The sequence below is a fragment of the Equus quagga genome, chromosome 3 (assembly GCF_021613505.1).
Source record: "Equus quagga isolate Etosha38 chromosome 3, UCLA_HA_Equagga_1.0, whole genome shotgun sequence".
Classification (NCBI taxonomy): Eukaryota; Metazoa; Chordata; class Mammalia; order Perissodactyla; family Equidae; genus Equus; species Equus quagga.
Genome location: NC_060269.1, coordinates 135,600,431 through 135,672,519, shown reverse-complemented (window position 1 = coordinate 135,672,519; position 72,089 = coordinate 135,600,431). Strand labels below are relative to the sequence as shown.

The window sequence follows — 72,089 nt, the reverse complement described above, 5'->3', positions numbered from 1 at the left end:
TGGTATGATATGTTACAATGAAATAATGAAGATTTTAATTTGCAATGTTTTAAAAAATGAGATTCAAGTTTAGGCTGAATGGTACTGATAACAAAGAACATGTTTGAAAATTTTGAACAAGAATGGTGCCACAACTGAGATGAAAGAAAAGCAATGTAGATTTGGGGGAAGCAGGACTTTATTGATGAAGATTGATATTTGACCCAGGAGTGGAGAGAGCTTCAAAGACTTCCATGCTACCCCATGACCTTGAGTTGCCCTAAGACCCAATATCATTGCCATTAATAGTGATCATGATAACAATAGTTAAGGTTTTTGAGCACTTACTGTGTGCCAAGTACTGAACTGTAAGAACAATATTTTATTTAATCCTCATAACAAGCCAATCAGGTCAAAGTCGGTATTTTCTTATTACCAGTGTTCTCATATAATGGATGTGGAAATCAAAACTTAGAAAAGTTTATAACTCATCCAAGGTCACACAACTTGTAAGTGACAGAGTGAAGAGTCAAACCCAAGTCACCAGTTCCTTTTTTCAAACTTTGTCCCTTTCATCCTTGTTTTATGGTCATCTATATTCATTGCCTTCTTTTTAAATAACTTTTTATTATTTCTGTTTCAAGTGTAATACATTTTTGTTGTATTTTCAAAAATTTAGAAAATACAGATAAAGAAAGAAAAGAAGAATCACCTATAATTTTCCACAGAGGGATAACCACTGTTAAAATTGTGCTATATATCCATCCACTCTCTCTTCTGTGTACATACTCACTGGTTTTTGTTGTTGTGATTATTTTACAGAAAATGGAACATATTGTACATGTTTTTTTACCTGCTTTTTGTACTCCACAATGCATTATAAACATTTTCCACGTCATTCTAAATCATGTATTCTTCTATAATACCATTTTTAACATTGCATTTTATTCTGTTTTATGCATCCATCATAATGTATTTAACTAATCTCCTATTATGGCTTATTTAGGCTGTTAAAGTATTTTCCCTATTATAAAACTTCTGTGATGAAAATTTTTGTAGTCTCATCTTTGTATTCAACCTTATTTAAGACACTAGTTTTGCCCTAGTTCAAAGCCATTTCCTCTCCCCCTTTTTCCTCCTAAGGAAATCTCCATTTTTAGAAGTTAGAAGAGAGATGTCCTTTGATCTAGACAACTTTTCTCAACCCCTGTTGCAGTTCAGTGTGGCCATGTGACTGGGTTGTAGCAATGGGATGTAGTGAAAGTGATATGTGCCATTTTCCAGTCAAAGCTCCAAAAAGCAGTGTTTCTCTTCCATTCTCTCTGCACTCATCCACTAGAGAGATGCAACTGTAACTATATCATGGCCCTAGAGGGCAGCTGTATTAGTCATGGTTCTCCAGAGAAACAGAACTAATATATTCGTGGAGAGAGAGAGGGAGAGAGAGAGATTTACTATCAGGAATTGGCTCACGTGATTGTGGAGGCTGGAAAGTCTGAGATCTACAGTTGGCAAGCTGGAGACCCTGGAGAGCCAATAGTATAGTTATAGTCCAAGTTCAAGTCCAAAGACAGAAGAGGACCGATGTCTTAGCTCACAGACAGGCAGAGAGGAAGAATTCTTTCTTACTTAGCCTTTTATTCTACTCAGGCCTTCAAGAGATTGGATGAGACCTACCCACATTGGGGAGCTCAGTCTGCTTTACTCAGTCTACAGAGTCAAATGTTAAACTCATCCCGAAATGCCTCACAGACATACCCAGAAATAGTGTTTTACCAATCACTGGGCACCCTGTGGCCCAGTCCAACTGACATATAAAATTAACCATCAAAGTGGCAGAGTCACAAGATGAAAGGGGTCCAGTGACTTGATGGCCAATTGGAAGAGAAACACTTGCCAGACAGAACATCCTCCTTGGACTCTTCTGTAGGTAAAAAATAAAATTCTATTGTGTTGGAGCCATTATACAGATATTTCTGCTGCGACATGAAATACACATTGCTGAAAAACCACATATTCAGCAAAATTGTACATTCAAAATAATACTTTTAGGAATATTAGGATTGTAGTCCAACCACTAAAAATTTATGTAATTTTATAACAAGAGCAGTAACAAAAGCAATAATTGGTACCTTGAGAGACAACTTAGACAGTCCAGGCAAGAAGCTCAGCATGGTTGGAGGTTGCCTCAAGGCTATTAAAATGCTGTTAAAAAATAATTGTGGGAAATTATAGAGAAGGAGAACAGATTAGCTGTTGCTAGGGGTTAGGGATGGTGTTGGAAGGGGCTGGGCATGGCTATGAAGGGGTGGCCCAAGGGAACCTGGCAGTGATGGAACAGTTCTGTAGCTTAGTTGCGGTAGCGGTTACACTAATCCACTCATGTAATAAAATTGCACAGAACTATACATACACACTCACGCACGCACGCACATACACAGAATACATGTAAAACTGGTGAAATCTGAATAAGCTCTGTGGAATGTACCAATGATCAACGTCAGTTTCCTGGCTTTGATATTGTACTGTCGTTGTGAAAGGTGTTACCTTTGAGAAAACTGGATACAGGGTATACGGAACCTCCCTGTACATTTTTTTTTTTTTTTTGCAATTTCCTACAAATCTGTGTTTAATTAAAAATAAAAAGTTTTTTAAAAATTGGGCAGAAATACTCTCTACGGTTGTAAAACAATAGAGATGGAAACAGAACTCTGAGCCAGTGGGACTGCACCTAGGCGGCCAGAGGAAGTGCCACCTGCCCTGAGTGGGGCTGGAAGTACACCTATCTGGAAGAAAGCCCAAGGTGTTGCACTCATTTTTATTTTCGTAACAAATACACGAAGGGGCTTTTGCTGTGTATCAGCCAAGTGGAGGGCTTTTTCCTTTCCTGTGGCAGGTTATAATTCTACTCCCACTCTTTAAGCTTCTCTTCTTTCAAAGTATGTTAATGTTTTGAATTTGGCTTGTCTTCTGTTGTTGTTCAGGATCTACCTAGCCATTTAGAAAGGTATACTCAATTGCATGTGGGACATTTTCAAAATATAAGCCATAGTATATTTAAGAGACAGAGAATTTCCTGGCAAGCTTTGAATCCTATGAACAGACCAGCCTTTTGCAGAGATGTTCAGGTATCTTTCTGGGAATGGGCTTCTGCAGATTGGTGATATCCCTGATTGTAAAGGAATTCACGAGACTCAACCAAAACATCACTGATGACTAAAAGCTCTCAACTCAGAGGTGATAACATCAGTGCATAGGAATCACCAGGGGCATTTGTTAAAAATGCAGATTACCTGTCTCCCATTCCCAGAGTTTCTGAACCCTGGTCTGGGGATGAGGTCTAGGAATATGCAATGTAACAAGCACCTCAGACCCTGTGGATGCTTTCTGCCTGAGGATCACTCTTTTAAAAAGACAGACTTAAGTCCTCAACAAGGAGGAGCCTAGCCTGCTAGCTTTTAAGTATTTAGCTGAGTTCCTGCTGAAATAGTGCAATTTGGCTGAACAGTGAGCTGTTGGAAGAGATGAGTAGAGGCCATGCTTCAAAGACATGCTAAGCAAACTGAAAAGCAAGGTAAAGCACCGTGACATTGCTTCCAAAAGCCCAGGATTGACAGCAGCTGACAGTCGTACTGGTACCGGTGTCACCTCTGAATACAAAGAACATTGGGTATTTTGACTTACTTCAGCAGGGATAAAATATTAGGGAGGAAAATATTCCCCTAACTAGTTTCCTCCTCTGAAGCATCAGTGTAGAATAATAATGCCTTATATTCATGCATCAGCTTTTCAATCACCAACTTATTTGACGCCATCACAAGAGAGATTTTTTTTCAATCATCTGCCCTTAGGCAAATGGTACTTTCTTGAACTTCCTTGAATGTTGAAAAATGTACTTTTGAAAAACACATTCCAAGATCTTTATAGCTTAGAAATATTTCCTTCTGAGAATGTTTAAAGGTGTTCAGTTGAAATAAAAGTGAATACAAATGGAGGCACAAAGCTGGTGTGGGGACCTGGAAATGGCCACCCCAAGATATGTCTCTTTGGCATCAGGATTATTTGAGGCTGATTGCTTTTGATAAACTGGGACAGGGAAGGAGGCTCTGAGGAATGGAACTTGCCCTTTGTTAGGACACGTTTACATTTGTAAGGTAAATCTCTATCTGTAAAAGGTGCCTCCCTCTCTGTACCAGGAAGAAGAAAGGAGATGACCTTCTCTCTAGAAACTCTTGATCAATACCAAAGGCAAGGACTTAAAATCTGCATTTTATTGTGCCTGTCTGGTAACCTCCTGTAGCTGACTTCCCTTCCCCTCCCAACGTTGGCATTTCTTTAAGGATTAAGCATCTTTCCTTAGGGAAGGAACTGATTGCTGCGCCCACCTGTGACCGCCCAGCTCCAGACAATTGACTTGCCTCCTGCTACGCCCACCGAGATAGCAGACCACTACCTGCTGTGTCCATCAAGCGCTGTGCTGACAGGGCAATCTTGTGACTATTGTGGGAGAGACATTTCAATCACATGTGAAACACCCTGTTTGGGGGTATATAACCACTATATGTACCCCACTTCTTCGGTGCCCTTTCTTCCTTTGGGGAGAAAGGCCCCGGGCCATGGTTCCTCATAAACCTTTGTTTAATTTTCTCTTGCTATTCTGTCTCATGTGAATTTAATTCATTCTCCGGCCAGACGAACCCCGATTTGGGAAAAGGAAATGTCTTCCTCCCCTACACTGGTTAGCAGATGGTTAAGACATCAAGGGAAATTCTATGCTCATGTGACACTGTGTTACATTTGAATTTATAAGAATCATGAGACCTATGTTTTGCCAAACACTATCCCGAACATTTATTGAAGAACATTCTTCTTCTTATACTCTTGGAGACTCTGGTCCATTTTTAGAATTTGGGTTTGGAATATTCTTGGCTTCTCAAGGACAAAGACCATAGTTTGTTGGTTTTGTATATTCTGCATTTAGTACATTATTCAATGTATAAAAGATATTCAATAATGTTGAAAGAATGAAAGATCTCTTCTAGAATGCACTAACCAAGGGGAATCTAGAATGGGGTGGAAGGAGGGGGCGGAAAGGGTATCTCCTGGCCCCTTCCTTCTTTTTGCTTTGAAATTCATAGTACCTATTTGTTCAGATCCAATGAGTTGACCAAACTTGATAAGGTGGTAGTGGGTCTTCTTAGGCCAGAGGGAGCAGTGGAAAGTAGGAACCAATAAGCATACCCCCTCAAAGCTGGAGATCTTCAATAAATAAGACCAAGTTCCAAGGCAGGTTGTTATAATTAGTCATTTGGATCGAATATAATTTAAGGTTAATAATAACAATATTAATAACTACTGCACCAGACCCTTTATTTGAATTATTCCATTTAATCCATAGAACAATCTTATGAAATAGAAGTTATTATCTGTAATGGACTGTGTTTGTGTTTGCTTATCATTGCCTCCTCAGGCACTACCACATAGTGGATGCCCAAATAATAGTGTTTCAATAAATGAGCAATGAGTGAGTGAATCCCCACCTTTGCAGGTAAAGAAACTGAGGCTGAGAGAGGGAAAGGAACTTGCCCCAATGGCACAGCCAGTCAGTGGCAGAGCCGCAATTTGAAGGTCTGCCTTCTGCAGAAGCCCACACGGCTAACACTATTCACACCACCTAAGTCCCTCACTTCATCCCTGAAGAGAGGATGTGGTTTTGTTTTATAACAATGGAACATAAATTGTTTATTAATATTCTGGTACCCATTTACCAGACCATTTGTATCTCCTTTATAAGGCTTGCTTCCTCAAACATTCAACAAGTCATGACTTTGAGGACACACTGATTCCCTCCGAAATTATAGACTCAGCCTCTACATTCACAGTGGCAGCTTTACTTTCAAGAGCAAATCATCACTAACATATTTCATCTCACAGTAAACAGCTTCTAGAGAATTCCCCCAAAGAGATGATATGACCAGTGATAAAAACAATTGCCTGGAGACTGGGTCTCATTGGCCAAATCAAGCCACTTAATTTCATAAGCTTTTTCTTTTCCAGTTATATTGAAAAAGCATAACTAATGTAAAGGAGGGGGGAAAATGACTTTTTCCTCTACCCTCATAGATTCAGTACCTGGGGTCCTACAAATTAGACCAACAAAAGATAGATTAACAGGAGAAAGTTTTATTATTACTTATGCATTCAAAGCCCTTTGCAGAAAAGTAAAGACTCAAAGATGCAGATAGGCCTAAGAGCTTATATGCATTTTTAACAAAGAAGGATAAATTGTGGAGACTTGACAAGACAAAGGAAAAAGGAGTTTGGGCTAAGGGTGGTAAATTGTAGGAAAGTGACTAGGAAATATATGGGGGAAACTAATGGAAGATAAGGGTTATTTTACAAGGTTTGTTCACAGATCTGTCTCAGTGCTGACTTTCTGTCTTCTTCATGGCCATAAAACTCCCCTGGGGGAGGGGATTTATGGCAGACCGCATTTCTCAGAAGTTTCTGCTTTTAGTCAGATAGAGGAAGTTCTGGGAAGGCTTCTTTCTGCATCTGTTGATTCTCATTTGTCTCCAATTCAAAATAATCCTTATGCCAAAGTGCCATATTTTGGGGTGCAGTAATCTGATCCCCTTCACTAACGGTAACTCACACCCAGGGATGTGGTGAAGAGTTGCTGACGGTGGTTACGATAATCACTCTGAACAACTTATTTCTATGGTCCAGAAGCAAGGTCTCAGCATAAACAAGCTAAGGAGTATTTCCGTCTCAGAAAGCTAGCCCTGAAGTGGAGCAGGCCCAAACTGACGGGCAGGAGAGACTCCCGATGTTACCACATTTGCACCTTCAGAAATCCTTGTTCTCATGTTCATGAGTCTTAAAGCTCCATTTGGGTGAGATCATGGACTTTCTCCTTCCCTTGCTAAATTCCAGAGCTTGTTTCTCCAATAAGAACTGCATGGAAAGAGTAGAACTTCATTTGCCATTCACTTTCCAAAATTATACTACCCTCTGTTGCATAGATAATCAGGAATTTCTAAGGTATTGCAGAAGAGTTCAAAGTAAAATTACTCTCTAGCCCAGGGGTTGGCAAACCATGGCCTGTAGACCAAATTTGGCTCCACAGCCTTTTTTTATAAAGTTGCGGAACTTTGGAACACAGCCATGCCCATTATTTACATGTTGTCTGTTGCTGCTTTTATGCTGCCATGGTAGAGTTGAGTAGTTCTGAAGAGATGGTGTAGCCTGAAAAGCCTAAGTGTTTTTAATTTGTAAGAGCTAGGGTTTTTGACAGCAAAAGCAGTTTTTAAGTCTCAAGAAGCTAAGACGCTGGAGGATTCAGAGAATAATTTGTACGGTAAAGCATAGATTGAGAAAGAATGCATAAACATGTAAGTTCAGTTTTCCAGCTGGAAAATAGATGAAGTAAAAGCAGTGGATGGGACAAGGGAAAGAAAGCAAAGCAACTGGTATTTAGCTAAAGCTTCACCTTTGAAAGGGACCCAGTGCTCATTCCTGCCCTCAAGGCCAACCCTCTGATGGTGACAGCTGAAGATGACAATGGAAACCACAGATAGGTTCGTGGCAGTCTTCAAAACAAAAGAGTTTGTACTTAATTTTCTCATTGAGAAGCTCCTGGCATCTGCATGTCTTTGTAGCATTAAGTTAGAAATGGAAGCCAGGTGCATTTAGACAAAAAGGCCCCAGACAAAACCCTAAATCTCCCACAGCACCAGCAAGCTATTGGAGGGCACCCAAAAGTTTCCCATGTCCCTGAGAAGGGTGTGGAATTGCTAAGAGCAGGGTGGCCATGGAAGGGCCTCATAGTCAAGATGAAGAGGATGCAGAGTAAGCCCCATGGACTTGGAAGTACCCCAAAAAGCGTGCAGGATGGAGATTTTTCAGCAGCAGATATAGGAGCAAATATACCAATGGCCAAAGACTGCTAAGGATTTTACATGTCAGCAGAAGCCAGCATAGACATGGACCAAGGACCAGACATGTTTCTGCCAATTCCAGAATGATCTGTAAGCACCAGAGCTTAGGTCACAAAGTCCAACCCGGAGAGAAGAGAAAGAAGAGGTGGCAGCTGAGCAATGCGTTCTCTTCTCTGCTCTCTCCCATCTGAGTTTAAATCCTGAACTGATCAACTTAAAAATCCAAAAGTGACTGGGTTTACTTAGAAGCAACAAGATTTAGTTTTCTGATATTAGGAGACTCCAGCCAAATTTCAGTTCAATTAGAGAAAAATGAGGAAAATTTAATTTTTTGCACAACTGAATTAATGACTATGAAATATACACCTGCTATACCACTTGTAGATAATATACCTCCACTATCAGATACTGACCAAAGGTAAATATCTTATTTTTTATGAGATTTAAGTATGCCACGTAGAGGTAACTAGCAGTTATTGAAGTTCCAAAAGGGGGAAAAGCAACAAAGAAATACTGTAAAAGAAATCATAAAAGAAAACTTCACTGAGTTAAAAGGACTTGTATCTTCAGATTGAAAGGACCCCCAAAGAACCAGGCAGGATAAGTAAGAAAAAAAGCACACACTTAGACATATTATATCCTGTTGAATATCTGAACTACTTAGAGAAAGAGAAAAACCTACCAACTTTCAAGCAGAAAGAACACTATTTACAGAGGAAAGAGAGTCAGAGTGTCATCCATCTTTTCATCTGTAACATTGGTGACTAAAAGATAGTATTATAAAATTATAGACTGTTAGTAGAACAGTATGGAAGTCCAAGAATTCCATACTCAGAAATGACATCATTGATACAAAAGGATAAAAGAAAGACATGACCAGACATAAATAAAGTAAACCATCCATAAAACCCAGCTGAGGAAAATACTTGAGGAATTAAACTAAATGTAATAAAGATGAAGTCAAAACAAGTATCTTAAGAGAAGGTAAGCACAAAAATAAAGAAATAATAAGCATTGTAGCTTATAGTACCTATAGTTAAAATTGTGATAGTGGGAGAGAGAATTACAATCTAAGTATTCCATAACGTTTGTTGAAACCGATGAAACACATTGCAGGGGAAAATTTACAATAGCCTGAAACTGAAATTCTATACTCTTTCAGAAAAACCTGGAAGTTGAGGATGAGGGAACCTGGAAGAGAAAGAAAGTTTTAAATAAGTTAAAAAAAATGTATACATACATACATATATATATATAAAGGCCTATAGGAAGTGGACAAGTAAAATAGCTTATTAGAGTGTCATAAAAATTATTTAATTTTTCTGCATCAGTAAACAATAAAGGTTGCTGGTTAAAGATGGGAAATTGAAGATGTAATTTTACTCTGTTCTCTACCAAGTCCTCACTAAACACTACAATAAATGGTTTAAAAAAAAAAAAAAAGTAAACCCACAAGGATAGAGTAAGAAAGAGAAGAGTAGAACCTAATTTTGTGAGCTGAAATGTAGCAAGGTAAGTGGTCATTGATTGGGAGTCACTGCCATAAGGTGACAAAATTGTAAGGATCTTGAAGGCTACGGAAGTGAAAAGACCTTCCCTTGTATCTTTCATGGTTCCTAGCAAAGACATTGGCACATAACAGCTTATTAATAAATTTTTTTAATAATGAGAAATGTAAGTTAATTAAAAGTAAATACTAGTAGAATTCAAAAGCCTAGAAAAGCTTTCAGAAAACTGGGGACTAAAATGAGGAAGAAGTGTTGTGAATGTAGAGAAACTTGACCACGCTTGCAAAAGTAAAGAGAATAGAAAAAATGACCAATTAAAATATTTAATAAGTCTAAAATGGGGTGGAAGGAATGGAACCAAGTGAGATCTCATAATGAAGAAAATGGTGCAGACGCAGCTTAAGATAGAGGTGCCAGTAGAAGGTAACAATCAAACATATCGTGTATATTCCACAGAGAATTGCAAGATTTCATGGAAAACTTATGAGGAACTGAAATTTCCTTTCCTACATACCTTCCACTTTTATATTATGGCATATTTACAAAAATTGGTCATATAATAGATCAGAAGGACAACCTTAATAAATTTGAAATATATTGTTTCTATAGACCAATTCCTTTGACTATAAGCTAATAAAATTATGTCAACAACAAAATTATGACCAAAAAATAATAATAATAATCTTAAGCAACTGGGAATTTTTAAACTGTATTTTGAAAACAAAACAAAATTAAATAAGGAAATTACTTCATACTGAAGCCTATGCATACAGGCAGCATTACTCAAATGGTCGTGTACAGACTTAAATGCTTTCATTGTTTAAAAAATCTGAAGACAGAGGAAATAAGTGGTCCATTTAGGAAACTGGAAAGGGAATAAAATAAAACAAAGGAAGTAGGAGAAGGTAATTAAGAAAGATAAAAGCTAAAATTAACAAAATAGAAAGTCAAAGACAATAGAAAATACCCATAACTTGTTTTTGAAAGAACATTGAATATTGATAAAAAGTTAACTAAATAATTATTAGCAAATCAAATCCAATAGTATCTTGAAAGGATAGTATACCACTTCCATGTGGATTTTATTTCAGCACTGCTAGAATGGTTCACCATTATGAAATGTATCAGTAAAATGTATTACATCAAGTGAAAGAAGAAAACAATAATTATATCAACAGAAGTCAGCAGAACTGACCAGAGAGGCCTAATGCATTCTGTACTTCTCTGGTTTTGAAGTTTATTTGTCATTTCTAATTCTGTTCTATAACTGCGATAACAATTCTCCTAGTAATAATAAAAGCAGAATGATCCTGTCTGCAAAACTCCCTCAGCTCTCTCCTCCCTACCAGGAATATTTCTTAAGTCTTCTCAGGCATACAGTGAGGGATTCCCCTACAAATGCAAATTATCATGCGGGCCCTCTGACTTATGCACAAGAGATTCTAGAAATCTATAAATGGGGAGAATACCCATCTCAGTGAACAGCACCACCATTCATCCCCATGCTCAGGCCAAGAAACCAATGAGCCACCTTGACTCTCTCCCTATTGGTCAAGTTCCATCCCGTGTGTAGTGTTTGAATGAGACTTTCTTTGATCACGTTTATAACCAAGAGACTAGGGTGCACTTCACAGGCAAATTCATTGCCTCTCTGCATACAGAACAGTTTAAAAAACTAAATACTAACTAACTAAAATAAGCTAAAGCTTATTCTTCGATATTGTTCCACTAAGGCTTAAAAAGCATTTTTGTATTTTTCAAAAAGCAACGACAAATATATGTCAATATATACTATATTCCTTATGGTCCTCAGTGTGTAAAACTCTTCTGTGCTAATTTAGGTAATTAAGAGACACAAAAAGCTTGCATTTAGTTTGATGAATGAAACTTTAGTAATCAGACAGACATCAGTTCAAGTCCCACCTCTGTCCCTTAGCAGCTTTGTGATCTAGGGCAAGTTACTTGGTTCTCCAAGCCTCAGTTTCCTCATCTGTAAAATACCAGTAATAATAACCAATTGTAGCTTTAACAATGAAATAAAATTACATGAAACAACGCAGCATCTAACACATAATATATGTTCAAAAATGTTAAATATTATTGCTTTGAGTAGAATCAGAATTTGGCAAACTTTTTCTGTAAAAGGCCAGATAGTAAATATTTTTGCCTTTGAGAGCCACGATGTCTCTGTCCCAACTATTCAACTTGATAGTACAGTGGAAGAGTAGCTACAAATAATATATAAATGAATGGGCATGGTATGTTCCAATAAAACTTTATTTACAAAAACAAGCAATGGACTAGATTTGGCCCCAGACTATAGCTTGCCAACTCATAGACTAGATGAACTTATTGATTTCATGGTACCATAGTAATATTAATCAACTACTTTTCCCATCCTTTTTGTTATAGACCCTGAGATTGATGCTTAAGGATTCCGAGAGAGTTAATCTGCCTCTCCTTGCTTCTTCCTTAATGAACATGAAGTATTCAGCTCTAAGGAAAAAAAATGGCTTCCACCCTACCCCTTCAAGCTCATGGCTTCAAAACTCAAGAGAAAACTAAATCTGCCAAGTGTCCTGACTGGACTCAACATATCCGATGTATTTGAATAACCATTTTACATTTTCAAATGTGCTAACAGGCACCACATAATTAGGTTTATTATCTGTACCACCACATGTAATTCTGCATTCAGTGTTAGCTCTGGGCTCTCCCAGTGGTGGATCTTAGCAACCAGCAGGTGGCATTCCCATTTAATATTAATACTGAATGCTCACTCAATTGCAGCCCCTTCCAACTTGAGGAAATAAGACCCCTCTCAAGCATTTCAAAATAGTTATTTATAATTAAGGTGAAATAATCATGTAATTTGGAATTTCATCCCCATGGCTTTTATAAATGTATTTAAAATACCATTTCAGTCTGTAGTGGCTTGAATTGTGTCCCATTCAAAAAAGAGTTATGTCCATGCCCTAATCTCTGGATACCGTGAATGTGAACTTATTTGGAAAAAGAGTCTTTGCAGATATAATCAAGTCAAGTATTGCAAGATGAGATCATCATGGATTACCTGGGTTATTACCTAAATCCAATGACAAGTGTCCTTAGAAGAGACAGAAGAGGAAAAGACACAGGGAGAAGAGGGGAAGGCCATGTGAAGACAGAGGCAGAGATACGAGTGATGCAGCTACATGCCAAGGAACACCTGGAGCCACCAAAAGCTGGAAGAGACAAGGAAGGATTCTCTCCTAGAGACTTCGGAGGGAGCACGGCTTGCCAACATGTTGATTTTGGACTTCTGGCCTCCAGAACTGTGAGACAATAAATGTTTGTTGTTTTACGCCACCAAGTTTGTGGTAATTTGTTATGGTAGTCCTAGAAACCAATACACTGTCCAAATTAATAAAACCGAGTCAAAAGTAAGGCAGATTGTTTAATAAAATCATGAAGTTTCAAACTCAGCTACTTAACCAAAATGTTCGACCTACTAAACTATAGATTTTCTGTTCGTATATCACTTTGAACATGAATGTTCATACCATTTGTGAGGCGGAATGATTTTGGAGACTTGTATTTTGATTTCCTCAAAGATAACAGACCTTATCTCTTTTCTAAGATCTTACGACTCCCATACATCATTCAGGAACAATGAGGCATTCAATTGTCCATGACATCTTTTCCAAGTGCAGTATTAGAAACAAAGCAGGGACCACATAGAGATAAATGTGCATCACAGCATCTCTGAACAAGCCATTCTTGTCTTATTTCTTATGACCTTGCATAGGCACTCATTCAGATACAGTCAGCAGCATTTATTGTGCACCAAGCAGGTGCCAGGCACTCTGCTAGGTGCTGAGCAAAGAGGAATCAGGTATAATTTTTGTGGCTTAGTTGAGAAAATCAAAGTTTACTGAGAGAGATAAATAAGGACGTAGATCTGGTGCATGTGATGAGTGAGAAAGCACAGTGGTGACAGTGGTGGTGGGAGCACGAATGGGAGTGTACAAGAGGAGGAGGAGATGGAACCGGGGCTGAATCTTGAAAGCTTGGTTAGCTGGACTGGGGGCTAGGACACATGGTGTAAGGGAGCAGGAGCAAGAGCAAAGAGGTTTGGGAAACTGCCAGAGGGTCAGTATGTCTGGATTAGAGAATTATATTACAGAAAGGCTAGAGATGCAAACAGGGCCACTATGGTGAAGGGCCTTGGTAAGGGGTTCGAACTGCATCCTTAAATCAACAGAGCACCGTTCAAGGGTTTTGCATCCGTTACTGAGTGATATGATCACATTGCTTTTTGGAAACATTCATCTGCTGGTGTGTGGATGCTGGATCAGAACGGGACAGGAGTAGACAGGAAAATCAGGTTAAGAGGCTGTTGCAGCCATCCATTCAGACTTTTGGAAAATCTGGCGACCGCAGTAGGAGTGAAGAGGAGGAGAAAGTCTGGAGAGGGTGTTAAGGGGCTAGTTCTTAAGACTAGATGTGGGGGCAGGAGAGGGAAAGGTAGTGTTTGAGAATGACTCTGCGGAGTTTTTGAACTCCTGAAGATTAAGTACTGTCTTTTTATTCATTTCTATGCCAGCCCAGCCACCTGTATAAAATAAGTCTTCAATTTGTTAGTGGTTGAATCAAATTTCCTAGGTTTCTATTAGAAACTGAGGTGCCAGGTACTTTCCATGGTGCTCCTTGAATACCCTTCACTTTCAAGTATATAAAGCTGTTATGAGAGCTAATTTATGGCTCTCAAAAGGCCTCCTGTTTTTGTTCGTCTATCCATTTAGCATCTTCTTACTGGATTAATGGCCTGGTGCATGAATCACGGTGACTGCCCGCGCAGAATTAAGTGCTAACAGGAGGTTTCAGGAGAGCCGTCTCTGATGCCTCTTGGACCCCCCTCAGCAAAGGTCAGCCGTGGCTAAAGTCCCCCACTCCAACCGCCTCCCACCCCCAGGTCTCTCTAGGCGTCTGTCACATACATATTCATACTCATTCTCTAGAAAGGGCCCCTTTTTGAGTCTCTCTAGCTACAATCGCTAAAGAAATTCCCACAGCACTGTGAATTGAACCATTTTAAAATCACTTTGTGACTGAGTGACTGAGCAAGCAAAGCACTGAGCCTCTGAAGTGCTCAATACACCTGAATAGCAGACCGACTTCCTGAAGAAGTCATTCAAGAGGGAGAGAGGACTTGGGGCCAGGTTGAGCAGAGAAAGCCTCACAGGGATGACTCGAGTTGAGTTTCTAAAGATAGTTGGGATTTAGCCAAAGTTTTGGGGGGAGTGCTATTGGCAATTTGGTCTGAATGATTCATTCACGTGCTATGCACGCATAATGCTTAGCATCCCCAACTCACGCCCACTAAGTTCCTCTGGATCCAAACTGCTCCTCAACACACACACATCTCCAAATACTCCCTGGAGAACTGTACTTTCCTGGGTGTGAACCACTGATGGCTAGCAAAGAGGAATGTGAGAGGGTGATTCAAATGGAGGAGACTAAGGGTGGACGAGGGACACGTGAGACTCATCGTTGGACCACTGTCAGAGCATCGTGTTTGTAGTAGAGGATGCAATAGGAAAACAACATTGAAAACGGGCTAAAAATGAGATTTATCATTAAATGCTAGTCACAACATGTTCAAATGGCCCCAAAAGACGATGTTAAACACTAACGTCAGGTCCAATTAAGAAGTCAAAGGCATGTAGAAGATGGAATGTCAGCTTTGAACTCAGACCTAATTTGAATCCCAGCCTTACCACTTACTAGCTATTTCCTTGGGCAAATCACTCACGTCCTCTCAGCCTGCTTTATCATCTTCAAAATGAAGATCATACTTCCTCAAAGCGTTGATGGGATGTCATCATGTTGTAGGAGGTCATCGAGAGGATGTGACTGCTGGTTGACCTGAGAGCTAGATTCTAGCAGTCGGAGGCTCCTTACCCACTCCCCTGTCCTTGGAATATACATTCCACCACTGTTCCCACACTAGAAGCCACTTCAAGGACATAGCCTTGAGACAGCAATGTCTTACTGAGACCATCTGGGCTATATAAGTGACTGAACCCTGTCAAGGCCTCTGTATAAACTCTTAAGATTCTGGCTGGCAGGTGTGGAGATCTCGTCTTGTGGCTGCCGGAGACAAGCCTCATACGTAAGTTCCTTTGCTTCTTAAACCTGCCACCTACCCATCTGGAGTGGCCTGCCTCTTTCTTCGGTCTCTCCTTGCCCTCTATATACAGGAAACAGTTTCAGATTTTACCAGGGAACTCCAGAGTTACGAACCAACACATCAATCTGATATTAAAAATATTTGAGCCTTGAAATAACTACTTTGTAAATCAATATGTGTTCTACCAGTATATCGAACATTTCATAAACAAGTCCTCTGAATTTTGGTTGTATGCTTTCCAAAGTTAGTTGAAAATATTTTCCTTTTTTTTGTTAATCAAAGTAATATTTACACTAATTTTAAGTGTCCAGTTTAGTAAATTTTTGTAATTTTGTGCAATCATTTAAAAACCACCACAGTCAAGAAATTGGAAACATTTTCTCACCCTAAAAAGTTTCCTCTTACCCATTTGTATTCAATCATCTTCCCTTACCTTGGCGCTAGGCAACCGTTGATCTGCTTCCTATTATTATAGTTTTGCATATTATAGAATTTCATATAAATGGGCTCATACAGTATGGAATCTTTGTGTTTGACTTCTTTCGCTTAGCATAATATTTTTGAGATGTATCCATGTTGTTGTCTGTGTTAATATTTCCTTCCTTTTTATTGCTGAGTAGTTTTCCATGGTATTGATACACCACACTTTGTTTATCTATCCATGATTAACCATTGAGTTCTTTCCAGTTTAGAGGTATTAGGAATAATATTGTTACAACCATTCATGTGCATGTTTTATTTGGACATATGTTTTCATTTCTTTTGAGTGAATACTCAGAAGTAGAACTTCTGTTTGTATGGTATGGTCGTATGGTAATGAATCTTTAACTTTATAAGATAATGCCACACTGTTTACCAAAGTGAATGTATTCCCACCAGCAATGTATGAGAGTTCCAGTTGCACCACATCCCTGTCAACACTTGATAGTAGCAGTCTTTTTCACTTTATCCATTCTAGTGTATAGTTGTATCTCATTGTGATTTTAATTGACATTTCTCTGACATTTAATAAAGTTGGGCATCTTTTCATGTGCTTAGGAAAATTTTTAATCAAAGTATTTATCAAATGAATTGCCAAAATGCAGTTGTTGGAAAGCATGATTTGCAAATAGGGAGACTTGAAATTTATCCTTTCATAAGCACAGAAGCTACTGGACAAATTGAACAATAAGCCCTCAAATAGTATACAATATTAATTTTGGACTTCTGTAATTGCATTTTGGAATATCTCAACTTGTGGGATGAATCATTTGCTGAAGCACCTATTTTTAATTGGATAAATTTATGTTCTGTACTGGAATGAAATGAAATGTAGGAGGCCTGGAATTATGCAGAATCATAAATAGAGACAACTTATTTGATGAGGTTTTTCTTATGAAATATTTGTTGAAGAAAAGTACTCTGAATGAAGGCAAAAAAAGGCGCATCTGTGAAAATATTTGAGTGGAAATATTTACACATTTCAACATGCAAAAACTTAAAAGTGTGAGTATCCTAGTATTAGTCTGCTAGGGCTGCCAGAACAAAATACCACAGACTGGATGGCTTAAACAACAGACAGTTTATTTTTAACAGTTTTATTTTTTATTTATTTATTTTATTTATTTATTTATTTATTTTAACAGTTTTATATTTTAACAGTTTATTTTCTCACAGTTCCGGAAGCTAGAAGTTTAAGATCAAGGTGTCAATAGATTTAGTTTCTTCTGAGGCCTCTCTGCTTCTGACTGTGTTTTCCCATAGTCTTTTCTCTGTGCTTGCACATCCCTGGTGTCTCTCCGTGTGTCTAATTTCCTCTTCTTATGAGGACACAAGTCAGATTGGATTAGGGCCCATGCTACTGGCCTCATCGTAACTTAATCAGCTCTTTAAAGATCCTATCTCCAAATACAGCCACATTCCGAGGTGCAAGGGTAGGATTTCAACATACGAATTTTGGGGGGATATAATTCAGCCCGTAACACTCCTCCTCCATTTAGCACACTAGTTTCTGACATCCCGTTTGCATCCACATAACAAGGAGGAAACACGACCGCTGATACTTAGTGAGAGGTATAAAGTGGACCAGAAAGTAAACACCCTCTGCCCAAAAACTCTGCAATCACCTTTGTGCTGCGTGGTTTTCCATGTGTCATCAATGACCTGCCAGCCTCCAGCGTCCACGTGTGTAGACCAAAAATATCTATATGACCTTCTCACGTTGGCATATTTTTTTAAAAAAATCAACCCTAACCCTAACCCAATCTAATGTAAACTGTAAATTGTTGTCCTACCTGTACTGGTGCTATCTGGCTCAGCATCAGCCCTCTTCTTACCCCTCATCCTCCAGAGTGGACACTTTTTCCTGGAACTATTGAGGAAGCACTCTGGTTTTTTTCTGCTGGGTTTGAAGACAAAATGGTGTCAACTGTCCCGTCACCACTAGAAATCAGCGTGTCTGAGAATGGAACCACTATAGAGGAAAGCAGGCAAGACACAAGACATGCACACCAATGCTTTTTGATGATATTTGAGCTCCTGGATCCAGCCATGCCTGAGGTCAGTATGACCTCGACTTTTCAGTTATAGGAACCAATTAATTCGGTTTTTATGGCTAAGAACTTAAGCTGAATTTCTGATAGTGAAATCAAAGAGTCTTAATATACCCATATATTCTTCCCTTTTTTGAAGAAGAAGAAGATTAGCCCTGAGCTAACATCTGCCACCAATCCTCCTCTTTCTGCTGAGGAAGACTGGCCCTGAGCTCACATCCATGCCCATCTTCCTCCACTTTATATGTGGGACGCCTACCACAGCATGGTTTGCCAATGGTACCATGTCCGCACCCGGGATCTGAACCTGTGAACCCGGGGCCACCAAAGCAGAACGTGCTCACTTAACTGCTGTACCACTGGGCTGGCCCCTATTCTTCCCCCTTTTAAAGTTCCAATGCCAAAGAAGCAATCATATGCCCCACACAGGAAGGGAGAAGGATTTTTGTATTTAAAAAATGACAATAAGCCTGAGGAAGGCAAAGGAAGCTCATGGGGTATTACACCAATTTCCTAGACTCCAACTTCTAAAATTATCACCCCTTCTACCCATACTCAGAGCCTGAAATTTTTAGAAAAACATGAATAGCAACAGAAGGAGGAATTGGCCACCAGGATACATGGAGAGACACCAGCATACTGAGTATGTTATCTTTCCACTAAAAAGATTTAGTACTAGAAAGCCGCAGTGAAGTCTCATATCCCTAAAATTCATTACAGCCATAAAAAGCACCACCATATTTTCATGAGCTATTAAAACAAACAGTTAAAAATAAAGCCCATTTGGTATCCAATATCCTTCACATGATCATATTTTTTCACATATTTGTGAAGCAACGGAATTTGGTTAACTGCAGTACATCTCCTTGTGACTGATTCCGATTTCCACATTCTCTATTACATCCTAAAATAATAAGCTACAATTTCTCTGGCCATATAATTTATAGCTTACATAGACATATTACAATAGGAAATTCATTCTCTTTGTTTCTCCTCTTAGCCTTTCTCAAGTGGTCTTTCATTTTAACTATTTATTTATTTATTTTTTAGTTTCAAGAGTACGACATGAAGATTCAATATTTGTGTATATTGCAAAATGATCACCACAATAAGTCTAGTTAACATCTGTTTATATAGTTACAAAAAAGTTTTTCTTGTGATGAGAACTTTTAAGATTTATTCTCTTAACAACTTTCATATATGCAACAGTATTATTAACTATAGTCTCTATGCTGTACCTTACACTCCCATGACTTACTTATTTTATAACTGGAAGTTCGTATCTTTTGAGACCCTTCACCCATTTCACCCACCCTCCCCTACTCCCTACCTCTGGCAGCCACCAATCTGTTCTCTGTGTCTATGAGCTTGGTGTGTGTGTGTGTGTTTTTTAAATTCTACATATAAGGGAGATCATATGGTATTTGTCTTTCTCTGTCTGACTTATTTCACTTAGCGTAATACCCTCAAGGTCCATCTACATTGTTACAAATGGCAAGATTTCATTCTTATTTATGGCTGAATAATATTCCAGGTGTATATACATATGTATATATATACATATGTATACATGAATTAATTGAGAAAATGGGTGTATATGCATATTGATGGACACTTAGGTGTTTCCAAATCTTGGACATGTAAATAATGAAATAATGCTGCAGTGAACATGGGGGTACATTATCTTTTAGAGTTAATGTTTTCATTTTCTTCGGATACTCAGAAGTAGAATTGCTGGATCATATGGTAGTTCTATTTCTAATTTTTTGAGGAACCTCCATACTGTTTTCCATAGTGGCTGCACCAATTTACATTCCCACCAACAGTGCACAAGGGTTCCCTTTTCTCCATATCCTCACCCAACACTTGTTATCTCTTGTCTTTTTGATAACAGCCATTCTAACAGGTGTGAGGTAATATCACAGTGCAGTTTTGATTTGCATTTCCCTGATGATTAGCGATGTTGAGCATCTTTTAATGTATCTGTTGGCCATCTGTATGTCTTCTTTGGAAAAATGTCTATTCAAATCCTCCGCTCATTTTTCAATTGAATTGCTTATTTTTTTGCTAAGTTGTATGAGTTCTTTATATATTTTAGACATTAATCCCTTAACAGATATATGATTTGCAAATATTTTCTCCCATCCAGTAGGTTTCCTTTTCATTTTGTTGATGGTTTCCTTTGCTGTGCAGAAGCCTTTTAGTTTGATGTAGTTCTATTTGTTTATTTTTGCTTTCATTGCCTTTGCTTTTGGTGTCAAATCCAAAAAATTATTGCCAAGACTAATGTCAAGGAACTTACTAGCTATGTTTTCTTCTAGGAGTTTTATGGTTTCAGGTCTTACATTCAAGTCTTTAATTCCCTTTGACTTTTAACAATTCTTGATGAAATCTCCACAAACATTGAGTGGCATGGGCATAAGAATGGTATAAAGGGAGGGTATTTGGCATCTATTATGTGCTCATCACATCATATGTTATTTTATTTCATTTAATGCTCGTCCTAACCTTTAAAGCAGGTGTCATTGCCCCCATTTTTCTTATGGGAAACTCTCAAATAGGGAAGTCATTTACCCAAGTCTAAATAACTATAAAATAACTATGGCAGATACTGGTTACTCATCTGTAACTATTTTCCTTCTTCTTCTTTGCTAGTTGAACATGCTTCTCATTAAATAAGTTGAAAATGCTGAATACACATTATCTTACACATTTTTGCTGCTAGATCATAAGCATATGACCCAACCTAGTCAGTGGGGCCTGAGGGAAAGTCTGCTGGGGATTTGGGGGAAAGTTTTCTCCCAATCAAAAAATAATATAAAATGCACACTAAGAAGGACTCTCTTTCCCTCTACTTTTTGTTTTTGGCTGTCTTGTAATGATGTGATACCTAGAGTTGCAGCAGCCTTCTTGAGACTATGAAGGTATAAACTTGAAGATGAAATTGAATGCAGTAAAACACTCTAGAGATGGTAAAAAGGAAAAGTAGCCTTTAATGACATCTTTTAACTTCTACTTTTAACCTGGAACCTCTCTAACTCAGGACTTAGAACAGTGCCTAGTACGTACTAGCACTTAACAAACATCTATTGAATGAATAAGTGAATGATTTTAACTTTTCAAAACCTGTCCTCATAGAAGATAAAAGAAATATTTACCAGGGGCCAGCCCGGTGGCGCAGAGGTTAAGTTCATGTGTTCCACTTCTTGATGGCCTGGGGTTTGCTGGTTCGGATCCCGGGTGTGGACATGGCACCGCTTGGTACGCCATGCTGTGGTAGGCGTCCCACATATAAAGTAGAGGAAGATGGGCATGGATGTTAGCTCAGGGCCAGGCTTCCTCGGCAAAAAAAGAGGACTAGCAGTAGTTAGCTCAGGGCTAATCTTCCTCAAAAAAAAAAATTTTGAATTAAAAAAAATAAATATTTACAAAGCTAAACCTTTATGTACCATATAACCCAGCAATTTCACTCCTAGGTATATATAGAAAAGAAATGAGTGTTATGTGTCCACCATGGACATGGATTAAAATGTTCATAATAGCTCCAAACTGGAAATGACTCAAATGTCCATCAACAGGAGAATGGACAAATAAGTGTTGGAATATTCATACATTGGAACACTATACAACAATATAAAAGAATGAACGATTGATACTCACAATAGCATGGATGAATCTCACAGACATAACATTGAGAAAAAGCCACCATACACACAAGAGTATATGCTACTTGATTCCATTAAGTAAAGCTCAAGAACAGGAAAAACTAATCTGTGGTGAGAGAAGTCAGTGGTTACCTCTGGGAGGGGGATGGTTACTGAGGGAAGGGGCATGAGAGACTCTCCTGGAGTGATGGAAGTGTTTTTATATCTTGATCTGAATTGTGGTTACATGGGTTTATATATATGTGAAAAATCATCAAGCCGTACACTTAAAATGTTTGCAACTTACTGTGTATGTTACACCTCAATTTTTTAAGGCCAAAAAACGTTTTGTTTTTCTTTTAAAGGAGGTATGGGAAATGTTTCTTACTCAGTATTTGTTCAAGGAAGGTCCTACCTTAAGTGTCCTACAAAATAACCTTCATAATAACACCATTAAGTAGGCATTGCTATCTCTATACCACAAATACAGATATGAGACTCAGAGAGATTAAGTTACTTTCCAAGGTCACACAGCTAATCAGTGTCAAAGCTGTGATTTGAATATAAGTTTATCTGATCCCAAAGCCCATGATTCTTTCTCTGTCTTACTATGAAACAGGCAGGCACCTGCATAGCCAGCTTCCCAGGCTCATGGAAAGAATCATCACTGTAACCCAGGAATACTCTCCCCGAGTGTGGATTTTTCTATAGAAATTGCCTGAGTAGAACAGAGAAGACTTTGTGTACAAAGAGAGTCATTTTAGAATTTATAGTAATGAAAAACTGGAAACAACCTAATTATTCAACAGCATATAATTAAGCAAATTGTATTACATATATTCAATAGAATATTATGCAGCCATTAAAAATTATGCTCAAGAAAGCTTATGGTATAATGTTCAATGGGGTAAAATGGAATAGAAATTGCATTTACCTTAAGAATACAATGATGAAAATTGAAAAGTTTTAAACTTATGCCTATAGAAAGAAAAAGCCTGAAACTGTTTGCATGTAAAGAACATTAACAATGTTTGCCTCTGAGGACTATGATTTCTCAAGGTGGTCATAGGAGTTGGGGTAGGTAGGAAGTTAGGAGAGGACAAGGACTTTCATTTTTTGCTTTGTAAACTCTGTATTTGGGTTTTTTAAAATAATGAATACTCATAAGTTTATGATAAAATTTTAATTCATTAAAAACAACTGGAAGGAAATTTGTAAAATATTAACAATGGTTGTCTTCAGATAATGGGATTTGAGAGATTTTTTCATGTCTTCTTTCACTTTTCTATACTATACTATTCTTTCATTTTTCTATACTTCTTTCACTTTTCTATACTATTCTAAGATTCCTATGATGAGCATATGTTTATATCTGAACAAAATAAACTTATTTCAATGAAATGAGGCATTTGAAAGCACTCTGTAATCTGTGAAGCAATTCAATTATAAAAGTGGTTTTATTACTACTGTAAAACATTAAATGCTGGCAATGCTATTTATAAGGGCAGAGGGCAGATCCTCTGTCTAATGGCCCAACCACTTAAGTTTTGCCACAGCTGCCACCTTCCGGAAGGTGGAAGGGAGTCTGGGCAAACCGCCACCCGCCCACCTAGAACAATTGTAATCCTTAAGAGGTTTTTTTGGCAAAACCACAGGTGTTAGATTAGAAAAGCATTTCTTGGGGCTGTGCTTCTCAGCCCAGGCTGCACATTAGAATCACCTGGGGAAATTGTTTTAAATGCCCACCCCCAAATATTAGAATTTAATTCCTTGGGGTGAGGCCCCGGCAAGCATGGGTATTTTAAGATGGTTCCCAGTTAATGCTAATAAGCAGAGTGGAGACTGATGCCTTCCAGTGGTGCCGTGGATAAATTCTCTACACCAAGAGCAGGGAAGAGTTCTAAAATTCCTCCAGGAATATTTCTCTCTAACCAGAAAACTGGGAAAACATTGGTTTCTTCAAACCAACCTGAGTTGTGTTTTTTTTTAAGAATTTTAACAGCCACTTCTATATTTACAGTTTAGGAAGGGCACTCGTGGAGATAATCTCTTTTGATGATCTCATTAAATTATGACAATGTTATGTAAATTGCTAACAGATGTAATCGCCTAGGCAATTCTGGGAGGTAAAGGGGCAGAAAGCGTTATTTACATTTTGCCCAGGAGGGAGTCGAGAGGGAAGAGTTTAGAAGTTTCCCACGATTGAATAACCACAGACTTGAACCCAAGTACTCCTTCCAACTGCAACATGCTGGTTTTGAGAAATGGCTTAGATCTTTGAGTTGACAGTGATATTACACTAGAACAAAAGATTCAAAAACGCCTTGCTTGCCTCTTTTCCAGTTGCATCTCCAGAACCTAGAAAGCAAAGTGAATGTATTTTGTGAACGTATTGTGCATAGAATTGAGCTACCCAACAGCGCTGCCAACAGCAGGGACTGGACACATGAGTAAGTGGATATTGAATGAAAGAATGAATGACTGTATACTCCAAGATAACGTTACCCCCATAACATTACCCCCTAGTCCTTTTGGACTTTTATAACAAAATACCTTAGACTGAGTGGCGTATAAACAACAAGCATTTTTTTCTCACAGTTTTAGAAGCTGGGAAGTCCAAGATCAAGGCACTGGCAGATTTGGTGTCTGGTGAAGGCTCATTTCCTGGTTCTTAGATTGCTGTCTTCTCACTATGTGCTCACATGATGGAAGGGGAGAGGGAGCTCTGTGAGATCTCTTTTATAAGGGCACTAATCCCATTTGTGAGGGTTCCACCCTCATGACCTAATCATCTCCCAAATGCCCCACCTCCTAATACCATCACATTGATGGTCAGGATTTAATATGTGGATTTATACAAACATTCAGTCTATAGCACCATTTTACAGAGGAGGTAACTGAGACTCCAAGAGGGAAGGTAACATGCCTGAGGTAACAGAACTTGTAAGACACAGAACTGGAAGGAAAGAGAAGTCAGGACGGCTAACCTTGTATTCTTGCCCACCATACTAAACTACCAACTGGTTGTAGTTTTTAAAGACCAAGCCCTAAGGACAACAGCCTTAGAGATAATTTATGTGGCAACTCTTCTCTAGATATTATACACGAATATTATAATGGGGGAATATTGAATAGGAGTTGGCAGCAGTGATTTGCTATTATAGTGTTTTATTGAAAGCAATTCATTTTACTTAAGATTTACTTCCAAAATCCTTAGTCTGACTAATGACAACCTTCTGAAATGATTTTTTAAAAAATGATTTTGCTCCCTGAAAAATTCACTTGATATAGTATGCGACAGATCACCATAGTCATATATTTAGATCCACAATTACTAGATACAAATAAAAGAGAGCTGGAGAGAAGATATCATACATGCTTTTAATCAGAAAAGAAAAAGACCTCTCTAATCAGTGTCTTGCAAAACCATTAACAAAAGTCCTAAACTGAAGCCCAAGTAATTGAAAAATGAAAATAATCCATCTACTCATGACAGGGAGATTGCGGTCTTAGAAAAAAGTTGAATGCACATATGGATGAAAAGAATTGACACTGCCATTTGGTAATTGGCTAAATAACAGTCAGAAACAAATGGAAGAAATAACTAAGTTGAAAGCAAAAGTCAGAATTTTCCCTGTCATTGTCAAGAGGCCACAACATATTCATCCAGAATTTTGATACTTAAATCCTTAGTTATGTGGAATAGAACTGACAATGGTAAAGGTATTACAATTCATCCATCCATTGACTATCTATCCATCCATCCATCCAACTACCAATCCACTTATCTATCCATTCACTAGGTTTAACCACATGAAATTGTCATTATTTGATTATTTTTAACGTACAGAAAAGGCAACTTCATGTAGTTCAATATAAAATACTCAATTAATACTTTTTGGACATACTACCATGTTCAATGCACTATGCAAGATTTGGGGAGTAAGGATTGAATAAGAAATACTCTCCATCTCTGCAAATCCCCAGTGGGAGACCATACACCAACTACTATTTATAAAGAGTGTTATGAATGTACACACTGCTATCGAATTATATTGATATATATACACAGAAAGAACATACAACAAATTGTTAGTAGGGACATGATTGGAGGGACTAAAATTATTTTTTCTTTTGCCTATTTCTATTTTAAAAATTTTTAACCAATGAACATGCATTATTCTTATAATTAAAGGTTTTTTGAAAATGTACCATGAAAGGTGCAGAATTGATGGCTACTAATAGATATATATAAGGTAAAGGGTTTAAAAGATAAGGTAGATGAAGCAACCTAAGTAAAATAATAAGTGAGAGATTGAAAATACAAGCAGACAATGGCCAGATTATATATAAAAATAGAACTCTGACCCACAACCTGCAGCAACCAACCCAGGAAACCAACCCATTATCTATAATAACCAGTATAGGAAGCCAATCTTCTATCCATAAGTCAGACCACTATCTCTGTCAACCAGGAAGCTAAACAATAACCTCTGTAGCAATTGGCTTAAAACATCTAAGAATTAATTAATAACTGAGCTTCCCTTATTTTTGTCTCCACTTCTAACTTACGACCAACTAGAGACAGCCCAATATGCACCCCTAACCAATCACATAGGATGGCCTGCTTCTAGATACCTCACCTCCAGCTTCTCCAGCGCAACAGCCTCCAATCAGGGCACACCTAAAGTCTTCCCTTTTCTCCACTATAAAGCTTTCTCAGCCCTCTGCCTGCCTTTCACTCTCTGCCAAAACACAAGTGATGGTGGCTGACTCTTTTGCTGTAGCAAGCTCTAAATAAAGACACCTTGCCTATTCTCATTTGGTTGGTCTTCATTTATTTCCAGAGAAGTGAAAGAGAAATGAACTCCGGGATGAGCTTAGCATGCAGAATGCAAATGACAAAGGCATATACATTTATGAGAAATGAGCATTATAGCAACTCTCCTACCCCACTGACCACAGGGACTAGCTGGGTACACCCTTTGAAGGCTGAATCAGAATCAAGAAGCCCTATGAGGCAGATTTAATCACTAGAATATCAACTCTGTGAGGCAAGGGAGCATGCCTGTCTGTTCAGCCCCTCTCCATGTGTCCAGCTGAATGATTGAAATAAACACATGGATGCATCCAGGGCATAAGCATCACATGGTAACTGCAAGAAGACAACTCAAATAACTAGATCATATCAAAATCTATCTTGCTTCCCTGAAGTTCCTGAACCAAGCCACAGTCAGATAAAACCTATGGTCCAACACACCAAATGTGGCCCAAATACTAGCCACATGGGAGCCAAAGATTGAGGTCATCACTCCCTAGTAATTTGTCCTGTGATGCTCACTGCTTAGTTGGATACAGCTGCATTTCTAAATTTCATCTTTCTCTCGTGCTCACTGGATAGTAAACATGAATTGCTATTAATAATAATTTTCCACTGCACGTCCAGAACAATCCACCCAGAGAAAATTGGAACTTCTTCTTTGCTGAGGTCCAGTCCCATCAATTTGATGCTCATTTTATAGAAAGGCCATCGAGCAAAATTAATGTACCCAAACAAATAGAGTTTGTCCTTGTAACTGATTCAGAGTATGACAGGAAACAAAAGGGCTGCCTTAATGGCCTCCTCTGGGAAATTTATTTTCAGAACATTGAGTTATTTTCTTCTACTCTACCAGATTAGATTAAAATCTTTATATAAAAAAAGGAAGGAAGAAAAATAAAACTTAGTTGTCTGTTTTCATAGAAATCACTTTGAGATCTAGTTTCATTTAAATTCACTTGTTATTGTCCAAGTCAAATAATGTTATAATCTTGAGGTTGTTTTACTTTTTTCCGTTTTCCATTTTTCCCCCATTTTCTTCACACACCCCCCCCCCCCAGCATGTTTTACTCCCAGCCTCTTAACTGGAAAAGGAAAATCCAGAGTCACCATACGCCAGAAATGAAGGACCCTGTACATCTTTAAAATACTACTCTAGCTTGCCATGAGGTAACACTTTGGACTATTATCCAAAATCTCTTGTAATCTTTTTTGTGCTGTATTGGACAGGTTGGTGAGGGTACCTGCCTCATTTTCAGGCACCAGAAAATGCCTCCCCCACAGCCTCTAGGATGTTCTATTCCGGGTAATCTGCCTGCCTCTTGACCTCCTCCATCATAGCCGACTGGACCCAAAAGCAGCCAGTTTAGGGCTAACCTGTGAAGTGGCCAGGTATGAAAAGCTCTAGCCAAACAGGAAAGATCGTAGCAAAAGAAGCCAACCAGAATGCCTCGGTGAGAAATTAGATTTAGAAAATATAAAGAGAGAATCAATTGTGTGGCTGCAAGAGAAGCTGAAAACTTGCAAAGAAAAGTCATGAATGAACCCATATTACTCGTAAGCAGCAGCCATGAGGTCAGGAAGGCCTGAACAGATGGGAAGTCGTTTTTAGGTAGTAGCAGGAAGAGAGCAGAAGAGATGGGCAGCGCTGAGTGAGCAGGATGACTGGGAACTGGTGACCCCTTGCTGCTGAACGGCAAGGAGAGAACCTAGTTCCTGGTCAGGTTTCCCTCAGGCTTGTCTGGATGGCAGTTCCTGGCACGTGAGCTTCCTATCATCTTGCGTATACTCAAAAAAACATAAAACCCTATCGCAGGAACCTGAGTCTGCCTCTCTTTTTTAATACAAAAGAGCTGAACACACACACTCTAAAAACTAAACCTCACCACACCCGGTGGATCTTAACCTTCCCGCACAAAGAGGAGTGACAATGTGGAGAGAAGCCTGAAGTTACAGGCAGGAGCCAGTGAGTTCTAATCCAGCTCTGCTCCTAATTTGTAGGGTTATCATTAGTAATGGGCTTATCTTCTCTAAGCCTTTTGCTTCAACCATAGAATGGAATTGGACCAGGTGCATTCACTGGTAACTATTGAGTAAGCCTAATATGTGGCAAGTTCTGTGCTGGCCAATAAGGCACAACAGTGAACTAAGCCCGGTTTTTGCTCTTTAGGCTTAAGTTCTGGTTGGTAAACAGGTATGCAGGTTATGACAAAATTATATGATGTTAGCACTGTGTTAGAGATAGAGAATTCATTTGGAGCCAATGAGGAGGGGCACCTAATCCAGCTGGAGAAGGAGGCCCTTACAGAAGTCTTCCTGGGGAGTTTGAGACCTGGATGAGGGGTGGGCATGTCTGGCTAGACAGGGCAGGTCCATGTAACGATTAGTTTTATGTGTCAACTTGCTTAGGCTATAGTGCCCATTTATTTAATTAAACAGTAATCTAGGTGTTGCTGTGAAGGTATTTTGGAGATGTGGTTAACATCAATAATCAGTTAGCTTTAAATAAAGGAGATTACTCTCAATAATGTGAGTGGGTCTCATCCCATCAGTTGAAAGGCCATAAGAGCAAAAACTCAGGTTTCCTGGAGAAGAAATTCAAGACCACAACATCAACTCTTGCCTGAGTTTCCAGCCTGTTGACTTGCCCTACAAATTTTGATGTTGCCAGCCCCCACAATCGCATGAGCCAGTTCCTCGACATAAATCTTTTATATCCTATTGGTTCTGTTTCTTTAGAGAACACTGACTGACACAGTCCACAGGCAAGCACATGCACAAGGTCTTAGTGGGAGAGGACGTCAGAAGGACAAGTTACAGTTAGTGAGGAGGGCAGTGTCCATAGCTTACGCAGCTTTGTAAACCCAAAAACAGTTTTTGGATTATATTCTAAGTATCATGGGAAGTCACTGACGCTTTAAGCAGAAGAGGAACATAATTGCAAACACAAGTTGGGAAGATCATTCTGGCTGCTCTACAGAAACGAGATTTAGGGTAGAAGTCCTGGCTGACATCCTTGGTTGCTTGTCTGATATATTTTCCTCCCTTACTTCTTGCAGGCAGAATTATAACTTGGTCTCATGTACATCTTTCTAAGGTGACTCAAGAAAATGAGATCATATTCCCAACTCTAATGATAAATTCTGATTCATCCAAGTCAATACAATGGCCCCCATCTCCTTGTCACTGATTAGTTCCACAGTAGGCATGTGAACCAGTTGTGGCCAATGAGCTTTGAGGGGAGGTCAGCATCTTCACTTGTGGGAATGAACTAGGAGATAGTCCCTTTCTATTTCTGGATGTGGCCATGTCTGGGTATGGAGCTGCTGACAATAGCTGCAGTCATCGTTCACCATTGAGGGTGATAGCCTAAGAGTAAAGACAACAAACTAAGCATGGATGAGCTAAAAGATGGAAAGAATCTGGGTCTCTGGTGACAATGATGAGCCCAAGCCAACCAGCTCCCAAACTTGCCTTCTTGCTGGCCTTCCTACTATGCAAGATAATGTCTCTTTTTGTTGTTGTTGAGGAAGACTAGCCCTGAGCTAACATCTGCCACGAATCCTCCTCTTTTTGCTGAGTAAGACTGGCCCTGAGCTAACATCCATGCCCATCTTCCTCTACTTTATATGTTGGACGCCTACCAAAGCATGGCTTGGTGAGCGGTGCCATGTCCGCACCCGGGATCTGAACCGGCGAACCCCGGGCCGCCGAAGCAGAACATGCAAACTTAACCACTGTACCACTGGGCAGGCCCCAATAAATTTCTTTTAAACCAATTTGAGTTGGGATTTCTCGTTTTGCTGCCCATGACATCCTAACTATTTTCGGAACTAGAGTGGAAGTGAGAGTCTAGTTAGGAGACTGTTGGAGTGGTCAAGACAGAGATGATGATGGTTTGGACTAGGGAGGTAGTGGTAAAGAGAAAAAGAAGTTGATGGTTCAAGAGATATTTCAGCAACAGCCATCATCCACTAGCCTCCTTGCATCCAAGCCTAGCACTGTGGTGGTACCCAGTTTCCCCAGCTCCCCATTTTCCTGCTGACGAGCTCATAGCCCTCTCTTTGTTTTCATTGCTTTTTTACTAGTAACTACGGACAAACAGACAGGCAACCATAAAAATAAGAATCCTGGGGAGGGGCCAGCCCTGTGGCCAAGTGGTTAAGTTCACATGCTCTGCTTTGGCCGCCCAGGGTTTCTCCAGTTCTGATCCTGGGCGCAGACATGGCACCGCTCATCAAGCCATGTTGAGGTGGCATCCCACATGCCACAACTAGAAGCACCTACAATTAAATATACAATTATGTACCAGGGGGCTTTGGGGGCAAAAAGGTAAAATGAAATCTTTAAAAATAAAAAAATAAACTAAATAAAAAAGAATCCTGGGGAAATTACAAAGTTTGCAAAACTTGTTAAACTAGTTCCTGCACTTCAGTTCGTGGATTTATCTGGTGTCTGCAATTAAATTGGCACTTGGGTATTTTAACTTTTTATCTGTTAAAATGAAAATCAAACAAAATTTGAATTGTATACTTCTACACAGTTATAAAATATTTTAAATGTTTAAAAAATAATATAAATTGCACAAACTGATGCATTTTAATTAGGTACATGTATTTTTAACCACCACCACAGCCTTGCATCCCATGAACCCATCCCCGTCCCTACCCCTATCCAAAACCAGCATTTTGGACAGAAAATCTGGCAGCTGTTTTCTTAACTCCCTTCTAAGATGGTCCCTGAGGAACTAGGCTTTGGTCCTTTATGTTCATTCTGGAGCATGGGGCTGACCAACCCTCTCCCTCTTTTCTTGCTGAGATATATCCTTCCCTTCGGAGGTTTCTCTTCTCATTGGACAGTTGTGATCATTGCTGAAGGGGTCGTCATGGTCCTTGGCTGACATCTGGGAACTTGGATTTGGGGAGGGTTCCCACCATTCCTGATGAGAGTGACTCATGCAAACTGTTTGTGCAAACAATATGGTTTATGCCGGACACTTGCTTTGCTTCTGGGGATCTGGAACTTTGGTAGATGCTAGGCAGAGGGTGCCTCCATGACCAGCCCCAATAAATACCCTAGGCACAATGTCTCTAATGAGCTTCTGTGGTAGGCAACATTTCACACATGTTTTCACAACTTGTAGTTTGGGGAGGTAAGAGTGTCCTCTGTGACTCCGCTGGGAGAGGGCTTTGGGAAGTGGGCACCTGGCTTCCTCCATGTGCCTTTTCCCTTTGCTGATGCTCCTTTGTGTCCTTTCACTATAACAAGTCATTGATGTGAATGTGACTATGTGCTGAGCCCTGTGAGTCATCCAAGTGAATCGTCAAACCTGGGGGTGCTCTTGAGGGCCTCCAACACAGGTTGTCTTAGTGATATTTGGGGAGTAAATATCAATACTACCAAAGAGAAGTTGGGGGATAATGGCTTTCACTACAAAATTTATTTACAGAATTCCTTTAAATATAATTTTACTCATTCGTTCATTAATTTATGAAACTTTTGTCAAGCACATACTATGTTCTAGTCACTCTCCTAGGAATTGGAGGGAGTGAGAGAGAAATACAGAGAAGAGAACATCAGATCCCTCCTTGCAAGGGTCTCACACAATTTCATGCTATCTTCGATTAGGGAAATAATTAACCTTCAGTGGGAGAGGGCGCCATCAGAGGTCAGAGCAAGGATGTGGGGAGAATACAAGACAGTCATGACAATCTCTGCTGAGGAAACTGGGGACAGTGTTCCAAAAGAATTGACATTAAACTAGGATTGAGAGGCCAGGTAGATGCTGGTCATCTATCTATTGTCATATTGTGGTGGCTGTGTACTGCTGTGATGCTGAAAGCTCTGCCACTGAGATTTCATGTACCAGCAGGGTCATCCCTGGTGGACAGGTTTCACTGGAGCTTTTCAGATTAAGACAGATTAAGAAGAAGGACCTGGCTACCCACTTCCAGAAAATTTGGCCCTGAAAACCCTATGAGTAGCAGCAAAGCATTGCCTGATACAGCACCAGAAAGTGAGAGGATGGTGCAAAAAGACCAGGCAGGGTTCTGCTCTGCTGTCCACAGGGGCACTGGGAGTTGGAATCGACTCTTTGGCACTAACAAAAAGATGTTGGTCAAATGGAGAACAGGGTGAACATATCCTGACAGCAAGAATAAAGACAAAGAGGCATGAAATAACTGGTTCTAGAAATAGGGTGAAGTTCAGAATGGCTGCAGCTGGGGCGACGTGAAACCTAAGCTTATGTTAAAGGTTAGAGTTCAGTCTGGGAGGAATTACATGCCATAGTAAATTTCTAGGTTTGTTTTGTTTTTGTTTTTTGGTGAGCAGTGGGATAACATTAGAAGTTGGTGACAACGATCAGAATTGGATTTAGAAAGAACCTTCCAGAGCCAGCCCTGATGGCCTAGTGGTTAAAGTTTGGTGCTCTCACCACTTCAGAGGCCTGGGATTGGTTCCCAGTCCTGGAACCACAACCCATGTCCATCAGTTGCCATGCTGTGGTGGCAGCTCACATGGAAGAACTAGAAGGACTTACAACTAGAATATACAACTATGTACTGGGGCTTTGGAGAGGGAAAAATAGAGGGAGGTTGGCAACAGATGTTAGCTCAGGGCGAATCTTTCCCAGCAAAAACGAAAAGAAAAAAAGAACCTTCCACTTGTTTCCTAAGTGAAGAGAGGCTGCATAATAGAATGGCTAAGAGGATGGAACAAGACCACCTGTGTTTCAGTATTAACCCTGCCACTTATATCTGGGTAATCTGGGACAAATCACTTAACCTTTATATGCCTTAGTTTCTCTGTGTTTACAGAGGGGATAATAAGAACCCCTGCCTCAGTGGGCTGTGGTGAGGTGTATTGCTGCTAATAAACCCAAAGCACATGGAACGGCATCTGGCTCTCAATAAACTGTAGCCTTCATTATTACCACATTAAAGCAACATTTGTTTCACAGGCATTTTATTTATACATAAGCTTTTGGGAACAGATTCTGCTTAAAGCAAGATCCAGTATCAGTATAAGATAAATTTGGAGAATGACAGAAAACTGGGAATTAAGTTTTTCCTAATTATATCTGTATTCAAATCACAACATATACATGTAAATATCAAAGTGGAGCAGAATACAAAGACTGGAGGGCTTATCCCGAGGCTCTCTGTGTTTCCTCAAGGCAATAATAGATTCCCCATGAAGCAAAAGTCCACTGCAGCTAGCTAAACAAAGCCAGTACAGATTATCAACCCAGTGGCTATTATCAGATTTACTCAAAGGCTAGTGTTCTTTCTGTTTTCTGTGATTACTGATTGCACATCAGTTGAATCATAACCTTTAAAGTCAACCACATCTAATTAAGACTTTCACTGAAGTAGTTCTTGTTTCTTTCTTTTCCATTGCTATAAAAACCTGGTAATGCACTAAAATCATTTTTAATGTAATTTTTTGGTAAAAAGCAATAAAAATTAAAATAGCACAAAAATGTATATGGAAGTAGAAGCTCCAGAATTTCCATATAGAAGGGATTTAGAGCTAACCATGTATTTGGAACATTCTTTTCCCAGAGAGCCTAATAGCTATCATTATCACCCTCAACTCTGTCATTTCTCTTTTTCTTCTCTCTCTCTCTCTCTCTTTTTTTTTGCTGAGGAAGATCGTCCTGAGCTAACATCTGTGCCAGTCTTCCTCTATTTTGTATGTGGGTCACTGCCACAGCATGGCTGCTGATGAGTGGCGTAGGTCCTCGCCTAGGAACTGAACCTGGGCCATCAAAGTGGAAAGCACCAAACTTAACCACTAGGGCATGGGGCCAGCCCCATGTCAATTCTCTCTTTGAGTGTTTGACTATTGTATTATTTCTTGTTAATATTATTATGAATTATTTCTTGTGGCTGTTGGCATTCCTTGGCTTCCTTAGCTTGTGGCCACATCACTCCAATCTGTGCCTCACCTTCACATCTGCCTCCATGTGTGTCTTCCCCTCTTCTGTCTCAAACCTCCCTCTGCCTTTCTTTTATAAGGACACTTGTCATTGAATTTAGGGCCAAGCAAGATAATCTGGGATGATCTCATCCCAACATCCTTAACTTAATTCTATCTGCAAAGACCCTTTTTCCAAACAAGACAATATTCTCAGGTTCCAGGGATTTGACACGAACATATCTTTTTGGGGAACCACCATTCAACCCACTACAAGCACCTTACATGAAATTTGCACCACCATCATTCTGTACTCCTCACCCTGCATTATTCTTTTTCATAGCATTTTTCATCATTTTACATTCTAATATTCTATTGGCTACTTGTTATTGTTTGTCTCCCCCATGAGAATGGAAGCTTCATGAGAACAGAGATGTATGCATTCCTCTCTCCCCAGCACTAGCATAGCACCTGGCACAATTTATCTGCTGAGTGAACGAATGAGGGAGCTAGGAAATTTTCTCGAGTCTGAGTTTGCTTAGCAAGCATGGTTTTCTACTTAGATTGTATGTTCATTTGGGGTGCTTTGGAGGGAGGAGGGTTGCTGATGGAGCCCAACCAGTACCAAGAAGCCACTCCATGGTCCTGCCACTTGTATAGAGAGAAAAGCAGATCTCATGCCCACCCTAATCTCCAATCTCCCATTCCCTCTCCAGGGACAACCACTGTTATCACTTTTCTGTGTACATTTCCAAAACATTTAGTACATGTATATGCATATAAGATTAAGATTAATCTTCAACAGTGTTATATGGTTGTATGTTGAGTTCATTTAGTAGAAGAATCAAACATTTGTTTAAAATGTCTCTTTAAGCAAAAGTTCTTGTCCTTTTTGGAGGTCTATGGACTCACTGAATTTCCAGTTAAATCCAAACTCTACTCTGACCCACAAAACCCAGCCTTATAAATCCCTTAAGTCTCTAATCTCATTTTGTGTCATTCTCCATCCTGTGGGTTCTAGCCAGAGAGCGGAGGGGTGGTCAGGACCTTCAGCAAAAGGGCTGAAACTCTTGGTGTGAGATTGGTGTTGAAAGGCAACACAGTGAGACCCTGGACCACCTTTTGAACCCAGAGTCTTGCTTCCCCCTCTTACCACCACCACTCCTCCACTATGCTCCCCAGAGATCTCAGGTGCCTGATGCAACCAAGCACTCTTCATGGCCTTTGCTCAAGCTGTCCCCTCTGCCAGGATTGCTCTTTCCCCTATTCTTTTCATAAACAGCTCTTTCTCATCCCTCAAATCTCCACCTACATGTCACCTGCCCCATGAGGCCTTCCCTGACCATCTATTTGCCCAACAAAAAGCAACAGCTGGTTTGCTGAGAGAAATGATCAGGAATTTCAGGTGGGATTTTACTCCAGGCAAGTCTGTTCCCTACTCCTGTATCCTCTATCTATCCTCCTTTCCTGATCTTGGCCCCTCTCACTTGCTTTCATAACAGCCTGTACTTCCTCCACATAGGACTTAGCATACTGTGCTGTAACTGCCCGTTTGTTTGTCCATAAGTTCCATCTCATCATAATCTCAATTTGGGCAAGAACCTTGAGACCTTTCCTGAGTTCTGTGAGTCGTTCTAGCAAATTATAGAAGCTGAGCGGATCATGGGGACCTCCCAAATTTGTAGCCAGTTTGTCATACATGCAGATGATGGTCTGGGGACTCCCAAACTGTGGCTGGCATTTGAAGTGAGGGCAATCTTATGGAGGACTGACCCCTTAACTTGTGGGATCTGTGCTAACTCTGGGTGGTTAATGCCAGAATTGAATTTTATTATACTAGATGGTGTAGGAACACCTATCCTGAATCTTTCAATGACTCTTGCTCCAGGATGTAAAAAACCTGAGGCTTCCAACAAAGACTGAATTTGAAGTACAGGTGTTGGCAAAACCTCCTTTGACAAAGGACCCATAAAGCAGCAGCAGTGTTGCCTGTCTTTTCCTATTAAAGGAGCATTATTTTAAAGATGATGGTGACATTGGACATGGTGCATTTAGGCCTGTGTTAGGATGTTCTGAATACATAGACATTTTTGAGTGAGGTTGTGGGAGTGATGACAAGTTTCATTTAAAGATCTTGCCTCTTCTCAACCTTGACTACTATCAAAGAATGCACTCCTGGGAACAAAGTAAAAAAAGTATCTGTGAGAAATACTGAAGGCAGCAGAGCCTTAGAATTCAAAACTGAGATGTTGACACAGGGATATATTTTAACATATTTATGTGAATTGAAAAAAGTCTGCTTTGGCTGATTGACTTGATAATGAAAGCTGGCTTTGCCAATTAACTTTTAAGTTAGATGTTTTATATACATTGAATGAGCTAAGTCTTCAGTTCCAACGTTTTGACAGAAATAAACTTAAAGCTCATGATAAAAGTATTTTAACAAATAATATTGTATTGGTAAAAGCCTTATAGAAATGTTAATATTTCTATTTTCTCAACTCTGAGTTAAAAAATAATGTGCCTTGAAATGAGTTACAGTACAATTATTAATAATTTGATGAGTCTTTTAAAAGTCTTTTTGGTATGTTTCCCAGAAATTGAGAAAGTGAGTAACTCAAACAAAGGAGAAACTAAATGAGGTGCCTGATGATAGATTATAAAAAATAATTTTCGGTGATAGGTACTATGTGATTTTTAGCATATATCTTAGAAGGAGATCAAACATTTGAGTGATATTGCTATTACAAAATGTTTTCCATATTCATCTATTTATTTGAACAGATTTTCTCAGTTTGTCTATAAAAACTAAAACTACAAAAAGAACTGATGCTGAATCCTGTCTTACCTAGCAATAAGTAATATTCCTCTACTAATATGTGAACTACTGACAAAAATATAGCACCATTCATCTCACTAAAAGATACATTTCCCTTAAAGTATATCACAGGAGGTTATATCCAACTAATCTCTTTATGGATAAAAAAGTTATAAACTTTAGACAAAATATAGAAACAATTATTTGAAACACTAGAAAGTAACCAAAAGCAGGCAGGCAGTAATTGAAGGAGTGTCCACTCTTCAAAGAACTGAAATATAATAAATGTAATTTATGCTCAAACATCTTTTCATCTGAGGGTGCTACTCAGTCTGCACTGTGAAAGGCAGCTGGAAGTCAATCAGAAATCCACTGTCTTAATGGCTTAAGCAGTTAGAGGTTGGAGTCTGGGACTTCCAGAGCTGCTGGAAACTGAGGAGGGAAATCCTGAAAGAGAGGGAGTAATAGAGGAAGAGAGCTCCAAAATCTATACATATACTCTGTCCAAACTCTTGGTTGACTCCTGAACTCTGCATGCATGGAGTAGATTCCAAGGAGCCCAGCAAAAATCAACAGCAGGATTGCTGAATGAAAGGATCAGAAATTTCAGGTGGAATTTAACTCTGGTCAAATTAACTACCTACTAGAACTCATTAGAGGAAGATAACAGAATCTGGAGGCTTTATAATATATCGTCCACAATATCTAGTAGTCAATAAAAAATGAATAGGCGAAATGAAAAGGAACAGAAAAGTTTGGCTCATAGTCCAGAGAAAAAGAAGTCAATAGAAACTGACTCCAAGATGACTCAGATATAAGAATTAGCAAAGACTTTTAAACAGTCTTTATTCATATATTCAAGGACTTAAAAAATAGTCATAATAAATTAACAGATGGAAAGTCTCAGCAGAGGTACAGAAACTCTAAAAAGAGAACAAAATGGAAATTTTAGGACTGAAAAGTACAGAATTTGAAATAAAAACTTCACTGGGTGGGCTTAACAGCTAATTGGAAATGGCTGAAGGGTTGGAAGATTTAAAAACAGATTAAGAGAAATTATCCAATCTGAAAAACAGAGATAAAAACTATTGAAAAAAAATGAACATATCCCTACTGACCTTTAGGACAACATCAAAGAGTCTAACATACAAGTAATAGGAATCCCAGAAAGAAATGAAAGAGAGAATGGGACAGAAAAAAGTATTTAAAAAATAGTGACTGAGATTTCCCCAAATTTGGTAGACTACATAAATTTACAGATTCAAGAAGCCCAGCGAAACTCAAGCTGGATATATATAAAGTAATTCATACCAAGAACATCATGGTCAAACTACTGAAAACCAAAGAAAAAGAGAAACATTTTCTTCCTTTTAGAGATTGGCACCTGAGCTAACGTCTGTTGCCAATCTTCTTTTTTTCCCTTCTTCTTCTTCTCCCCAAAGCCTCCCAGTACATAGTTGTATATTCTAGTTGTAGGTCCTTCTGGTTATGCTATGTGGGATGCCACCTCAGCATGGCTTGACGAGTGGTGCTAGGTCTATGCCCAGGATCCGAACAGGTGAACCCTGGGCTGCTGAAGTGGAGCATGTGAACTTAACCTCTTGGCCACAGGGCTGGCCCCAAGAGGAAATCTTAAAGGCAGCTTAGAGAAAATGACATGGTACAAATTGGGTGAGTGGGTGGAGAGATATGATTTAGAAACAATGAAGGTTAGAAGACAATAGGATTACATCTTTAGAGTTGAAGTTGGAGAGGAGAAGCGGGGGTGGGTAACATCAGTCCAGAATTCTATATCCAAAGGAAATATCCTTTGAAAGTGATGGTGAAATAAAGATAATTTCAGATAAGTGAGAGCTTAGAATTTATCACCAGCATATCTGTATTACAACAAATGCTTTAAAAAATATCTTCAGGGGAAAGGGAAATGATACTAAATGGAAACTCAGATCTACAGGGAGAAATGAAAAGCACTGGAAATGGTAAATATGTGGGTAAATATAAAAACCTATACATTGTTTTCTAAACTTATTGAAAAAAACATGTAATTGTTTAAGGTAAAATTTATTCACTGCATTTAAGCATATGTGGATCTAATGTATATGACAACAATAACATATAGGATGGAGGATAAAGTACACTTTTGTAAGATTCCTACATTTCACTTCTGGTAGTACAATATGAAGTCTGAGTACATTGAGATAATTTAAGGATACATGCAGTGAATGCCAGAGTAAGCACTAAAAACTTAATGTAAAGAGTTTTAGCAGAAGGTCAGTAGAGGAATTAAGATGAAATATGAAGAAATATTGATTGACTGAAAAGAAAGCATGAAAGAAAGGAAGAGGAACAAAAAACAGATGAAACAGAATACAAATTGCAAAACTATAATAGATCTAAATCCAAGTACATTAATATTACATTAAACGTAAATAGACTAAAAACTCCAATTAAAAGGCAGAAATTATCAGACTAGATTTAAAAAAATCAAGAACCAACTATAAGCTATCTACAAGAGATACATACATATTAAATATAAAGACACAAATATATTGAAAGGAGAAGGATGGAAAAAGATTTACCAGGCAAACTGCAAGCCTAAGAAAGGTGGTGTGGTTATATTAACATCAGACAATACAGACTTCAAGCAGGAGTATTAAGAGAGGTAAGAAGGGACAGTTCATAAAAGAAAAGAAAGGAAAGAAAGAAAAAGAAAATAAAGGATAAAATCATCAGGAAGACATAAAAATCCTGTGTCTGCACCTAATAACACAACTTCTCAAATACGTAAAGCAAAAACTCACCAAACTAAAAGAAGAAATAGACAAATGCACAATCATAGTTAGATTGTAGTAACCTACTCTCAGTGTATGATAGAACTAAATTTAAAAATCTATAAGGATATAAGTGATCTGAACAACTCTATCAATAGTTAACTAAATTGATATTTATAGAAAAAATCGATAGTTATAGAACTACTCATCTGCAGAATACACATTCTTTTTAAAGCACACATGGAATGTTCACCAGGGTAAATGATATACTGCTATGAAGTAAGTCTCAATAAATGTTAAAAGGTTGAAATCTTAGTGTATCTTCTCTGACTACAACAGAATTAAATTAGAAACCAATAATAATACCTGGAAAAGCCCCTAAATATTTGGAAATTAAACTACACACTTCAAAGAAATGAGTCAAAGAGGAAATTATAAGGGAAACAAACTATTTTGAACTGAATGAAAGTGAAAGCACAGCATATCAAAACTTGTGGAAGACAGACAAAACAGTGCTTAGAGGGAAAAGCATAGCTTTAAAAGTTTATATTAAAAAAATAGAAAGGTCCAGAATCAATAAGGTAATCTTCTACTCTAAGCAACTAGAAAAAGAGGAAATCAAATCCAAGTTAAGTAGAAAGAAGGAAATAATAAAGAGCAAAAGCCAATTAACTAGAAAACAGAGAATCAATGGGACCAAAAAAATTTTTTTTAATCTTTTTTGAAAAGATTAAAAAATTTGATAAACTTCTAGCTAGGTTAGTCAGAAAAAAAGAGAAAATACAAACTACCACTATCAAGAATGTCTGGGAGCTGGCTCCCTGGCGGAGTGGTTAAGCTCGTGAGCTCCGCTTTGGTGGCCCAGGGTTTTGGGGGGTTGCGTCCTGGGCCAGACATTGCACCCCTCATCAAGCCATGCTGAGGTGGCATCCCACATGCCACAACTAGAAGGACACACAACTAAAAATATACAACTATGTACTCAGGGGGCTTTGGGGAGAAAATGGAAAAATAAAATCTTCAAAAAAAAAAAAGAATGTCTGATCAAAAGACAAGCTCCCTGTTCTCAAAGACTTCTAGTGGGAGAAATAAATATTAAATAGTCATACAAAGAAATATATAGGTATAGATTGTGGTAAACTTTATAAGGGTATATAAAGAGAGTATAAACTTTATAAGAATATAAAGTATCATAAAGATGGAGGGAGAAGTCAGTTTAGGTTGGGAGGTGGCGGGGACCATCTGCGGAGGTAGTTAACTCAGGCCTCCGCGGTCCAGGAGGAGCAACGTCAGCCCCACCCCGCGGCTTTCCGACCCTCGGAGACAGGCGGTCGCCCCCGCCCCGCGCCTGGTGCCCTGTGCCCCGCCCACTGCTGCCCCGGCCCTTCCGCGCAGGCGCGGCGGCGGCGAGAGGTGGGGCGCGGCCTGGCCGGGCGGGGCAACCGTCGGGCGGGCTCCTATCTGGGTCGCGCTGTAGTGAGGTGGCCTTGTTCCGACCCAGCGGGTGACCCAGAGGTGTCCCGATATGCCGAGGCCAGACCCGTGCAGCTCACCTCTCTGAGCCGGTCTCAGCGCCGAAGGCCCGGACGGAGGACATGGCGGAGTCCTTGGAGCCCGGGCGGCGGGCGTCTCCGGGCGGCGGGCGCCCGGAGGAGGAGGACGATGACGAGGAGCGGGAACCGCTGCTGCCGCGGATCGCCTGGGCCCAGCCGCGGAAGGCCGCTCCGGGCAGCGCCGTGAGGCTGGTGGAGACTGCCCGGGAGGACGGCGCCGCCTCCCCGGGCGAGGCCGGCGACAAGGAACTGCTGCTCCGGCCCAGGGACGCGCCCCGCTGCCCTTCCCGGAGCGTGCGGACCCTGCGCAGCTCGTCCCCCCGCCAGAACCGGAAGCGCCCCGTGGGCTCAGGTGCGACCCGGCCCTTCCCTTCTCTCCGCGGCCCTCCCGGAGCGCCTGTCGCCGCGCAGCCCGGGTTCATGCTCGTCCCCGGGGCCCAGCTGCCCGCGGCCCCGCTCGCTTCCCGCCCTGCCCCGGCCCCCTTCCGTCTCGCGCCGGCGCTCGCCCAGGAGGAAAGGCGGTTCGTCGGGCAGCCCGGCCGCAGCCCGGGCCGGGGGCCGGCAGCTGCTCAGACCTCGGACACCTTGCCTCTCTCTCCTGCTCCCCTATTTACTCGCACCTTTCCCAGGGGCCGTAGGCTACTTCACCCAAGGCCTCTGGTTGTCGTTAAACTCCTATCCTTGAGGCCTCCCCTAAGAGTGAGCCTCAACTTTTGGAATCAGACACCGAGGAACCCTTAACACTGTTAGATGACGTAAATTGTTTGCTCAAGTTTGGACTTGAGTTTTGGATTAAGAACCCTGAATGATCTATCGAGAAAGTTCCCCGAGTTGCGAATTTGCAAGGTGGGTGGCAGCAGAGAGATGTACAGAGAGAATATCCAGTTGCCATTTTTCAAAAGATTTTTGTATTAACTATTGTTATTGTGACGTTAGCCAGAGGGGGCAGAGGCGGGTGAATTTCTGTACCTGCTACTTGCAAAGTTTTCTTTCTTGAGTCATTTCTAGTCTTATACTTAAAAACAAACAAATAAACCAAAGGTTTTTTTTTTACTGTTAAGCAGACTGATAGCCTCAGATGAACGAGAAGGTAATGGAAATGATGCGAAAAGTTAGTAAAATTCAGGCATGCTACTGCAGGCATGGATATTTGTTGATGAAACGAGTTTTTTATGTCGAGTGGAGTTAGGCTAATTTGGTAGTAAAATAGAGTAGACTTTGGGAGTCTTAGCTAGAGATGGGACAGGCTAGTTTGTAACATGGTGATGATAAGACCTACTCACCGGTGGTTAGGATGGTTTAAATGAGGTGGTGTGGGCGCTGTGCCTAGGGTATCACTCCGTATGTGGCTGCTTAAAGAAGAGTCACAGAAAATGTAGTATTCATTAACACTGCTTAGTTCTCCTGGAGTCAATAGGTTTTACATGTCCTCCTACTAGTTCACAAATGGGCCTCCTCCAATTTAAGGAATTTTGGATAGAATAGGTTATTCAAGTTGTAGTTGAACTTACGTTTAGACACATTCTAGAGAGGCCCAAGGGAAGCAGACTTTCCAATTCAAGTGTAACTAACAACGTTTAAGAAAACAAATAATGAAGTTGGAACCAGATCACAAAGGGACCCACATTCACCTAGCTGCATTGATAGCTTGAGTATATATTACCTAGAATCCAGTCTGTGAAGGAACTAAGATCCATGTGGCTAGCTTGCCTTTTTCTACCACAAAGTTCCCTTGTGTAGCTAGATTTTAAAAGAGCCTAAAATCTTGAAAGGGTATTTATTCTGTGAGAGTGAGGTTTTGTAAACAAATAATAGTAGGACTAGAAATAGTAGAAGAGGGATAGAATATAGTACTCAGAATACAAATAGATTATTAAAGATTATTTAATGGTAATAACGTTTATATCACAGTTTGCTCGGATCTTTTTTGTGTATTTCCTTAATTCTCATAACGGCACAGCAAGTTAGTTGTTATTCACTCTCATCCTTGTTGTGAGGATTGAAAATGAGTAAAGCTGTGATAACTAGTAGTTCATAGAACTTCAGAGATAAGCCATTCAGATATCCAGGAAGTGGTGAAGCCAGGACTGAGCCTCCTTCTTTCTTGACGTCCTGCACTTCTTCCGTTTTACTGTAGATCCACAACTGTTATAAAGTAATTGTTACTTTTGGTTATTTATTATGGAGATCTTATTTCTAATGGATTTAAAAATAGTTTTGAATTGTAAAAAGTATTTTAAAATTTCAAACCAGTCTCCTAAAAAGTTTATGATTGAGTAATTTAACTAGATTTTTAAGTTTAGTTTTTTTTTAATGAGTCCATTAGTCTTCTTTTGTCCTTTACCATCCAATTTCCGTAAATCCACCTCTTATTTCCAAGAAATTCTTGACTTGAGATGAATACTAACATCATTTATGATGTTTACTATTTTGTTTATGTGAACAGGAGCTTTGTGTACTTTAGGCAGTAGAAGAATGTCGTATGTCTGTTATCTTTACTTGAACAAGGCATGTGACAAAGTCTAGAACCAGCGTAAACCATAGTGTTGTTGGATCAATGTCAGAGATTAGTGGCATTCCTTGTTCTGTCATTTTAATCAGTGAATTGGAGAGTAATAAAGATGATAATAGCTAATACCTACATAGTAGTACTCGCAGGGCATAGTTCTATGCACTTCACGTATATTAATTCATAACTAACCCTATGAGGTAAGTACTATTTTATTCTTATTTTAAGGAAGCACAGAGAGGTGAAGTGACTTCTCCAAGGTTTCAGTTAATGCAAACCAGGAGCACTTATCAGTTTTGTTGGAGAGGCTAACAATTAGAGAACAGTGCTGGGATTCACAGAGAACTACCAAACTAAAAGGAAGTGTGTATTTATAAGTGTTTTAATGATTCATGGTGGCTTATAATTGTATGAGCAAAATAAGATCATTTGAAAGTAAGGAAGAAAGATGAGAATGGGAACTAAGGGTAATGAAATAAATATGATGGAGGCTGGAATCTGGGTACACAAGATGAATGTCAGACTCTTGATGCAGGCAGCCCACAAATTTGAATTTTAAGATTACTGAGCAGCCAACTTGAGAGAAATACAACCCCTGAGTCCATAAAATTGAAACAGACTGGTTATTTGAACCAAAACAGAACTGACAAAGGATAACCTGTCATGTATTCTCTTGAAGAAGAGACTATATAGTGAATAATATCTTTGTAATAAAAGTGATGAATTTTGTAGGAGTATTTCTTATAACTTCTCTGAAGCCCATTTCGGTAGAAGTAATTCTAACAGGTAGTGCTGTCAGTATTGCTGGATCTAAATTCAAGATGCTGATAATCTGGCTTAATTTAGAGGATGACGCTGTAGGAGTAGATGTCATATGTGTTTTGATAGTTCTCTATAATAACACATATAATATAATAAAAATGAGTTTCTGAAAGGTAGTGAGCAGCGGTGTGTTGGGAATTATTTGTCAACCAGTAGTTAGAGTACACCTATTCTTTGTTTTCTGTTTATTGCAGAGGGACATCATTCTCTCTGCCTGCTGGGTGCCAGTGGAAATCGAGGCCTTGGGGAAACAGTGGTGACCAAATATCAAATGAATGTGCAGTCACCAGCCCTGTCCCTACGTAGCTTTATAGCCTAATGGAGGAAACGGTCAATTAAAACACATAGTTCTAACAGATATATAAGTCCTCGAATGTGGCAAACTGAGGGTTCCTTTGAGCTGTGCCCTGGATTTAGGGGCCAGGGAAGATTTAGCAGAGCAGGTGGCGTCCAGTCTGATACCTGAAGGGTGAATAGCACTGGAATCCCTGAGTCAGGGTTCAGATCACCAGACTTGTGTTGGCCAGCTGCTTTGCTTTGTAGAAAATATCCTGGTCAGTGGGTAAGATAGAGTCCCACCCCTTAAGTGAGGAAGAGTTCATTTTGGTTTGTTTATTTAAAATGAGAACTTGATAAGTTACCAAGCGTGCTTATATAAAACTAAATATAAAGAATTATACAAAGGGTTCTATTACTCCATTTTCAATTTCTACTTACTAAAGGACCAGTAATAACCCTGAAGTGTGGTTAAGGGGATAGTTTGTTAATAAATAATTCTCAAATTTATCCAGGGCCCACCATGTGCCAGGCACTGTTTTAGGTACATCACATATATCAGAGAACAAAACAAAGATCTCTGCCCTCCTGGAACTTTGATCCTTTTGTTATAGCATTGCAGTACTCTGATGGAGTCAAAGGATGAATAAGAATTAGCCATGGGAAGGAAGCTAAGCCTATACGTGGGAATAGCATGGACAGAGGTTCAGAGGTGGGCTGGACGTCTTGTGAAAAGTGAGGAGCTTGAATAGGACTGGAATGTGACTGGAGGGCCACTGCGGCTTTTAGAGGAGACCCAAAGGGAATGCACAGGTAGAACTGAGATTCTCCTCAGAAAATTTGAATATTTGATACTGAGACAAATCAAAACCCCATAGTTTACTCCTTAAAAGGAGTGACAGTAATTTTAACTGAAAAAAAATTTAAACAAAATGTAGCAACCACACCCTTCAGCTATTAAAAATCAAACTAAACAACAACAACAAACCTTTAAACCAAATCTCCATGGCACAGATAGCTTGAAGCCCTGTAACTTTTGGGGATGTCCTTCAATTTAAACTCATTGCCAAATGTACATTAGTAACTAAAATGAAGAAAGTTATAGAATGTAATTTTGAGTTATGAGTCGGTTAAAAATTATCTACTCAAAAACAGTTAGTTTGATTTTAGTCTTTTTTCTGGCAGTAATTAGATAGTAGGACCAGGTGTCTTTTAAGTGCCTTTCTAGATTGTGATGGTAAACCTAGGTCATCTTCAAAGAATGTCTCTTTTCGTGTGGGGAGATTATCCCATTTATCCAAGAGTTGCTCAATAAGGCACAAGTTAAAGAAAAAGAGATTGAGAATATCTTGGCTGATTTTGTAGTAGTGGTTCAATTGATCTGATTTTGATTGAAACTGAAGTATTAAGTATTCAGAGTATGATCATGGGCTCCATGAGAGCAACGAAGGCAGATTGTATGATAAACTCACAAAGTTTAACCCATAAAGCAATTTGATAACATTTAATAGTAATAGTGTCAAAGTCTGCACATAGTTTCCAAAAGAACTGCTCCAGTACAGAATGAGAGAGACCACGAGTGGTCTAAGAGTTTAGCCATTTCGGTGGGAATTCATAGTATGACAGGGCTCCTGAACACTAATGTAGTACTAGAGTGCTGATTATTTTACTGTAGTGTCAAGACTGAGAGACGTCTCTGTTCTCTGCAGTGAGTTGCTTGATTCTGAAGACCATATTTTAAGGAGACACGTTGAAAAACTGAGCAATGAGACAAGACGGCAACTTGGATCCTGGAAAGCCTGAAAACATAGGGAAGGAGGTGGAGAATAGGGGAGACTTAAGGGAACATGGAACAATCTTCAGCTGTTTGAAGGGCTGTCCCTGGGAAGAAAGGAGTAAGCAGACTTTGTTTTGCTCCAGATGGCAGGTTTAGGACATTGGGTGAAGCTACAGGGGACTTATTTCTGGAAAAGAAGAACTTTATATTTGTTTTCAAACAAAAGAAGCATGAAAAAAGGAGTGATCTCTCTTTGAAAGTGTTTAAACATTGGCCCAAAGTCCATCTGCTGGTGATGTATTATGGAAAATATATCAGTCTTGGGAGCAAGACTGAAATAACTTTTCATGTTCATTCTTACTGTTAAGACCCCTGACCTAGAAGAAATAGCGTATGACTAATGATGATTATTGGCACATTCTGGCACATAAATGATACTTCATTTATTCAATTAAATGTTTATTGTGTACCCACTAAATACTAATCCCTCTTCCAGGTGCTAGGGATACACAGTGAACAAGAAAGACAAAGTTTTTCCCTTCATTCTTAAGTATTTTCGTGGGATAGATCAGAGTGATTTGGAATTAGGGTATCAATTGTATAGACATGACTAAAAACTTGGAGTATTTATTTTTAGGTTAAATATGCCCAATAGCCTTTTATGTAGTATTTTTTCCAGCACAAACTTCTAAAAATTAGTAAATTACAGTTTTATTTCTGTCTGAATTAAGGTAAATTTTAAATAAAGGAAAGTTTGTGTTTTTTATTTTCATAATGTTGAATGCACATAATAGCATTTAAATGCCTTCCAAAGTAAAATGTGAATAATTTTTGGCTTGTCTACCACATTAAATGATTAATTATTAATTCATTCTGCAAGTGTTTATTGAAAGTTACATTCCAGGAACTACAAAAGTTCTGGGCATACAACTGTGAAAAAAAATCCCTGTCTTGGAGCTCACAAAATAAATAAATTATGTAATATGTTAGGTGATAAGTGCTAACCAGAAAAATAAAGTGGAGGTTAGAGGAGATTGGGTAGGGTCTTGAGGGCCCTTATAAGGACTTGGACTTTTTTTTTTGAGTGAGATGGGAAACCAGTGGGCTGTTTTCTACAGGGGAGTGACATGATCTGACTTATGTTTTAAAAGAATTACTGTAGCTTCTCTGTTGACTGTAGGAAGGGCATGGGTGAAAGGGGAGACCAGTGAGGGGACTTTTGTAATAATCTAGGCAGAAGCTGATAGTGCTTTGAACCACGAGGAAGGAATGGAGATTGTAAGAGGTGGTTGGATTCTGGATATTTATTTAAGGTGGAGCCACAAAACTTGCTGATGGTTTGGATGTGGAGAGCGAGATTGTGAGAGCATGGATGATTCCAAAGTTTTTGGCCTGAACAGCAGGAAGATTTGAAGTTGCCAGCAACTGTAAGAGGGAATACTGGGAGTGAAGCTGTCGAGGGGGGTGGTAAAAATGAGGAATTGAGTTTTGGGTGGTAAAGTTTGTGCTGTCTATTAAACATTCAAGTAGAGATGTTGAGTACAGTAATCTGGGGTTCAAGGCAGAAGTCCAGACTTGAGGTACAAATTTGGGAGTCGTCAGTGTTGATACAGAAGAGAAGAGTACCATGGATTAAACCTGGGGCATTCCAAAGTTAAGCGGTCAGGGAGATGAAATGAGCCAGCAAGGAGACTGAAAAAGCAGAGCCGATGAAATAGGACAACCTAGAGAAGTGGTATCCTGGAAGCCAAGTGAAGAAAGTGTTTCAAGGAGGAGAGAGTGACCAGCAGAGTCAAATAGTGGTGTTGATTAAGGAAGATAAGTTCTGAGATTGGATTTAGCAATGTGGAAGTCACTGTACCCTAACAAAAATTCTATCGATGGAGTGGGACAGAAGCCTGATTGAAAGGAGTTCAAGAGAGAATGGGAGAAGAAAAATTGGAGATGGTAAATGTAAATAACTACAGAGGCCTTCTGCTATAAAGGGGAGCAAAGAAATGAGGGAGTCTTAGGGGGATTGTGGGGTTAAACAAGATTTGCTTTAAGATGAAAAAAATTATAACATGCTTTGTATGGTGATGGAAATGATCTAACAGAGAGGGAAATATTGATGCAGGGAAGAAGTGTCCTAGAATACTCAGGAAGAAGTAGAGTCTAGTTCGTAACGTGGAGGAGTTGATCTTAGAGCGTGGACAGTTCATCTGTGGTAATAGGTGGGAGGCAGAGGATGTGAGTGGGTAGATGTTGTGCTGAGGGCTGATGATAGTTTTTTCTGTTGCTTCTCTTTTCTTAGTGAAACAGGAAGCTAGATCATCTGCTGAGAGAGAGGAGGTGTTGGGAATTTGAGGAGAGGAGAAGGTAAAAGATAGTTGTCCAGAAGAGTGGAAGAGTCTTTGCACCAGGGGAGTTGTCCTAATTTAGGCTGCTATAACAAAAAACCATGGACTGGGTGGCTTAAACAACAGACATTCAATTCTCACAGCTCCGAATGCTGAGAAGGCCAAGATTAGGTTGCCAGCATGATCAGGTGCTTGATAAGGACTCTCTTCCTGGCTTTCAGATGACCGCCTTCTCACTCTGTCCTCATGTGGCAGAGGGAGAGAGGGAGTGCCCTGGGCAGTAATCCCACCCTCAGGACCATCTAACCCTGATTACCTCCCAAAGACCCCATCTTCCCGCTATGAGCACAGTGGTGGTTAGGGCTTCAACATATTTTGAGGGGACACAAGCATTCAGTCCATAACAGGAAGGTAGTATGCTTCCCGGGCAATATGAAGGACCTACCTACATGAGGTTTGTGGTGATGAATTTAAAGTGAGGCCAGGCATTGTGTTTGTGTGTGTTCGTCTAGTCAAGTTCAGCTGTCTGGGCACAGCCATAGCCAGCAGATAGTTGGGTTTGACCAGGATTGGGATTTTTCCAGGGGGTCATAATGACATGAGGGAAGAAGAGAATGATTATGTGATGATTGACCATAATTTGAGCTGGCCAGGGAGGGAAGTAAGGACATTAAGAGGGTGAAGACCAGAGACGGCATAGTAGATGAGTGCTTTGTAGGTCCTGGTGGATCAAAGAGTTGTTGGACTCGGTCCCAGAGGAAATGAACTAGGAAGATAGAACATGCTTGAAGTTGAAAGTATGGAGAGGTTGCAGGTATTGCTAATGACCGATCTGAAGGATGACTGTGCAGTTAGAGGCTGAAGTAGGGTGGGGAACAGAATCACTGGAAGGGAAGAGTTCAAAGTAATGTGAGGTATCAGTGGGATTATTTCAATAAATAGAGATTTTGTTTTCCATGTGTCCTTACTTGAAGCTTAAAGAAAAGTGGGGTTAGAGAAAAAAACAAAAGAAGATCACAGCAGCCTATACAATACTTGATTACGTTTTTCTGTACCTTAGTGCCCTAATGTTAATAACCTAATCCAATATTACAGGTTCGTATTATGAGCATTGTCATAGCTGCTCTTTCTTCTTCTTCACGTTCTATATTAACATTGCTTTTCTTAATGCAATAAATGTTGGTTCTTCAGAGTTGAATACATTCTTGGATGATCCAGAATTTGCTGATATTATATTGAAAGCAGAGCAAGCAATAGAATTTGGAGTTTTTCCAGAAAGAATCTCTCAAGGTTCAAGTGGAAGTTACTTTGTGAAGGATCCTAAGAGGGTGAGAATTTCACAGACCTACTATATATAACAGAAATTTTGGAAAACATTAATTTAAATGTGGCGTCGTTATGAATTTCTGAAGATGTTTTCCTGATAAATCTGATTGCGCCCTCTTTTTCAGAAATAAAGGTCAGGTTGGTTGGTTTGTTTTTTAAAGCACTCTGCTATTTAGAAATAGAGCTATTCATTTTGAATCATAGGTTGCTTTCCTATTTTAATATTTGGTTTCAAGCATTCATGGAATACTCACGTTCAGCTGTAGACTTGTTGAGTTTATATTCCTAAGTCCTTACCTTACAGCAGCCTACAACCATGTTAGCCAGGCAGAGTAGAAGTTTAAACGTTCAAAACCTGTTTAATGTCATTTACAAAGTGCTTGATTTTTTCCAAAGGTTTGTTTTTCCCTAGGAATATTTTTTCCTGCATTATACCAAAGAAGGAGCCGCGGCAGTCTGAAGTTTGAAGGCATTGGAATGTGACAAAGTGAAAGGAACCAGAGTATAATTCTAGGGCAGAAAAGAGAAGTTGACAAGGGACTTTGTTCCACTTAGTCAGGAATTTTTCAGAAATCGATATTATCATTTCTAAACGCTTTCTGAATGATGCACAGCCAGCAGTTCCTTTTTCAGGAAGAAGAAGGATTATGATTTCATCCAAATCGTTTTTGCAAAAATTGAAGTTATATTTTAAAATATAGTCTTTTTGGGGGTTGGTGTATATATATGTAGATAATGTCTCTCAATCTTTATTCTAACCTTGATTTCTTAATTTGTTCTTGTTGACTTTTTTACTGGTGGCTCAGACTTTATTGCATTATAAAGCAGTTATATACTTAAAATTATAATAAGACTTTTATTTCCTGTCTAAGGATAATTCAGCCTTTAAGTTTAATATGAATATATTTTATCAGACCAATAGTAAAGATTATAGACTTTTAGACATCCATGAGCAAATTTTTTTTTAAGAGGAGAGAATTTATTTAAAATTTGTTCATAAAAAATAAGTGGAAAAAGATTAGGGTAGGCGATTCTGACAGTATAGATATTCATTGTATCCTATCATTACCTTTGTATTTTAGAGACTACTTTTTGTCATTGGATTTATTAGTTTATTTAACAAATGCTTGAATGCCTAATGTGTACCAGGTACTGTTCTGAGTACTTGGGATACAGACCTAACAAACTCCCCGCCTTTTTAGAATGTACATTTAGTGAGGGAAGTAGACAATAAACATTTAACTTGGATATTTAATGGATATTGAATGATAACACAGTTTGATCTAGAGCAGTGGTTTTCAAACATTTTAAAATCAGTGGAACTCTTTCTTAACTTGGAAGCCCAGTAATATAAAACAGGGGAAATCAAAGTCGATCTGGTTCAGTGGCTTGAGGCCTTGGATCCCTGCCCTACCTCCTCTCACTTGCCCGAGGGTTTCTCAGAGCACAGTTTGAAAACCACTAGCCCAAAAGATTATTAATTTTAGTTTGTCAAGTGAGAATGAATGTAAAAATGTGATTGGAACTAAACCTTTTAATATTTAAGGGTTATCTGCAAATCTGTGGTGGAAAAAAGTAGAAAAAGATTGATCAGAATGCATTTTATGGATCATTATTTCTCTATGCTAAAAGCCTAATAAAATTTCTACTTTTTTATATAGAAAATTATCGGTGTGTTTAAACCCAAATCAGAAGAGCCTTATGGTCAACTGAACCCAAAATGGACCAAGTATGTTCATAAGGTCTGCTGCCCTTGCTGCTTTGGTCGAGGCTGCCTGCTTCCTAATCAGGGATACCTTTCCGAAGCTGGGGCCTTCCTTGTGGATAGAAAGCTTCATCTGGGCATTGTACCTAAAACAAGGGTAAAGGAGAAATTGTTCCTAATCTTTTTCTTCTAATTTACAGCCTACTTCTCTGCGAACACTTTAGTAATATTTCTAATGACAGAGCCTAAAGTTGAGCCCCTTTTTTGAGAAGCGAGAGTCATGAGAGATTAATAAATTGATTCTAGCGTAGATAGACAAAGCATCCAAGGGAATATCTCTCGCTTGTGTGAGCTGAGATGATGCTAACAAAAAGAGGAGAAAGAACCAGCATTTCTTCTTTTCTTTGTCGTCTTTTTCTTTTTTTTTTTGGTGAGGAAGATTCACCCTGAGCCAGCATCCATGCCAATCTTCCTCTGTTTTAATGCCAATCTTCCTCTGTTTTATTTGTGGATAATGAGTGGAGTAGATCTGCTTTCAGGATCCAAACCTGCAACCCCGGGCTGCCAAGGCAGAGCATGCGGAACTTTAACCAGTCGGCCACTGAGCCGGCCCTAAGAATTAGCATTTAGAAACAGGAAAAGATCAGGGATCTAGAAATTCTGTTGAAGGTAGAGATAACCAATGTGCTCAAAAGAATGCTAATTTTTTCTTTTTGGTCTTTGTAAATTTCTACTTGAAGACTTCCTCAAAATGCTCATTCTTAATTCTACATTTCAAGACTATTACTTCTTTCTTCCACTAGCCAGTTTTAGGCTCCCTCTCTCAGAAAAAAAATGTGTGCCACTTAACTGACTTTGATATAGTGTTAAACTGCTGATTTACAGCCTCAGAGTGAGTTTCATGGTGTATACGGATAGAAACACTATAATGCAAATTCTAATAATTATTTTTCTAAACTGTATGTTTCTAGGTGGTTTGGCTTGTCAGTGAGACATTTAACTACAGTACAATTGACCGTGCAAAATCTCGAGGCAAAAAGTATGCTTTAGAGAAAGTGCCAAAAGTAGGTAGAAAATTTCATCGGATAGGCCTCCCTCCTAAGGTAAGTTACTATGAGAAGCTTCATTTGGGGGGCAGTTCAGCACATGTTACCCGAGCTCCGTGTGCTATATGTTGTGCTGTGGGCTGTGGGTATAATAGAAAAGAACAGTATTTTGTCTTGAAAGAGCTTATAGTAAACAAGCAATCTCAATGCAATATGATAAAGCTGTTAGGCTGGTTAAGTTCAGGGAGCTCAGAGAGGATAGAGGAGGGATGTCTCACCCAGTTTGGACGGCTAGGAAGTGTTTCTAAGAGGAGGTTCTATCTAAGGCTCTATAATGTGATGGCTGAAAGCACGGGTCGAGAAGCAGACCTGGGTTTCACTCAGCCTCTCTGCCAGTTAGCTCTGAGACCTTGGACAAGTTCCTTCCTCTCTGAGCCCCAGTTTCTATAAAACGAGGATGGTAAGAACTGCCTCTTAGGGTTGTGAGGATAAAATGAAATTTATGTCAAGTACTTGGTACAGAGGCCAGCCCTGGTGGTCTAGTGGTTAAGATTTGGTGCTCTCACCACCATGGCCCATGTTTCTTTCCTGGTCAGGGAACTACACCGCCTGTCGGTTGTCATACTGTGTCAGCTGTGTGTTGCTGAAAGCTGTGCCACTGGTATTTCAAATACCAGCAGGCTCACCCATGGTGGGCAGATTTCAGAGGAGCTTCCAGACTAAAACAGACTGGGAAGAAGGACCTGGCCACCCACTTCCAAAAAAATTGGCCATGAAAACCCTATGAATAGCAGTGGTGCATTGTCTGATAGAGCGCCTGAAGGTGAAAGGATGGCGCACAAAGCCCAGGGAAGGGTTCCGCCCTGCTGTCCACAGGGTCACTAGGAGTCAGAGTCCACTCAGGGGCACTCACAGCAGCAAACTTGGTACAGTGCCTGGCACACAAAGTAAATGGTAGTGACTGTGTTTACTCACTACATACCGTCTTCTGTGTTTTCTCATCACTTTTAAATAAACCTAAGGGATGATTAGCAGCTAGCTAAGCAAGGGTAGAGAGGGTTAAGGGGAAAGGCATTCTAGAAAAATCTCTAGGCTTTATTTTTTAAAAATATATTTGACCTGTGATCTTGTTGTCTTGTTATTGCTATGCTTTTATCTAGATAAAAGAATTTAAGTAGAAAATCATGGTTAACCTAACTTGTTTTTAAAATTGTATTGGAAGATAAGCAGAAAGTTTGAACATTTTTACAAGGCCTGTTACTCCTTGGATATGCTGAAATAAAGTGTGACTAAAAAAGGATATTATTTCCATATTTCTGACTACTAGGACTTAATAAGTGCTTTAGAGAAAACCTTTAGAAAATCATTAAAATTTCATGCCAACAGCAAAAACAGAAAGTGTTAGGATAAGAAATAGATTTTCTTTGTGGTGATGTGTTTGTATTTACAAGGTGAACTAGGTTACTCATTACCTGTACATCCTGTGATGTTTAAATTTGTATTTCCTTATTCAATACCTTGTTTAATGTTAGCTAGTGATTTTAGTGACAGAAATGCCTTTTAACATGGACATATCTTCAAGGAAAGGATTTTTTAAAAAACCACTAGAAGTTATGATTAATTGATTCATTCTTCAAAGTTTATGACAGGATCTTTAATCTGCACAAAGAATTCATTCTTTTTTAAAATAAAGTTGTTTTCTGTATTTTATGTTGTAAAAAGAATCCTGAAGTATTTTTTCAGTAAAATAAAATTGCACTGTTGTTAAATAACCAGGATAGGTGTAAAATTTGGCCTCCATAATTAAATTCACTTTAATGATTATTTTTAGAAACCAGCATTTTTCGTCAGAGTATCACCTTGAGGGCACATGTGTATTTTTTTCCCCCTTAAAGATTGGCACCTGAGCTAACAACTGTTGCCAATGTTCTTTTTTTTTTCTGCTTTTTCTCCCCAAATCCCCCCAGTTCATAGTTGTGTATTTTAGTTGTGGGTCCCTCTAGTTGTGGCATGTGGGATGTCGCCTCAGTGTGGCCTGATAGGCAGTGCCATGTCCGAGCCCAGGATCCAAACCAGCGAAATCCTGCACCACGGAAGTGTAGCGCGAGAACTTAACCACTCGGCCACGAGGCCAGCCTGTGTTTTCTTTTTTAATTATCCAAAAATAGCTGCTGTCCTCCTTGAAAGTCTAGGGTTGAGCCTTTTTAATTTGCTGTGTATTCTTTATGTGATTATTTAAATTAGTATATAAAATAGTTTTCTTGATAAATGTGGCTTATCTAAATTAAACTCTTCTATTTTTCTTTTTGTGTTTATATATCATATCTTATGACAGTACTGCTGAGACATTAAGAAGTAATCCCTTTGTTCTTGTACTTTCTTTTCTAACTATACTTCTTAAAATTGTAGATTGGTTCCTTTCAGTTGTTTGTTGAAGGTTACAAGGAGGCTGAGTATTGGCTTAGGAAATTTGAAGCTGACCCTTTGCCTGAGAATATTAGAAAACAATTTCAGTCACAGTTTGAACGATTAGTTGTTTTGGATTACATCATCAGAAATACAGGTATTGAACTTCTCTCATTTGTTTGCTCATAACTTGTTAGCTTTCAAACTGCATTCAACTCTTGTTATCTAAGGCAAAGACATAAAATTTTGCTGCAGAAGTCTTAAGGCCCTTTTTTCTCTACCTGCCTTGGAGAACAGAGATGTTGCACTGACTCTCGTGGGCAGAATTAATCCTGCGCCGGAGAGTCTGACTCGTAAGGAGCTCCTGCCCAGCGACAGAGATCAGTTCCTATCCCTGGGGGAGTTTTGTCAGTGGGACAAAGCCAGTTAGTAGAAATGTTATCTGCATAACATGAATAATTAAAACTTGGTTGTGTAAATTACTTTAGGTGCTTATTTTGACTTTAGGTAACTGTTAGTATAGTCTGTAAATACATTAAACTCTTAATTTTCTCTGTGCCGGTAGGGAGCAAGGATGTAGAGAATCCGTAGCAGTGGTTCCCTGCACTGTCAGGCTCAGTATTACGTGGGGCCTGGTTAGACGCGCATCTTCTCAGAGGAGCCCACCACAGGCCTGCTGAAGCAGAAACTCTGCTTGTGGGGGCCGGCAGCCTGTGTTTTAACAAGTCCTCCAGGTGATTCTGATGCACTCTGAAGTTTGAGAATCACAGGTTCAGAATGTTTGCTCATTTATGTTAGTTTCTGAAAAAATGTTACATACTTTTCTAGATTTAGCTTCTTAATAGTAAGTGTGAAGTCTGGAGCAAGTTTATACAGACACCATTGAGAGCCTACCCAGAAATTTGCCTAGTAATAGGGGTGGATGCTTTTTCCTCCGCAGGTGGAGAGAAGTTATCCTTGATTTGAATAACCGTGATTTAATAGTTCTTGACAATAACTGTACATAGCTCACAGAGTGGTTATGAGGGTTAAATGAATTAATACACGTTGAACACTTACAACAATTTCTGGCGTGGAGTAAATGCTCAATAAGTGTTAGCTAACATTTATGAGTATTTTTTATTTGTATGTGTTAAATTGGAGCCTTTAATATGTAAACGTATGCCACAGATAACTAAGGAAGGTCTTGAAAATCAAGAGCTGACTGGATTTTTTTCCTTGATATTAAAAAATGAAGTGACAGATTTTTGTTCTTGTTTTGAAAGACAGGGGAAATGATAATTGGTTAATCAGATATGAAAAGCAGAAATATGGAAAGGAAATTAAGGTAAGGAAATTTAAAAATTATATATGTATATATACACACATACACACTATCAATTCTGTAAAAGATTCCTTAAAGTTAGGTTATTCTCCTGCATTTCCTCATTTCCTTCAGTTAGATCCTTAGTTTTATCTCCTTTTTCTGTTTTTCTTATCTTTTTTCTTTCCTTCCCCTGTTTATATTGCATTTTTTATGCTGTTTGTTTAAATCTCTGTGCAGCTTTATGTTTTTGTGTTGTATTAGAATAGAAGAATGATACCAGCTTGATACATTTTTTTTTTTTTTGGTGAGGAAAATTACCCTGAGCTAACATCTGTTGCCAATCTTCCTCTTTTCTTTTTTGTTTCCTCCCAAAGCCCCAGCACATAGTTGTATGTCCTAGTTGTAAGTCATTCTAGTTTTTCTGTGTGGGATGCCTCCGCAGCACGGCTTGATGAGCGGTGTGTAGGTCCATGCCCAGGATCCGAACCAGTGAACCCTGGGCTGCTGAAGCAGAGCACGCAAATTTAATCACTCAGCCACAGGGCTTGGTACGTTTTTTAGGACCACCAGATTTATTTTGCTTTTATGTAATAAAGGCTCCTAGTATTTTTGGTCAACATGTTTATATTTTACTACTTTACTTCTTTCTGAGTCTTATGACTCAAAAATGTGGATGAATCTCAAAATCCTGGTGAGTGAAAGAAGCTACACACAAAGGGAACATACCATCTGATTCCGTTTCTATAAGAATCTAAAATGTGCAAACTGATCCCTAGTGACAGAGAGCAGACGATTGCCTGGGGGGGCGGTTTGCTGGAGAGAAGGACACAAGGAAACTTTCTCTGAAGGTTTCACATCTGTCAACGCTTATCAAATTGTACACTTCAATATGTGAAGTTTATTGGGTGTAAATTACACCTCAGTAAAGTTGTAAAAAGAAAAAAATGATAGAAATAAAAATAAATGGCAGTTATACCAGAAATAGGCTTGAAATACACACATAACCATACATATTTATAATAGTTCCTGAATATATTTTATTGGTATATCTTGAGCAATTAGATTTTACTGAAAACTTCATTCTTTTGCTCTTAAGTATTTTGTGCATTTTCATTGAGGTAAGATATTTTATATAAACTAAAAGAAACTTGGTATATATCACATGGACCTTCACTCTAATACTTTTAATTTAAAAATTATTTTTTTTACCTTTTATTATTTTACCTAGACCACTTAATAATGGCCACCACCTAGCTTTAGATAATAGCAAGTACTCTTTAACACGAAAGCCCTCTTGCTCCTGATGTCTTCGTTTCTGCTACAAAAGAATGTAAAAGTTAGGAATGGCCTTACATTGTGTAGTCAAGAGTATCTTGAGGTTCTTTCTACTGGACTTTGCTATCTTTAGCTCTGGTCTTTGGGGAGTTTTATTTAGAAACATTTTGTATTTGAACTAATTATTTCTATGGAACCCTAGGAAAGACTAGATTTTAATAAGGTAACTTTGTTGTTATGTTAAAAATATCAATATTTTGCAAATATACATTTAAGCAGTGCATCTAGCTATAAATTGTCCAGAACAACACATGTTTAAGTCTTAAAAATCCCTGCCCTCTTCCTCAAAGAGGAAAAAAAGGAAGCCATTACTGTGCAAATTTATGATATCAAATTTAAGAAGACTGATTATAAAATTCTTACCGATTTTTAAGGCAGCCTCTTCCCTTCAAGGGTAAATTTGTGCCTCCTGGAAACTTATTTTTACTTTTATACGCTCTTCAGATAAAATGTCTTTAAACTTCAATAATTATTGTAAATATTTTATCTTTTGGAAATATTTATGTAAATCTTTTTTCTCAACAGACCATTTTTTTCTCCTTTAGGAAGCAGAATGGATTGATGATAGAGAACCACTTATTAAAATAGCTGCAATTGATAACGGTCTGGCATTTCCTTTCAAACATCCTGATGAGTGGAGAGCATGTGAGTATTTAGAACCTTCTATAGATTCTGTAATTACTACTTTTCCAGAATAGCAAGGGCACAAAACTTTCTTCAGAATAGCAGAGGAAAAACTGCGTAAAGTGTCATCCTTCATTAGGGCTCTGTTCTAGGCACTCATGCTGGGTCTTGCTGCATGTTGTTTGCTTATCTGTGAATGACTGTGTCTACTTGGGATATTTTGGCTTGCCTTTTAAGAAAAATTTGATAGTTTTCAAATTTTAAAAATACATATAACATGGGAATTATCTATTTTAATATTTTGGTAAGACTTTAATGTTTGGGGCAGTATTCATATATAAAACAATTTAGGCCTACCTCCCTCCCGCCTTTTTAGTCAGTGGTGCTTTAACTTGCTTACCGGTCTCTCCTGCGGGTTAATGGTCTGGTTTTCTACATCTTCTTGAGCCAGTTTTAGACATTTTTATTTTGCTTAAAATTGCCCATGAGATCTTGAGTTGTAGATTTATTGGTATAAAGTTTTTTATAGAATGCTCTCATAATTTTAAAAAGTCCCCTCTATGCGTATTAAGTATTTAGGGGTGAAATGAAATGATGTCTGGAATTTGCTTTAAATTACGTAGGGGAAGGCAAAACAGGGAGATAGAAGAAACAAATTTTATAGAAATTTGGGAATCATTGAATTAGGTCATTCAGAATATGGGAGTTCATTGTGCTAGTTTTTTGATTTTTGTATATGTTTGAAATACTGTGTAATTTAAAAATAGTCTCTATCTATGATTATGCCTCTTTTAAATTCCTACTCTTAGTGGGCTTTTTTCATCATTAAACTTGCCAAAGATTTGTCTACTGTAAAGTGTTGGCCTTTTTATATTTATTTAGTTTTTGCTTTTTTTCAGATACTTGGCCTTTTATTAATCAGGTTTTCAGTTTGTTTATTAGCTTTTTCTCTTTCACTGATTTATGTTTTCCATTATTATTCTTTTCTTCTATTATGTTCGTCCTATATTGCTTTCCCATACGTGATTCCCAGGTATCATTTTGGCTAAACAATAGATTGGATAAGTGTTGCTCTATTGTTCTGTTTTACACAGTCATACTTTCAGATTTTCTTTTTGACAAAAGTAAATTAGAAGTATTTTGTTTGATTTTAAAATTTCTAGGTGAGCTCATTTTTTTAAAAAAAAATGTCTATTGTTATTTTCTAGTTTTATTGCTTTGTGATCTGTGAATGTGGCTGTGTGAAATTTGTTAGTATTTTCCTTTGTAATCTGATAGATGGCCAATTTGAAGGACTATATTGAAAAAATGTTTTTGGGCACAAAGGTGTATCTGTCTGCTAATTAAAGCTTGTTAGTTGTTAGTTAAATCATGTTCTTGACTTATTTTTTGACCAGTTTATCTGTTCATTTTTGAGAGGATGTTAAAGTTCACTATGATTGTGATTTTGTGAATTTCTTCTTGCATTTCTGTACATTTTTTGCTTTGTATTTCACACACATAAAGCCCCAGCATTTGTCTTGCTAGTGGCTTGTTCTTTTATCAATGTCACCTATATCCCACTTTATCCCTCTTAATGTTTTTTGCTTTTTCTTATTTTGTCTGTTATAGCATTGCTATATTTCATTTCTTTTTATTAGCATTTACCTGGTATTATTCAAGACTTTTATTTTTAACTTCTAGCACTTTTTTTAAGCATGTGACTTATATACAGCACTTAGCTGGATATTTTTTACCCAATCTGAGCTTCTTTTAATAGGTACATTTAGTTTAAGTCTCAATAAATACTGATGCGTTTGAACTTTTCCTGCCATGTAATTTTTTTTCTATTTTCCATGAATTCTACTTTTTTCTTTTTTTCCTTTCCTATGTTTTGTTGAACTAACTTGAGATGTCTTTGTTCCATTTTTTTTCCTCTAATTGGTTTGGAATCTATATGCAAATTATACTTTAAAAATGTTAAATTTAAGGTGCCTACAGTACATCTGGGAAATTTTACCAAAGACACAGTTAGGGATTAAGAATCTTGAACCTTAAAGAGGAATTGGTATTGAGGACATAGTTGTTAAACTCTCACCTTGGTCGTGGAAGCCATGGTGGTGTTTGCTATCACCCGGGGAAATCATAGTGAACAAGTAGCATCACTGGGACAATTCGAGGTACCTGAGTACTCAGTTAATGTTCCATGAATGTGTAGTGAATGGAGAGCTGGGACTAAGTACAGAATCTAGGGGAATGGTGACATTGACAATGAGAGGAAAGGCCAGCAAATGAGAGAAGTAGCTTAAAAGACAGAAGGTAAACTTTGAGAGTGGTATCTTCAAAGCCACCTCGGAGAGAATTTCACAGAGGGAGATGGTAGAGAACTTGCTACGAAGACATTAAGTAGTGTGAAGACTGCAAATGGGCCTTCGGAGAGACTCTTATGAGATGACTGGTGGTCTCAGGAGGACAGTTTGAATGATGAGAGTGGAAGTTAAAGGATAGGGATTGGAAGTAGAGGCAGGCATAGAATAAGGGCTTTTCTTTTATGTAATTGGTCAGGAAAAGGTGAAAAGAAATTGGACGTAGTCCAGGGAGATATGGGCCAGACAAAAGGCTTTCTTCAGAATGGACTATATCCTTCCCACAGTGTATGAAGAGATAGATAAGAGAGAAGTAAGAAGGAATGACTCTAAAGGCAGATTCTTCCTCAGGGCTTTCTAAATGGTGGGAGCCATCAAAGCTGGAGGTTCTCATTGGATGTACCCACAGTAGTTGTGTGGGCGATCATAATGTCATAAGCCTTACACGTTCTTGCAGGAATCTGAATATACCCCCTCTCTAGAAGATTCCATTACTTTACAGATCTTTCTAGTCCTGGCAATGTGTAGATTTAATAGTCCTCTTGGGAGAGAACTAGAGTTAGCCCAGAGTCTTGGATCATTTATCCCTTAAAGCCACTTACCTATTTACCTAGTAATGATTTAAAATTTTACAACATCATACAATGTACGTACACACACACACACACACACACACACACACACAGATAAATAAGTGGTCAGTTCCTGATGATTTGTGGCTGGAAGAGCAGGGAGACCTCAGCCATGGTATTTGATCCAGAGCTGTAAACAAATTATAGATATCCCCCAATATCCAAACTCAGGAACCAGAGATTCAGATATATTTTTTGGTATGGGGCTGTTTGAGAGAGAGTCATTATCAAAACTCTTATTCTTGGGACCGGCCTGGTGGTGCAGCGGTAATGTAGTCACGTTCTGCTTTGGCGGCCCGGGGTTCGCCAGTTCGGATCCCGGGTGCGGACATGGCATCACTTGGCAAGCCATGCTGTGGTAGCCATCCCACATATAAAGTAGAGGAAGATGGGCACGCATGTTAGCTCAGAGCCAGTCTTCCTCAGCAAAAAGAGGAGGATTGGCAGCAGATGTTAGCTCAGGGCTAATCCTCCTCAAAAACAAAAAAGCCCTCTTATTCTTTACTATTTAAACTCAGAAATGAGTTCATGTAATACCTTACTGTGCTTTACCATTCAAATTGATCATCCAAACTTAGAATCCAAATAATTTAGATGGCAAAGGATAATTGTAGGAAAGAACCAGGATAAATGTGGGTCTAAATAAGCTATTTCGCCCCACTGATTAGAAGAATAATTTTTTCTATCAGATCCATTTCACTGGGCTTGGCTTCCTCAAGCAAAAGTTCCTTTTTCTGAAGAAATAAGAAACTTGATTCTACCATGTATTTCTGATATGAACTTTGTGCAAGATTTATGTGAAGATCTTCATGAACTTTTTAAGGTAAATACATTTTTAGTTTTAATTATTGTAGAAAATGAAATCTTACAATGTAGAGATTTTCCTGATAGAGCTGACATGCAGTTTATTGCTTCAGGTAGCACTGCTTGCAGTGGCCCTGACAGAGCAGAGAGAAATCAGCAGTTTACTCTGCAGGAGCCTGAATTCGTGAAGTTACACTTCCTATGAGTACTCTTTTTAGTGAGACCACATTAAAACTTGGGAAGTTTTCTTCTTCAAAAGTTGAATTTTTACAAAATTACTCTATAAATTATAATAAATGTTTGGTGACCTGCTATGATTTAATTCTCTCTAAAAAGCCTAAACCCATTGACTGGAAAGTCATTTTAAATCGTTTTTGGAACAAATTCGAGTATAAATAAACTATTCTTGTCATTCTGGAGGTATTCAAAAATATGTCAGGTAAAAACACTCTTTTCATGTTATTTTATCATTAGGAAAGCTTTCTAATTGACCTTACGTGCTAAGTTGAAGTGTTCATTTATTTTCAAATATATGTTTCAAAGATCTTGATTTTTGGGATTGTAATGCTGTTTTTCCTTTCTGTGATAGATGGACAGACGATTTGACAAAGCCACTTTCGAAAGTCAGATGTCTGTGATGAGGGGTCAGGTAGGTCCCCTTTTTATGTTCTTGTTCATTAAGGAAAAAAATCTCCCTTTGAAACAGTAGTCAGCTGTCTTCTCTGTTGTGACCCAAAGATGCAACTCTCAGTACTGCCTTTTATGCTGAACCAAAATAGCTCAGATGGTTAGAAATGAAGTTGATTTTGATGTTATCTTTCCTCTATTGTCTTATAAATTAGATATTTTTGACCTTGTATATTGTTAGACAGCCAGTTTCCCTCTACTGTGAATTCTTTGTCCTCATTTTGATAACTATTTTCCTGAGTGTTGTCTTTTTCTTCCTCAAATCTACTTGCTTAGATGTTCAATGCCAAGTTCTGTTGCCTGTTAATTATTTTCCTCATCGTATATGTTTGGCCTTTGCTAGAACAGTCAGTAAATAACCATGTCACCAAGGTTGAGCACTGATTGAGGCAGGAAAGTACTAATTGTGACTCAGTCCTCTTACTCCTTCTCAACTCCTTTAATTAGAGGTACAAGGTATAAGGTCTGCTGATGTGGACCTGCAGGCGGGGCTGACCTAAGACCCGACATCTGGTTCTTCCACTCTATTAATAGTATTTAGATTTGGAAAGGCGGACTTGAAATGAAAATAAATTATACTGTAAACATTGTCTTTCAATGACTTACTAATTAACTTTTTCTTCCTAAAATATGCATTTAATTTAAGATAGCTGTTTGTTGCATATCTGTGGCAAAGAATAGGAGTCTAGTTTATGCATTGATTATCATATAACTTTAGCAAATAAATACAATTAAATTAGATAATCATTCATTCATCAAATATCTATTGACAGAACTAGAGCCAGAAACTGTTCTAGTGATTGAGATAAAGCAGTGAGCAAAACCCAGTTCCTCCTCTCATGGAACTCTTGCTCTGATGAGGAGAGCAGGGGTCAGGGAAAAGGGATGGATTATTAGCTTGTACATCTCTGTGCCCCGTTGCATTTATGCAGTGCTTTGCTGGACTCAGGAGTTGTGAATAGCAAGTGAAATGCCTGGAGGATTAAGATAGGGCCAGATCATGGAGGGCCCTGACTGCGAGAGTATAGATTCCACGTAGAAGGGATTGGAGCAGTTAGAGATTTAGCATTAAAAAGGGTTGTGTTGAGACTGGGATTTCTGGAGAGGAGACCTTATCCTAGGTTTCGTCTATGAACTCCCTGAAGTTGTGCATTAAATTGTGTTTATATGTGTATTTTGGGCCTGAGGGCCCATAGATTTATATCTCAGCAAAATGCGTTGCTAGCCCAACAAAGATGAGGAACCACTGCGGAAGGTCAGGCTGGACAGTAGGGTACAGATTTGCTCAGCGGATGAAGAGTCTAGAGCCAGGGAGCGTTGTGGGGAGGCATTTTTGGTAGTTGAGGCATAAATGAAGGGCTTGAGTGATGAATGATTGTAATTATGTTGCAAGTGTTACCATCACAAACTACATTTGAGCTAAATTTTCAGGCAAAGATAGGTAATTTTGCCCTAATTTGACCTTTTTGCTTGAAACAAATGGACTTATCGATATGCTCCATCTTCTGGAATTCTTTTATCCCTAAAGATATATCTTTATCTTAGGATTTTTTAAAAAAATAAAAGCTGTAAATTATTTTGGAAGCCTTAATTATTGATTAAAGTTAGTACATGAGGAATTTAAATTTAAAAATGCATATCTGAAAAGATACGGGACATTCCAGTTTTGAGGTCTATTACAAAGATATACCTGCAGCTATGTGCTGTTTTGGGTTTATTTATTCATATCCTGTCTCATTCACGAAAGAGTTCAAGTATTATACAAATGTATGTAATACAATATAAAAATGACAGGATCAAGATCTGGGGAAAGAAGAAAAGAAAGTGATACCTTGGTTATGTGTGTTAATTTGATTTTCTTTTGTTTTTTAAATTTTAGTATGCTTTTGACCTTTCTGATAGCCAAAAAGAATAAGGTACCCTGACCATGTACGTGATCGTGTAGCTCTCTGGGTTTGTTTTTTTGGTGAGGAAGATTAGCCTTGAGCTAACAACTGTGCCAATCTTCTTCTTTTTGCTTGAGGAAGATTGTCCCTGAGCTAACATCTATGCCAATCTTCCTCTATTTTTTGTATGTGGGATGCAACCACAGCATGGCTTGATGAGCGGTTTGTAGGTCCATGCTTGGGATCTGGACCCTGGGCCACTGAAGTGGAGGGCGTGAATTTAACCACTATGCTACTGGGCCAGCCCCCATGTAGCTTTCTGGTTTTAACAGTTTTTTAAAAAATCTGGCATAAGAAATCAGGTATTATTTTATTTTCTAAAGTAAATTAGTGCTTATGAAACAGAGGCTTAACAAAAACAGATAGCAGTGACCTATGTTCCAAACAACAGAAGCATTATTTCAGCTAGTTCTTTAATTGAGTCAAAGTACTTACGTTATTTCCATCATTTATAATTATCCCTTAAAGCCGTCTTCTCTCCAGTTTTGCCAGTGAACTTCATGATTTGTACTTTGTACAACCAAGGCTTTTGCCCAGTTTATAGTAAGTCTTTAGTTTTACACACATAATCAGGACATGCTCTAATTCTCCCATGAGGGTGTGGACTGGAACTAGGAGCTAGTAGGAAGGCGTTTCTTATAAAATCTGGGACTGGTAATGTTTATGAAAGTTAAACCATATTTTGAATTTTACGTTAAATAGTAGTAGGTCATGATCAGGGTCAATAAGAGCATTCATTTTCCGTTCTACCTGTGCCTATTGGAACACTGGACCTCAGAAAATACTTATTTATGGGAAATGTGAAATATATTTTACACATCTGAAAAAAACAGCAGGAATAATAAATAAAACTGTTTTTTATGAATACACAGTGACCTTCTATTCAGTGATTTATAAACCAGAAGCTTATTTACAGATTCAGTAATAATTGATGTTAAAAAAAATGAAACTAAGACTAGTGCCTCCTGAGTACTTGACCCTTTACTAGATATTTTTATGTTTGTTATTGTTTATCCTCATAACAGCTCTCCATAGTTATCTGCACTTTATGTGGAGAAAACTTGGCTCCAAGGGGGTTGAGTAACATCTGTAAAATAAGGGCTTAGCCTGGCACGTCTGCAACATTTAGACCTTGCCTCTGCCTGGGGCCCTTATCTCTTCTCTGTGTTCACTGGTCTCCTATGTGGTGTCTTTACCTTTGTGCCCGTCCCTCTTTCACCTCAGACCAGAACCATCTCTAAAAGCAAATCTGATCATGGCTTTTGTGACTTCACACTACCATGATTTGTCAGTGTGCACAGGCTGAAGTCCTGACTTTGAGCACAGTCAACACGATCCTGCACAGTCTGCCTCCAACCAGTCCACCTGCCCTTTTCTTGTCATTTGTGGCTTCCCCGAAGCCTCTCCACTCTTACTGTTCTTCCTCCCATTTCCCTTTCCCACTGGCGCCCTGTGCGTGCCGCTCCCTCCTCAGTGCCTTTTCCTCTTCGTCTGGAGAACAGCTTTTCCTTCAGGCTCCAGCTCTGCTTTTCTAGGCTCCTCCTGCCCCCCCGGGGAGTTCTGATTTCTGCTGCACTCCGTGGGAATACACTGGTGTCACGTTTTACTCAGAAATTTGATGTTACAGTCAGCGTTTGGGGCACATTACTATTGAAAATCAACATAAAGTAGAATATATGTGGTTTTAGGTAGATAGCACAGTAATTCTTAAGCCCACTAAAATTTGAGGACCAGTGAACCATCTAAAGGAAAGCAGAATCTGTGTGTTGAAGTCTGCGAGTTTATACCATCTGCCCGTGACGTAACTATCACATCCCTACCAAGTTAGCAAATGTGGCATAGTTGGAGAATTCTGAAGTATTTCTCCTTGCCTGCAATGTTTAGTCTGTTTTCAAAAATAATCTTCTCTGATTTACACATATTAATAATAGATTTGTTTATTCTTTGAGAAATGAAAAAATGGGTGGTATGAGGGGAGGGGATGGGATTTTAAAGTCAGGGCATAGGCCCACTGTTGTTATAGTGTTGATCACACTGCGTTGCAGTTATTTGTTGTCAGTGCTGTTTGCTTCTAGAGTGTGAGTACTTTAAGGGCTCACATGGTTTTTTTCTTTCTATTCAGTCTTCTCTCCTCCCAACACAGTGCGTACTCAGTAAATGTTTCTTTAGTAAATAAAATGCAAGATCATTTATCAAGTGTCTTCTCAACTCTCAAAGAAATATTAATATTTAGGGTCGTTTTAGGATTGAATGATTTTTGCTATTATATATTTGAAAATTGTTAATCTTGTAGAATGACTCTGATTTTCTTTGTACTGTTCTGTTTTCCAGATTCTCTACAACAAATCATGTGTTGTTTTTAGAGTCAGGAAAATATTAGATGTTACTTAAATTAGTGTGTTTAGGCTAACATTTGTGGAATAGATTTTTTTTTTTAAAGATTTTATTTTTCCTTTTTCTCCCGAAGCCCCCCCGGTACATAGTTGCGTATTTTTAGTTGTGGGTCCTTCTAGCTGTGGCGTGTGGCATGCCGCCCGAGCATGGCCCGATGAGCTGTGCCATGTCTGCGCCCAGGATTCGAACCAGCGAAACCCTCGACCGCCAAAGCAGAGCGCGCGAACCCAAACTCTCGGCCACAGGGCCGGCCCCTGTAGAATAGAATTTTTAAAGCTAGAAGAGGAAACTAACCAGAACGTTTCATTCCTTAGCCCATGCTGGTGCCCACATTTTATTTTTGTGATAAGAACAATGCTTATGAATGTAAATTTCATAAATTCTTTTTTGCCTTGTTACCCACATATAGCCGGCCTAGAATATTTTAAGGGAAGAACTTAAAAGGAATCCTAAAACATGAATACAATGAGTAACTACTGTTGCTAGTAAAGGTTTATGTTCCTGCTGTGTTAAATACTTCAAATCTTCTAGGATCTAAACCATCTAGTTTACACTATTCAAAGTATTATGAAGTTTGTTTATTAGTATGACTTTATGTTGAAACCTCTATGCTTATCACTATTAAATAGCCTTTACAAGAACCAGTAAAATGCATACTATCTGTATATTAAATATTTCCAAATATGTGAAGGAGATATCCTTATTTCTAAAGTACATAACAAAGGGAATTTTTTACCTGATATGCAGGAAAAAAAGAAAATGAATTATTAAAATTTTATTTTCTCTGAACAGAGTAGAATAGGCTGTAAGCTATGTATGTATGTAAGGGTTTCATACGCTTATTTATATACTCAAGTAGCAATTCTAAGAATACGTTTAAACATGGAATGTAATATATTTTACTTTTCCTAGTTTTATTTTTCCTATTTAAGATTAAACTCTTAACTAAAACTTGATTTTAAATGGCTACCTTCCCAAATTCTCTAACCCACTCGCCTTGCGTCATGCTTTCCTGTGGCACTTGTACCTTCCAACGCGTGGTATCATTTTCTTATTCATAATGTTTATTGACTCCTCTCGCTGCCAAAATGTAAGCTCTGTGAAGGCAGGGACTTTGTTTGTTTATTTACTGTTGTAAATAAATCCTCAGCACTTAGAACAAAGCCTAGGATGTAGTGGTCATGCAATAAATGGATATGTTAAATGAGTGGATAAGGCAAGTATTTAGTTAAAATCAAACTATGTGAACCAGCGTTTGTTTAGGCTCTCTGTCGAATGGGGTCTGTGGAACCCTTCACTTGATTCAGTCCCCGATTCCGCTGCTCCTGGACATAGTTGTCTTCTGGAATATTTGAAAGTCACCAGTTGGCAAAAGTTGTTTAATTCTAATTCTGTGCAGGGGTGTGTGTGTATCTATATGCATGTATAAACATACATGTATCCGTATGATGTATATTTATAGCAGTTAATTCTCATCACAATCTCTCTTAGGCATAAATGGATGGAATAAAAATTGTAGTTAAGAATAAATGGTTAAAACAATGTCCGTGAACTGAAGGTTTTTATCTTTTTGAGCTGGTGAAAATCTCTCTTCTTTCCACAGATCTTAAATCTTACTCAGGCATTGAGAGACGGGAAGAGCCCTGTCCAGCTGGTGCAGATGCCGTGCGTGATTGTGGAGCGCAGTCGAGGTGGAAGTCAGGGTCGGATTGTCCACCTCAGCAATTCCTTCACCCAGACTTTCCATTGCAGGAGGCCCTTCTTTTCCTCCTGGTAGCAGATGTAAGAGTAAGAGAAACAAACTCTTTGGCATTGTTGTTGTTAATATGTTACAGTAATGTAAATCTGCTGTTAAGAGCTCCAGTTGCCAAAACCTCAAATAATCTAAGTCTTTAAAAGGTTATCTTTTGAATGTAATCAAAAGTTTACAGTTTTTTGTCCAAATATTAAATTTCTATTTCAGGGAAGAAGTGATATATCTCCTATATTGTATTTTTGTAGAAAAAATGTTGCTGATGTTAGTTTAAAAGGTAATTTCATGGTTTATACATTCTGATATGACTGTAATTACTTTAGAGTTCCAAATAGAAAAGTAAGATATTTGTTGACTTTGAATAGAATAACTTTTTATATGCTTTTTAAACATTGAGAGGATTGTTCATGTTAACTCTTCTTACATTATAAGAGGCCTTTGAGGGTGAAACTGCTCTTATGAACTCTTAATAGAGTAGTTAATAGAAAAACAGGTTAGAATAAAGCAATGTTGCCTTAATTTAAAAAGCTGCTGTTTTAGAACTTGAATAAGTGCCCCTAAAATGACCATTATTAGGGACCAGAAAATTATATCTTGGTTAGGTAACAGGCACCCATTTTCTTTTTTGTACTTCAGGATATTTTTGGTAAATTATTTTCTTATATAGAAAAAAAATCTAAAGACATCCTTTTTTATAAAATGGAAACATTCAACTGAGACTTGAGGGGAATAATATGAAATTAAGGAGATCCCTAATATTTTGAAATTCCAAAATTAAAAATTCTCTTTTCTTTCTTGCATTGATCAAGTACTTAATTAGTACTTCAGAATACTAATCTTATTCAATTTATTACTTCAGTTAGTATTAAACTTCACTGAAAAGTAAACCATACCCCCAGGTGTGTATTGGATTGCACTTTGGGGTCCTAGGACATAAGCTCTTAAAAATAATAATAGTATTGTAGATTACTTGAAATTATCGATGTTATTATAATTACATTCAACTTTAGGATACGTGCCCTAATTAAAGGGGAACATGACAGAGATAACCGTGAGATCATTTATATGTGATTTTGAATAGCAGTATGTCTGCTGTCCTGGGAATCTGTAGCACTTTTAACTCACCAAGCAATTTAAATTGGGGGGAGCCTGATGTGAAGACGTGAGTCCAAAGAAGCGGAAGTTTCGTTCTCTTCGTCAAGCACCAAACAAGTCACATCACCACTCAGACTAAACTGGGCAGTTTGTGGTCTTGGCCCTTTGTTTTTTAAGCTTTCTGTCATGTGGTTTTTTTTAAATTAAATATTTTTGTGTAAGAAGTATTTCCCGAAGGTTAAATCAGGGCGGGAGACAGCTGCAGCTCTCCCTCTCTCCCATCTTTCTCCCGCTCTCGGGGAGGTGACGAGAGACACTGCTGTTGCAGCAGCAGTCCAGCGGAAGCCCGTGTTCTCCTACCTCCCGCGGCCCTCCACCATCTTAATGTTGAGAAAATGGAAGATTGACTGGAAATCCAACACTCAAGCTACTATCTTTAGATAAACACTAGTAATTAAAATGTGCCTTTTGAAGATGTGTTCTAAAAGAAATAAGTTGTTATGATGTGGGTACTGCCTTTATAAAACAGTTTTTTCAGTATTTTGAGAATTGCTATATTAATTTTTATAATGGAAAACTTAGTAAATTGCTACTGTCTTATGTCCTGAAATTAAAATAGTGTGCAAATATTTTTAAATGGTCTGACTAGGCCAGGAAAGTAAAGTTGAAATATTTAAGATATGATTACGAGTCAGAGTACATTGGTTATATTTTGTAAATTTTCAGGAACTTAATTCTTATTTAAATATTGTGTTAATTTTTTCAATAAGTATATTGTAGTGTCAAACATGGTAGACTAATGGTAATAAAAATCACTGTCTTAAGGCTAGATTTATCCTGAAGTATGTATATTGAATATTTATAATGTTTTGAACACATTTATGTTTATAAATGATGCCAAACTACTATTTTCTTACTTCATTTATTAGTGGTATCGTTTAATTCTTTATAATTCCAAAAGACATATTTAACTGGAACCTTTATAATTGGAGACATTTTATTTTATTTATTTATATGCTGCCTTATTCTCCCCAAAATTTATCAGCAATTGGAGACCATGGAAACATTGATTTTTGCAGACTTGAAAATAATTTGATTCACAAAAATTTTTTTTAAGTTCTGTACTAATGGAATTAAAATCTTATTAAAAAATGATAGTGACATGTTCTTTGATCAGATTACATCTTAAATCCTATTACATATATATGAAGAGACAGAAGGTGTCTTATGTTTCACAGTCTGCCTTCTTTCCCAGAGTTGCTTGGGCAGCTCTAAAGAGTTGTAGAGAAGATGCTCAGTGTTGCTCT

The 72,089-nt window shown here is 38.6% G+C and overlaps 1 protein-coding gene across 2 annotated transcripts; it reads left to right on the top strand.

Annotated features, from left to right (window-relative positions):
• The first annotated feature begins 41,523 nt into the window (after window positions 1–41,523).
• PI4K2B (phosphatidylinositol 4-kinase type 2 beta) lies at window positions 41,524–71,687 on the top strand. Of its 2 annotated transcripts, none has more exons than XM_046656445.1 (10): window positions 41,524–42,007; window positions 50,570–50,706; window positions 52,366–52,566; window positions 53,381–53,512; window positions 55,865–56,018; window positions 57,127–57,188; window positions 59,048–59,147; window positions 62,793–62,926; window positions 63,497–63,556; window positions 69,538–71,687. In XM_046656445.1, exons 1-10 carry the CDS (start codon window positions 41,698–41,700, stop codon window positions 69,709–69,711), a joined length of 1,464 nt encoding a protein of 487 aa, XP_046512401.1. In that variant the 5' UTR covers window positions 41,524–41,697; the 3' UTR covers window positions 69,712–71,687. The 2 variants fall into 2 exon arrangements, with proteins under 2 accessions (XP_046512401.1, XP_046512402.1); XM_046656446.1 differs by lacking the exon at window positions 41,524–42,007 and adding an exon at window positions 42,416–47,157.
• Window positions 71,688–72,089: the final 402 nt, after the last annotated feature.

Bases quoted from the DNA above. Each gene is read 5' to 3' on its own strand.
- PI4K2B (XM_046656445.1), top strand. From the start codon at position 41,698: ATGGCGGAGTCCTTGGAGCCCGGGCGGCGGGCGTCTCCGGGCGGCGGG. The intron at 56,019-57,126 runs GTATTGAACTTC...TTGTTTTGAAAG, and splicing joins TTACATCATCAGAAATACAG to ACAGGGGAAATGATAATTGG. The intron at 57,189-59,047 runs GTAAGGAAATTT...TTTCTCCTTTAG, and splicing joins AATATGGAAAGGAAATTAAG to GAAGCAGAATGGATTGATGA.